The sequence below is a fragment of the Arvicanthis niloticus genome, chromosome 6 (assembly GCF_011762505.2).
Source record: "Arvicanthis niloticus isolate mArvNil1 chromosome 6, mArvNil1.pat.X, whole genome shotgun sequence".
Lineage (NCBI taxonomy): Eukaryota > Metazoa > Chordata > Mammalia > Rodentia > Muridae > Arvicanthis > Arvicanthis niloticus.
Window position 1 is genome coordinate 81,070,080 of NC_047663.1, and position 72,089 is coordinate 81,142,168.

The 72,089-nt window shown below is 35.3% G+C and overlaps 1 long non-coding RNA gene across 2 annotated transcripts; it reads right to left on the reverse strand.

The window, feature by feature from the left end:
- Positions 1–13,897: 13,897 nt before the first annotated feature.
- LOC143442834 (uncharacterized) lies at positions 13,898–34,680 on the reverse strand. Of its 2 annotated transcripts, XR_013111360.1 has the most exons (6): positions 33,086–34,680; positions 23,892–24,027; positions 23,300–23,379; positions 19,503–19,567; positions 16,071–16,260; positions 13,898–14,182 (listed from the first exon to the last, which is right to left on the reverse strand). It is a non-coding gene; the product is annotated as an uncharacterized LOC143442834 (long non-coding RNA). The 2 variants fall into 2 exon arrangements; XR_013111359.1 differs by having other exon boundaries at positions 16,071–19,567.
- Between the last annotated feature and the right edge of the window lie 37,409 nt (positions 34,681–72,089).

Here is a 72,089-nt window from a genome sequence, read left to right on the forward strand (position 1 = left end):
TGATAGTGCTAACTTTCTGACTGTATATAAAATTGTGGCAAAGAAAGTTTGCCAACCAGAATGCTAAGATATGAGGCTGTTTGAACAGCTTTATTAGCACCCCTACTGTGGCAAGCAGCATTATGGGCCCACTTGGGATCCACTTGCTTTGTGTGTCTTGCTTAGAGTAACCAGCCTTGGCTCACAGTGGATGATACATAATGATTGGTATAAGTTAATGAACAAAATACTATTCCTTGCTTTGACATCACCCCTTAAAAATAATAAAAATAAAGTTGATCTCAAGACCCAGATAAGTTAACGAGACTCAGGAGAAAGTCTTTTGCAGGAAATGGGGTGTCTCTTCTGGTAAATCAGTGCTGACATAAGCTGTACTTTCCTCATTTGTAAGGGGAACAATGCCATCATATCAGGCTTTGCAACAACCATTGTGAGACACAGGATAGATGAAAATGAGAGAGTGTGTCAGCATTCCAATTACAGCAGTTTGTAAAGATCAGACCATTAATTTCTAACCCTCACATAGCTTCATTTACTTAACAAAAACTACCTGACTAAAAAGGACAGTTTCTGACACTTCCTCCTCAGAAGTAAGTTCTATGACTTTACAACTTCCTGAGAGACATTTTCACCATGAAAAATTTTATAGTACCATTCGGGGGGCCCAAATGTAGAATTTAGAAATGGAAGATACACCTCTCAGTGTATCCAAAGTGAAATATGCTAGGGGTACCCATTTAATGTGTCCATGCTTTCTATTTCTCTGGATGTTTATCTCCTTTATTCTCCTCCAAGTTGAAGCTAAATACATCCAAAGTTTTGATCAGGGGACCCTGAAACATTTACAGAAATAAAAATATCCCATTTTCAGTCTTCATGGTGGGGTAGAATTTCTTCTTATATAAACTAAAACTGTAATCCTTGGCTAGTTTGTGGCTGCTATAAGTAATGTATTCTAACATTCAGACATGTGTATCATACAACATGAAAAATGAATAAAGGCAGTCATCATGACATTCAGAATTTATCACCAAGGGTCGTAACCATAAAGCCATATCCATTGAACTCTCAAATTCTGGATAGAAGTGTTTACAGACTCTGTGGTTGATGGTATTGTACAGTTAAAAAGATTGAGATGAGAATTACCAGAATGCAGAGATAGGGGCTATTGAAAAATTTTGTCTTTGCCTTCATCTCAAGCCATGAGTACAGAGATGGAAAACCCAGTGATTTTAAAATAGTCACAGTGGATAACAGATATACTCCTCCAATTTCTTATTTAGGTTCACTGTGTTAATTACATGTCAGTACATCATCATCAGATATCTGGCACACCCACAAGCATTCTCTAATATGAAGTAAATATGTGGTTGGAGACACAATATGGTTGTTCTCACATGTCAATCTCTTTCTATAGAAAATGACTCCTTCTAAGAATCTCTGAACATATTTTGTTGTGGGAGCTTGACCAGAGATAGATCAGGTGCCTTCTAAAAGACATATTTATGAGTGACAACAGAATGGAATTCTTAAGAGTGGACTATGTTCCGAGCCCTTCCATGTCCCCTTCACCCGCGAAAAAGACACGTGAGGCAGTGTTCGGGTGGTTACTACAGCAAGGCTTTACTTCTTGTATAAGCAGAAGCGGAAAGACCCAAAGCCCAGAAAAGGCACTGCTTAAATACACCCTAGGGTGACGTGTTCACTTCTGATTGGCTGTTCACTCATCACCCCATATTATGCCCCGGGATGGGCAGTGACTTTGGCGCACTTTTTGCCTTTTGCACCTGCGCAGTCAGTTGTTTACTAGTGGGAGGACAGGATGCCCGCGCCATCTTGTAATGGCGAATGTTGACACGCTCACTGCGGCTCCCAACAGGACTAAATCTTCTTGTCCATGATATCAAACAAAAATCATAAAAACATACTAGTTCTTGACTATGAGATTCTCTGATGCTAACTTTTAATGTTTTGTCTTCCTTCTTTTATTCTTTCTTTCCTCATCTTTCTCTTTCCTTCCTTTCTCTTCTTGAAAGATTGGGGGCTTAATTTATTGTATCATATTTCCAGGATTGATTAAGAAAGATTCCATATACAGGATGACTTAAAGTAACTGAAATTTATTTCGCACATTTCTAAAACAAAACATAAAAAATTACTTGTCAGTTGGTCCATGTTGCCACCAAAGCCTCTAGGGGAAAATTTGTTTTAGCCCTTTTTTTAGCTCACAAGTCTTGGCTTGTAGATGCATCATTCTAATCTCTGTATCTTGCATCACGTAGTGAGTTCCCTGTAAATTTTCTTTCTGTATCATTTATCTTCTTATACAGAAATCAATGACACGGGACCAGAGCCTAATATTCTGATCCTAACTTGATTATGTCTGCAAAAACTCTATTTTCTCGTTAGACAAGTTCACAACCACAGCTATTGGGGCTTAGCATGTCAACATATCACTTTGTATATATATTATGCATATGACACTGAAACACTACAGAGAATTCTAGAAAGACAGAGAGAAGAAAAAGACCCTATGAAGGCCCTTCTGCAAATAAAGATGTTAGACAAGTGCATAGTGCAGTCAGAGCATTGTCTACAGGATGAAGTATTCATATGTCTTTAACTTATTTAAATTTTTCTGAGTAGCTGTAAGATTAACTATTCTGTTACCATATCTATCCTGGACAGAAAGATGAAAAACTAACAAAGGGCTTCAATCATCATCTCAACTAACATTCAGGCACTGGTAGAACAAGAGATCCAAAAAGAAAATCTAAATGTCCGAGAAACAGGATGTTCTGAAAGTAAGAGGAAGAAAATGTGGTATGTGCAGAGGTCATGTATAATACTTTTCTGATTATGTTTGTAGTGTTGAGGATTGAAACTATCACCTTGGATGTGTTGACTAATGTTCTACTATCTGGCTCCATCTCTAGATTAGATAAGTCATGTATGGTGTATCTGTTTTGCCTGTTTTCAACTGATCCCTTGCCCTTCTCCACACTGGGTATGAGAAAAAAGTGATAAATTCTGCTGCTCTGGAACAACCAGATCATGAGTTTTTTCAGGAGACACAAGCAGTACAGCACACAGAACACTATATAATGGCACTGTATCATAAGAATTGATAGTAGTCATGAACAAATTCCTTATTCTGGAAAGTGGCAAATAACCATCAGCTCTATTCAGATACTGTCCAGTGAATGAATGAACAGTGATGCTGTAACCCTGATGGCATATTGTGTTCAATTCTTGTATGTATGTAAACAGAACCTAGGAAGAACTATATTCATGCAGAATAAAAGCACCTTTTACCTGCAAAGGAAACTGAACTAGAGTTAAAAACTGAAACTGTCTTGATTATCTTTAAACAGATCTTATCTATATAAAACAAAATGCCCAATATTTTTAATTACTAAGCATTGTTATAGATAAGGCTTTGGCTGTGGATTGTGAAGATATGCTTAAATAAGTCAAATTTCTGCCATTTAATAATATGTAAACTATTTAGAAATGGAAAAGGAGGCACATGCTTTCATTCAGAGCAGATAGAGAGCAGCCATCAGAGGTTTGAGTAACACTGGAAGAAAACAGAAAAATATTTATTTTTCTTGAGTGGTAAGCAAGGAAATCTTTACTGTTGAAATAAAGTTTGAAATAAGGTATTGAATCCATTAATGAGATCTGGTTTTGTTGTTTTGTTTTGTTCCTGGTAAAAGAGTGCCAATGGAAGAATAGAACATTTATGCATTACTAGTAAATAGATATTGGAAGAAAGCAGCTGTTGGACCTTGCTCTTTGATCTTTCGTCATTTCCTTTCTCATTTTCTTTGTATAAACTGGAATTTATCTCACCATTGACATACACATTCCTCAAAGCCACTTAGAATAATCTCGTTCAGTTTGTAAAGTGCTACCACTTAACTATCCACAAAGCTCATCAGAGAGGCAAGAATGTGAAGGTCAAAGATGTTATGAGACATCATGCAAATAGAAAGCCTTGATCCATATAATGGAGAAAAAAATTAAAATGGTGTTTTTCGGTAGCTCTTGACCTAGAATAGCTTTGCAAGGACAAAAAGGGATAGTTGCTTTGTGTCCATCTATTGCCCTGGGTTGATATGAATCCTTGTGGTGAATGTTTGTATGCTTTATTTAGTTTTGTTTCTCTATGTTTTACTTACATAAAATAAGACCAAGAAGGTGTGTGAAAGATATAATTTAACTTGTATATGCACTTATTTCCTTGGACAATATCTCAATACATATTTCAGCAACAAAATATCATGAAGATCTGAGGATAAAAAGAAAACAATAGTTTAGGTAACATAGTTGTGTTTGTGTTGAAGGGTAGTTAGGTTGACCTATGAAAGCACTGTGAAAAAATAAGCAGCTAAATTACTCCAGCTACAAAGCCCATGGCCTTTGACTCCTGAATTCCCTTATGCTTAGTTGGAAGTTCACATATACTTGAAGGCACTCCTGTGTAACTTAGAAAACTCTCCAGATGTTTTGGCACTGTAAATAGACAGGATACATTTTCACTTTTAACACATTTTATTTTAAGTTCAATCTTTTCTGTCTTCTAAACTGACAAAGAGATCCTCTGACTTTGCAATGAATCTTCAACTCTTTCAACACCCATTTGTCCATTTGCTGTACCTCTGTATCTCTGCAAATTTTTGGCTAGTATAGTTGTGTTTTGAAGTGGGGAAGCTAGATGACTTGGGAAGAAAGAAAACATGGAATCAATGGGACAGAGACACCCTAGCTACAATACAGAATTCCCAGTGTCAAGTTCTTTACAGAACACTGAAAGCTTGGAGGGTAGAAATAAAAGAATAAACAAATACAGAACCTGTGGAACAGAATAAATAAGCAGACACTAGAGGCACAGTATTTCCGACTTGTGTCAGCTGTAATTCCCATGTCACATTCTTCAGAAGAGAAGGTTTAAGGAGAACTGACTCCAGCAATCTCTTGGAGCTTGGCTTCAGGATTAACTGGATCATAATATGAAATTACTTTTGCTTTGTAAACTCACATTTATATGATTTTCTTCTTCTTCTTCTTCTTCTTCTTCTTCTTCTTCTTCTTCTTCTTCTTCTTCTTCTTCTTCTTCTTCTTCTTCTGTTCTGTCACTAAATTATAAAACCCTTGAACCTAAGATAAGATGGAGTGAAGAGTCATGTAAATTTCCCCTTTGAAAGCTGTTATATTTACAACATTTTTACCATATCAAATAGTAAAGAAACTGTGTTCTGAGATTTTGACTTATAATGATCAGATTATCAGTCCTTAACCAGGTAAGACTGGGCACTGTACTGTTTGCATATTTCTTTACTCATATGGAGGATAAGCAGCTTAGAGAAAAAAACACTAAATGAGCAGGTTTATTTCCTTTCTTTTCAGTAAATATATGAGTTCGTACATTACAGTCTCTGGAGATTGAATCTAAGCCTCATGCTCTCTTCTTTCTAGAAAATTCATTCTCTCTGGATATGAAAGAGAAAATCTTGCACAAAGACAATAGTCAAAAGTATTGTTGAATAAAATGATGTCCATGTTTGAGGGTCTTCTTTGGGCATGGAAGTTCCTGGGGAAGCCATTGACTTGGTAACTGACACGCATGAAGCAAAATCAGTAAATAAATATCTAATAAGGTATGATATCACTAACAAAGAACTAACACTTAGGATCCCGTTTTGTCTCGATTATTAAAAATTGTTAGTAATTTTAGGAGCCCCAAGACTATAGAACTGTGCTTTGACTCCTAAGCAAATATAGAAATTCATCATTATATTGATAGCATAAGAAGATTCAGCAGATTTTACCTAGTATATAGGATTCCATGCCCTCAGATAGTGTACTGTACAAGTGTCATTAAGTAAACCTAAGCATAAAAGATTTCCTAGGGTTGAACTCTTTTGTAATTTCTACAATATGAAATAGTTTTGCTAATGAATGTATATAAAAACTGAAGCAATCAAACTATGTGCATGCTTTTACCAAAAATGAAATGATTTTTTACTTGTAATAGGTTAAAACCTTTAATGAGCTCAGCGACATTTCTCATAAATGTGCGTGTTGAATGAAGCTCACTGTTAAAGTGCATGAAGCTGCCACTGTTCAAAGTCATAAAGTACTCAAGAAGACTGTGTTGAGAGATCATAGCTTTAAGACATTTTTAGTTCTTCCATCAATTCCATTATTTAATTTGAATTTATAAAATTGAAAAGGAGGTTTCGAAAATGGGCTACGAAAAAAAAAATAGCTTCAAATCAGGAGGCTTTTTGAAATGCACTTGGTATTTTACTGTATTGCAACTTCATTTACTTCTTGCATTACACTTCTATTTTGTCAAATCTTGCATTTGAAATGCAATTGCCTATTCAGTAATTCTTAGCATTATTCTGATTTCTTCAATGACTTAAATATTGATTCACTTTTGCTTTGATGGTTAGAAAAGAGTTTCTATCACTGAGAGATTGTGGGGAGGGAGTAAAAATAAAATACTGTTGTGAAGCCTGTTCAGGATGCGTTCATGTGAGAAAATTATGTTTATAATTTTTAATATGCCAACTTACTACAAACAATACATTTGAATTGCTTGGGCAAAGTTGCAGAGTTTTTTTTTTTTTTTTTTTTTTTTTTTTTTTTTTTTTTTTTCTGGTACTGTTTGTATTTGTTTACTTTTCAGTACAGGAAATTCAGTCCAGGGCTTTTCACAAGCTAGGCAAGTATCATAACAAAGAACCATAGATCTAGCTCATTGTGAACCAAATTCAGCCTCTAACTGAGGTTTTTGTGCATTTGGTAACAAGAATAGCTTAGAAGCAATTAAGCAACCTGACCGGTAAAAGACTGGCTATTTTTTTATGAAATAGTCTACAGATGGTTGTTTAGTCACTATAGACTCAGAGTTCTGTGTGAACCAATGACCACTGCTTTACTGACAAGATGGCAGTACCATCTATCAATTTGGGACACTCAAAAATATCTCCAGGCATTAATACATGTCTACTCTGAGGAGAGAATACCTATTAGATAACTACTATATTGTCAAATACCATACCTTCTATAATTTTAAGCATATTGTATTTTAATGTTAGGTTAATTATCTAAATGACCTATGTCTGTGCTGGCATGGAACTAGCTCCTCCAAATGGGAAGAGAGATATATAACAAAGAACTGAAAAAAAAACAATTAAGGAAAGGTCAGGCCAAACACTTTGTCCCCTAACTCTGACCAGTGTCTAAGGTGAGTCAGTATTTTCCATGAAATCTGCTTCTGTTATCATGGACTGTAGCTTATTTGCACGTAGTTAGCCAATGGCTCGGAACTTCATGAACTTGACTCACTTGTGGGTCAGACTGCCATGCCTCTGAATTGTTCTTAAACAAATTCTCCATCGCATTAGGCACGAATAAGCTTTTCTTTAATGTCAGACATGCCTATCATCTTATTGCTCCTCATTTTCTTCTAGAATATGTGAGACACAGAAAAGACAAAGCAGCACTTCTGTAGTATCCAACTGCTATACCTTGTCTTCTTTGCACAGAATTCCATACTTCCAGTCATTTTGGTTCACTAAGTTTGGAGAGCTTCTGAGAAAGGTTAAAGGATATTTGAGTTATTTATGTTACCCATAAACTAAATATTCAAAATAAAACAAATGAAGAAACAACAGCAACAAACGAAAAATGTTGATAGCGGCTTCTAAATAAAAATACCAGAAGAAGCCCGTTTGGTTCTGTTTTGGAGTTTGACATGCCCTTGTTCAATGTAATCTCAGAGTAACCAAGTTAGATTCTTGGCTGTGTCCTAGCTATCTGATTTACCATATTCTCCAGGTATATATGATAAACACAACCATATCTACCCTTCATTTTGAGGAATTTTGTATGGTTTGGTCATAAAATGAAATGTGCCCTTCTGTTTTCTTTAGCTGTCAGTATGGTGATGCGCTGCCAAATCAGAGCTTTATAAATTGACTAAAAGTCAAACAGTATAGCAATATCATCTCTTAATCTCATATGTCTGATTTACTTTCCTCCTCCTTCCTTTCTCTTTTCTTATGCTTTCCTCTAGTTTTCTTTTCTTTTCCTTTTTCTTTCTCGGCTTACGAGAGGCTAAAAACCTTTCCCCCCTAAGCACTGTAAATTGACAGTAATTGACAACCTGACAGGGGACTGGGCTATAATTCCAAGTTTGAAGGATCCAGGGACATGAACTCCTGTTTCACTTTTAAAGATGGATGTTAGATCAGGAGCAAGAAACACTGGGGTAAATAGTTCCCTGGAAATGCAGACTGAAGGCTATTGCCCATAGCCTTTGCTCTCTGTACACTGAGTTCAGTATGAGGGCTGCCAAATGAATATACTTCTCGCCAGCATTACAGTTATTTTTCTTTTTAACCTACACCTGAATGACCCAGAAAGGGTCATGTCCAATGACAAATTTATCCATGCTGGCTGACAAACTCCAAATGTTTTCTTCACCCCCTCAAAAGAAAACAGTGCAAGTGGCTTTCAGCCAAGCTAATGCTCTATTGAGCTAAAGGAAAATAATAGTTAGTTTCGTCTTCACAATTACAAGCTGTTTTAAGGCACCACCATGTCAGCAACAGTCACTGCATGCGTGAGACTTCTAATTCCATCAGGCGCCAATCCATGCTTTGTCCTGTCAACAAAAGCTTTTCAAATATCTATCATATCTAGGATTAGCGCGAACAAAATTAGAAAGCATGGTCCTTGGCACCATGATACTGGTGAGGTTGTCAAGGAAACCATAAGCCAATAGTTATTTAAGAACCTAATGCCAGAGTCAAGCAAATGTTATGCATCAAAATAAACTTACCTGTAGATTTTTTTAAAGACAGTGCCATATTTAATGTTCTAACCTTTGTGCTTTAACTTTACAACCTCTATCTTGATTATGTATTTGCTAAGTTATATACATTTCCTAACTGGAGTTCAAAAATAAGAAAAAAAGGAGTGTATGGACTTCATAGTAAAGCTGCTTTTTGTCAACACCTATTATAGCCTTTCATACTAAGTCACTTAAGGTTTGTAAGATATAAAAAGAAAAAACCTGAATCTTTTTCTGTCAGAAGAGTATGAGCATTTTCAGGTTTGAAGTCATCTGACAGGGGTTACAGGCAGTGCAAGAACACTAAGGAAGCACCTAAGAGAAAATGTTACCATACATTGAACTGGGGAGAAGTCCCAACTTAGCTTGAAAAAAAGTGAAAATAGAACACTAGAAGAGAATATGAATTTTAATTCCACATAGAGAAGTATTAAGCTCTCTTCAAAGAGTGATACTTAAAGCAGCAAGTTAGAGTCTTTGATAACATAGTTTCATATCATTCTGAAAAAAAATATATATGCATTAGATACCAATAACATTTTTAAAAATATTAGATTTAAACAGTTAAACATAAATATGTAAGTAGTTATTAAAATAGTCCTTATGTAATATTCTATTTATAAGACTTAAAAATAAAGCAGTGGTTAAACAAACCAGAGAAATAAAATTAAAGTTCTAGGGAGTAATGAACTATAAATTTACTGCTCTAAAAATCACCATTACCACCTCCAAAAGACTGGTCATTTCTCTTTGTTACCTTTCTGCATAAAACAATTCCATATACTATAGTGCTTCATCAACCTTCCTCATGCTGAGACCCTTTAATACACTTTCTCATGTTGTGGTGACATCCCAGCCACAAAATTATTTTCATTGCTACTTCATAACTGTAATTTTGCTAATGTCATGAGTCCTCGATGTAAATATCTGTATGTATGACATCTGGTACATGAGCCTGTGAAAAGATCATTCAACCCAAAGGGGTCATGATCCTCAAGTTGAGAACTACTGCACTAGATGGTTCAGGTCAGACAAAGTATGATTCTTTGCTTTTTTTGTTACCCTCTGCTTATAATCTGTCTTCTTAACTCTACCACAAACCATAAATCAAAACTGCACCACTCTAGTAAAAGACAAGACAATGTCTCTTCATATCACATGCTAAAATATGCAAATCTCCTTTTCTCATTTCCATTTTTGCCTCAATAGTTTGCTCTTTACACAGAATGCAGAACCATTATTTAAAAGAGAAATAAAGTAATTCTACTACTTAAAACGCATCTGTGGCTTTCTATTGTTCTTAGAATAAAATTCAAACAATAGCACTTCAGGCCATGATGACTACTATGCCCAGATTACATGTGAAGGAACCAAATTCAATTGTGTTGAGAAGATATGATTGGCAGGTGGCTGAGCCCAGCCAGGGTAAATGTGCGTAATTAATTGACTACATATTTGCTGCCCTCCTGTGTGCTGTGTTTATAGCATTACTGCACAGACATGACAAGGCACATAAAACTAATTATGAGATAATCATGCCAAGAGCTCTCAGATAAAAGTATTAATAATTATACTCACAAGATCAGCAACTCAATTTTGCCAAACACACATACTGAAGACCTGTAGACTCAAGGCGTTGTAAAATATTGCATTTGGTTTTTATAGCCAAGCTCATTCAATTTCTCTGAACAAAAGAGTTGTATTTAAACATAAGTAAGAAACTTAGACAATTAAAACTCCTACATTCAACATTTACTTTCTTACTTAATGTGTGCTTTGGAAAGAATTTAATAATTGTATGTCCTAGCTTTTTATACTTTGATTTTCTAATACTTGCCCCATATCGTGTCCCTGAATAAAATTTAGACAATATCATGAAGTATGAGGTAGTAAAATAGTGAATACAGCATTATGGATAAGGTTATACATGATGTTGCATTTAAGTATATTTAATAAGCTATCTTATACTTAATTTAAGCCACTGGCAATTCTAATGGCTCTCTTCACATCAATAAAAAAGAGACCTTTTAGAGATATGAAATATTGGGTTGGTTGAGTAATGTATATTTTGTTCTCTTCGATATTATTCATTTTCTTAAAGCATTTCATGAAGACAGTTTAGTTGAATTCAATTTATTTCTAATCTATTTTCATCAGAGTTCAATCAGAAAAGCAAAATCACTAGGAGATCAAGATATAAATAGATCATTGGGAGGATAGATGGATACATAAATGACAGGTAAAGGGAATATGACCTTTTGTAATTATGGGGTCCTGCTAGAGGTAATGTAGTCTCTAAAAGGTGCTGGATTTTGTTTCTGATCTAGAAACATGATATCCACAGTGAAGATACTTTTGGAGGAAAGATGTAGAAGAGTGGAAATCAAAAGCAATCTAGAACTCATTTGCATAAGCTTTAGCCACATGATAATGGACTGAAATGCCCTCCATTTCTTTGGCAATTAACATAAGAATATGTGGGCCCCAAAGAAGTTGGGCCTCTTCTTGAAGCTCAACATTACTGGGTTCAAAAATCAAGAGAAGCTGAAGGAATATCTGAGGAGGGTAATTCATTAGGTACAGGTCTACTTGTGTTTCTCATATCAGTAATGTAATTATACCAGTAACATAAGCTTAAGACACAAACCAGTTGTTGCTTAATCTGCCCCTTTTGAATCATATATAAGACTCTCTCTTGGCCTCCTAAGGGAAGAAATTTAAAGAAGACAGTTGTGGAGAACGCGTTTCTGTATAGCCAAAGTGTATCAAAGTGGTAATTTTATTGTATATTTGGTACTTATAAAAATCACTCTGTGTCTCTGAAAAATAACTCTATCATTTTTTCCAGATATGAAAGGAAGTCGCTGCTATATCTGTAGTGATACACTTCTCTTAATTCATGATCCTACTTAGATAGATTGTAGTTTAGATTCTGATATGGAAATTTAGCCAATGCATTATATTTGATAGAAGGAACTGAGTCAGAAATATACAAAACATATTTAATTAATGAATATATAAACAAAACATATAATAAATATAAAATGTTAATGCCCTTATTTCACCAACTGGTTATGTGGCTGTAATTTGTATTGATAGCTAACCTAACTCTTTATTAATGTCATATTCTCTGTTCCCCCTACTAGCACTTTAGCAGGTAGCACAAATCTTTCCATCTATTTTAATTATAGAAATTTTGAGAGCTTAAGTATATTCTAGAAGATTCCCTACATGAAGACCCACCATTCTTGCTTTCACTAGGCAGTAGTTACCTAAGTGCTCACTCACAGTTAGGATAAGTCACTCTAGCAAAGTATAACAGCTCTCATTGACTGAGAACATTGGAGAACATTGCCTTCTGTATGGAAAGACACAGAGGTGGCCACATTTAAGACTTGAAAGATCTATTCAACCATTCTATCAAGATGACTTCCGTAGTACAAGGGGAACCATAGAATATTAAGTTCAAATAAACTGCTATGCTTTATTTTCTTAGAAATGAAATATTTATTGAAAAAGGACAATATTTGGCAGCAAAGGACTCCACAAAAGCGGAGACTGAGATGCATTCCAGGCGGCAAGGCAAATCAATATTCAGAGTTACATCTATGCCAATAAAAATAATATCCTGTCTACCCATGATAGAAGTCTAGCAAGAGGTCACTGTCTGATACTTTAGGGATACTTTAGGGAATGATGATGTATGTTTTGTTTGTTTGTTTGTTTGTTTGTTTGTTTATTTCTCAAGAAACCAAAAAGTCATAGCATCAGGAGCCATAAGCTTGTAAACTATGGATGGTATAAAAAAATAAAAGAATTTATGTTGCCGGTCCAAAGGTAAACTCTCCTACTGTAATGGCCACAGGGTGGATGAGTCCATTGAGTAATAGCAAGTGTGACTAGGGAGAGAGTCCGTACTAAAAACCACAGGTTCTCACTGGAGCCCTGAATGAGTGCACTGTGGACTTCTGTGACACTGACAGTCTTGGAGCAGGAGCTCTAGAGAAACTGAAGTTTGTGTCATGAAGTCAATACACACATTTGGCCCTAGAGTCAAACAAGTTTGAGAAAAATCTAAGGCAAGATATAGTAGTTTTATGCCCAGCTCTAGCCTCCATGTGAGGCCAAAAAACACAGCAATGGACATGTCTCTTTTGGCCTTAAATTCTCATAAAATGATCTGTTTGGTGTCTAGGCTAAATTGAAGTATACAATAATGAGAACTGTAAAAAATGCAGATAAATCAGACTAGCCAAATTAAACATTGTTACAAAGTTCTTTTAGAATTTAGAGGAAGCTTGGGAAAAAATATATATAAATATACATATAAATTACATATTTAATTTATATATTACACACACATATTTGTGTGTGTGTGTGTCACATTTAATCATGGCATAACCTACCCCTTTTTTTCTTCTCTTCCATTATCTGTCTACCTACCTTCTCTTTCCCAAATTAATGGCCATCTCTTTTCTAAGCATTGTTTAATCCTTTAAGTATTATACACATATAAATGAATAAAAATGTAAACAAAATCTGCTGAATCAGTCTGATATATATATGTATTGATATATATATATATATATATATATATATATATATATATATACATATATATGTCTCCAGGGATGACCATTTTGTATTGGATAACCAGTAAGGAGGGTTATCCTTGAAAAAAAACTAATTGTCTGTCTCTCAGCCATTGTTAATTTTTTGTAGCTTTGCATCTGGGATGGAATCTTGTAAAATTTCCCCTCTGTATGTTGAGATACCAGGTGTTAAGGTCTTCTTTAGGCAATCATGTTTTTGAGACTTTTGATTTAGCAAACTTTGTTATTATAGATATTATATAAAGATTTTGGTATTATAAACTTGGAGATTAGCAATTTGTATATTTATTCAATCATTACATAGACACATGACTCATAACTTTTTATTTGTCTTTATTCACTTTACATCCAGATTGTGGGCCCCCTATTCCTTCTAGTCCCCCATCTCACAAACCCACCCCATTCCTTGTCCTTTTCTCTTCTCTTCTGAGAAGAGGGAGCTCCCCACTCAGTTCTAACCCACCCTGGTACTTCAAGTCACTGCAAGACTAGGCACCTTTTATCCCACTGAGGCCAGACAAGTTTTCCCAGTTAGGGGAAAAGAAGCAACAGACAAACAACCAGATTCAGGGTAAGCCCTTGCTCCAGTTTTTGGAGAACCAGCATGAAGAACAAGCTGCACGTCTGCTGTATATGTGCAAGGGCCCTAGGTCCAGTCCATGCGTGTTCTTTGGTTGGTGGTTCAGTTTCTGGGCACCTGCAAGGATCCAGGTTAGTTGACTCTGTTGGTCTTCTTGAGACAAGACTTATATTAGTTATTCATTTTTACACAGTACTCATCTCTTACAGCCAGAAAGTAAGATACACTAAATTACATCTGAGAGCTTCACTATGCAGTGGGCAAAATACCTGCTTTTTTGGTCAGCCAACTCTTCAATCATAAAAGCTGTGTTATCTAGGCCAGCACTTTACTCTTCAGTAAGAAGAGAGATAGATGTGTTCTAAGAATTCTATAGGTTAAAATAATAAAGGTCCTTAAAATAAGGAAGTACATATAGTAAGAAAGCATTAAATGCTGTGCAAGATCACAAATTTGCCTCCAAGTTGCATCATCCCATGTATTATAGAAATACAATGGAATAAAAAATAAATTGTCTGAAAATTCGTCCTTAAGAATGAAACAAAAATTAGCACAGGTCTTTTTAAACTCAATTTGTTCTCTGGGAATCAATGATGTTGCCTACATTTTGATACTGATGCTGTTAGTAAAGATACATTGAATACCTATAATGAAGTGGGCATGGTATAAAAATGTAAATGAAGCAATTATTTAGCAGCCTTAGTGGTAGTGAGTATAACAGGGTATGGAGGATTATTAATGCTATAAAATCGCTTACATAAAGCCTCCCGCTTAGTAATGGCTCCCTCAAAGTATGTTTAGAACAATTTAAATAATGAATTCTGAGATTGACTTGGAAAACTCCCAAATGTGTTCTTCTAAATATCAAGACTCATGCTAATAGCATGGTGGCTTTCTTTCCAACTCCTCACTTATTTGAGGGAATACAAATATTTTGAGATTATGGTCCGAAGCCATCCCCTTCCCATTTATTCAGTCCTGTCCATAGAGCTGACTATTGTTCTTGATTATAAGCTTTCTATAAGCTTTCTATGTCTTTTTCCCCATGTTAGTACTGAGAATATGTATAAACAACCCTGATAAAAACATGTTTCTTATTTATAAGTGATGTAATTACTTCATTTACAAGAAGTATAAGGAAGGGGGAAAGAAAGGAAGGGAAGCAGAGGAAATACATGAAAGAAAGGAAAAGAACGGAAGAGAAGAGAAAGAAAGAGAAAAGGAGAAGGGCACGAGGCCACAAATGTGGAGTGAAAAAGAAGCGAAAAATAAAAGATGAGAAGGAAGGAAAGTACAAGCATTGCTTCATGTAACTAAGAAAACAACTGTAATGCTTTAGCACTGGCATAAATGGATCCATAATTTTAAACAATTGTGTATCAAGTTTCCTTCTCTTCTTTCCTTTATTATGACCCCATGACTCAGATTTTATATGTTCTCTTTATGTAACAGGGGTGATGACATGCCAGGATTTGTTGTTAAAGCTAGTAAGTGTAGATAATGAACATGAGCTCTTCTCTACAACGTCTATGCACTGTAACCCAATCTCAAGAAAACTGCAGGGTTTACAGAACACTACATGCCTAAGGGGCACAACACACTGAAACTTCTGCTCACTCAGAAGACAGAGAATAACAAGATTGTTGATACTTCCGGAATCTTTCTACTTAGAATCTTGAATATCAGCTATATCCATGCATACTAAATCCAATAAAACATCAAGACTGTAAAGAAATTTAATGGAAAATTTCTGAAATCAAAAATGTTTAAGGAAGTATAACATTCAACTCTTTAACATATAATTAAAATTACATATGTAAAACAAGTTTTTATTGAACATTCAATAGCTAACTGTATCATTTTATGTTCCTAAAGGGAAAGGAAAGGAAAAATGGAGACACAGCAAAACATAGAAAGCCAGAAACATAACAAAACATAAAAACCCAGAAAGCAAGGATATTTTCTTGCTAAGGAGATAAAAGAAACTATGGCAGTGTATACCCACGTTTTCCCTTCGATGATGTACTGCATTCTGTATTTTCCTTGGATAAGGGGGTTTCTTTATGTCTTGTGTCAAGCTTGTGAGTTTGGCAATATTATTCATGAAGAAAAGAATCACGTAGCATAGAATCTGTTCAAGCTGAAAAGTGAATGCTACTAAGACTCGAGTCCCGTAGATCTTCACCCAGTTTTCCCTGCAAAATTAAAAAAAATAAAATAAAATGTACTGTGTGCCTTCCCTCAATGACTCCACATTGAAAAGCAGTTTCTAGACATGAAACATCATGATACAAGCACATACATTCACGCTCTCACAAATTCCAGAAATAGCTATAGTAAGCAGCTTCAAGGCTGAATCCACACTGAGCTGCTACTGCTCCATCAGGATCGCCACTTTCTGAATTGGGTTCAGATGGCATAAATGAGGACTAGCAGTGGCGTGTGCTTGTTGCTGCTGTCATAGAACTGAGTGGACCATACAAGCCAACCATACATTATTGTCAGTTTATGGAGCGGTACTTAATGCTGTTATATTTATGAACAAGTGCATACAATAATTTATGTTTCAACTCTGTGTTTAGTTAGATATGTTTTAAAACCAATGAGGCATTAAAAACACACATTGCAATCATCAGAAATTCTAAACATTGACTTGAGTATATTACAATTGAAATAATAATCTTTTAAAAATACATACCATTTTTGTGTTAGTTGCTATTTGAATAAGTGACAAAGAATAAGTAGGAATCAATGAAGCTTAAATATATGATCAAACAAAATATGAATCATATTAAATGCTATATCTTATACTTGTAATAGTACATTCAGTATTTAAATTTGTACTTGGAAATTTGAATTAGGTTATGTGCTACACATTATTGAAATGTTTGGGATATTCACACTGTCCTGGTCTTTTCTTTCTGAGCAGAGACTTCCCCTTTGACATTTAAAGGTAGCCAAGTTGATTCACTAAGAGTACCACAGGTTCTAGTTTTTCAACATAGCATTGAAAGTCAAAAGGTTACAGAATTCGATTTCTCTGATGTCCATTGCAGTCTATCAGTCCCCACATGTACCAACTCCTGGTTTTTTTGTCCACGACATTTTTATTTTCTTTACTGGAAAGAAGAGAGTTCCTGCTTGTGTGAGTATAGGCTTCTGTTGGACTAGACTCTGAATAATGAACTGATACCCATGTTTACAAAAATGTATCAATTAATACTAAAACACCAAAGAGTTCTTATCAGTTTATCCCATGTGCTTTTATTGGAACTTTCCCCCTTGGCTTTGAATACCTCTCTACTGGTATCTGAGTGCTTACTTTGTTTAAAATCTTTAATTATATTCACTTAGTGGGGTGTGTGTGTGTGTGTGTGTGTGTGTGTACACATATGAATGTTAGAGGACAAGCAGGATGTGGTGAAGTTTTTACTGTGTAAATTTTATCCAGGGGAACTACTAAAATAAGACCATAATGCATGGCAGCAAATGCTTTTACCCACAAAGTCATTTCATCAGACCTGAGTATGTTTTGAGACAGCATCTTACTCTGTAGCTCAGGTTAATCTAGAAACTCATTAAGTGGCTAAGAGTTGTAGTACTGAAGCTTTTCAAACCTATAAACTTTGAGGCTCTGGTTCCTCAAAGGCATATTATGTTATGTTATACACATGACTTGCCATCCCCAATTGTGAGTATCTTTCTTCCCATGATTTACAGTTTTTACTCATAAAAATGCATTATGGTATTTGTTTGCAGATTTAACCTGAATTTTAACTATCACTTAGTTTAATATATATCGTATGAAAACACACAGTAATCACTGGATATATAAAATATACCATGTTCTAGTTTAGTGTCAAAACCAAGAGATAACTGATAGTTTATATTTATTTATATACATTTGTGCATGCATAGCATGGATATACATATACACACACAGGTAGACACATACACACATATTATATATGTGTGTGTATGTGTGTATGTGTGTGTGTGTATGTAACAATGATGATCAAAGAAAATGTTACTATAATTTTCAGATTGAGGATGTCATGGGAGGGCTTCAGTTGAGGGTACGTAAAGGGTTGGAGGGAAAAAAGAGACGGGAAAAATTAATGTAACTCTATTTCAATTAAAATATATTTTGGAAATTATAGCCTTTTAAGAGTGACTATTCTCAGTTTAAGAATCATATGATGAAATGAAAAACATCCAAGATTCAGTTTTTATGTCTAAGTAATAGACATAGAGAAGATTAGGGAACTACACAGATATTAGCAAGGTACATCTTTGTAGAGTTGTTCAATGTTTTATGATAATAACACACATCAGTGAGTGGATAAGAGAGAGAGTTGTGTTGGAAATCAGAAAAGCAAGGTTAAAACTGGGTATATTATTAATTATAGAAATATCATGTTTTTGTATTGGCCCTGGATGCAGATCGGAGTCCCTGGTATATCCATTCAGAATATATTTGCCAGAAATATTTGCTTGTAAAATACCGAGATGCTTGTTAAGGAGTAAATCAAGCATACTAAGACATCTGTACCTTTGGGGACTTGTATGTAAAACAGTCTCAAAAACAGCTGTTGGCATCTGTTTCCTTTACGCAGATATAAGGGATTTCTTGTTTTTTTTTTTTATTTTTAGTTGTTAATAGCATAAAAAATATCAAGTTCAACTTTTATTGATATTAAATTGATGGTTTCCAATATTATCAGTTTGGAAAAATCTGGTATAAATTGTAAGAATCTATGATGTTTTGCTGATACAGTTAAGTAAGTTTCATTGCTGCTGTTTCCAATTCGTATTCTTCACCTATGTGCCATCTCTAAGGTCAGCTGTGTGATGGTGTGATTGGAATTACAGAAACCTTAGATCATATATATTTGGAGGCAGGTGTTTTATTTAACCCTGGATGATTCAATCTTATATGACTTGGTTAGATGATAGTCACTGAACCATGAAATTTCATGTATCTCTGTGGCTATTGTTTTATAAATAAAATCATTGAAGAGAGTTTCATTGTAGTAAGAGCCGCTATGTGAAGCACACTAGATAAAGAACTCAGTACATGGTGGCTAAGCAGCTTTTGTACATACAAAACTAAACTATTGTCATCTGAATGCATTCTAATTATTTTTAATTCTTCCACTTTTTTTTAACAACGGCCTTTTATCTGCACGTAAACTAGAATAAGCATTGTTCTGAGCCATAGTCATAAATTTTAAAGGAACATTAAATATTAATCTCATTAGTAAGTGGTGCTGATAAGTAAGACTTCTTTGAATACAGGGGCTTTGTTTTTTACCCTTTAGTAACAAAGATAAAATAATAATCATTCAAAGGACTTATCTTTCCACAAGAATGAGGTGACATGTAGATGAATGTGTCTTGAAAGAGAGCTCCGGACACAAGGATAGATTCACTTTACCTCATCTGTCCTGAGGTTCTGGTGTAGAAATCAGATTAAATACATGTCTGCAAAACCTGGCCAGGCTGGTTTATTGGGGAAAAAAAAAAGAAGAGCAAAATCAGGTGGAAGAAAAAAAATGGGTGACACTAAAAGTTCTGATTGTCTAGAGGACAAGCATCAAGACTAGGATATCTTTACAACACTCTCATGTTTGTCATAGTTGTAAGATGATACAAAATACGTCAGGATGCATCTGTATTATTTTAGTCAAGGTTACTATTGCTGTGGTGAAACACCATTACCAAAAGTGGCTTGAAGAGGTTTTATTTTGTATATTCTTCCACATATGCCTTCGTCATGGAAGGCAGTCAAAAGCAGGGACTCAGACAGGGCAGGAACACAGAAGACTGAGGCAGAAAACATGGAGAATTGCTTTCTTCTGGCATGCTTTATATGGTTTGCTCAGTCTGCTTTCTGATAGAACTCAGGAATACCAGGCAATATGTGACATAATTTCTACTATGTGTCAAGTCGACATAAAACTAGTCAGCAAAATAGTATACACAGGAATAATAAGGAGTTAATTCAGAATCTGAGAACATGGGGATAATCAGCATTGTAAGACGAAAGAAAAAGATGTGGGGGGGATACTGGAGGTGAAGTGAGAAGCACCCAGAGAATTTCATAATCACTACAGGACCTGAATACACAAAGGATCTCTGTAAGAAGCAGAATAATTGGAAGGAACTTTTCACAGTAAATTGAGGATTGACATCTTGCCTGAAGGGTATGAAATTACATTATTTCAATCTCTTTGTTTCAGAACCATTTGGTTTAGTTTTTAAAGTCTGATAGCAATTTTGTTTCATGTAAAAAAAGATAGATAAATGTATTTTAAAAAATAAGACTTAAAACAAGTTAGTTGAATTCCAGGAAAGGTTTTTCAGCTATAGTATCAGCAATGGAGATCTGAAAATATTTAACTCATGATTCATCTTTTCTACCAATTCTGGGTTTCTACGATGTCCTCACGCATTCATGGGATTTAGGAAGACTTTTGTCTGCTGATCTACTCAGTAGCTTATCTCAACACAAGTAACATGTATATAACATATATAGAACATGGCATTTGTTTTCTATTTAGTAGATTATATATGAGTGCTTCCTGATCATGATAGCAAATTGAGAAGAGCCTGTTTTAGTAATATACCCTTTTAATCCTAACACAGAGGAGGCAGAGGCAGGGAAACTTCTGAGTTGGTGGTATTCCTAGAAAGTTTTGCTCTTTCCAGGGTACATAGGGTGTCCTTGTTTCGATTAATTAATTAGTTACAAATGCAACAACAAAAGGATTGTTTTAAAGAAGAAGTGAGTACTATTAATGTCAAGGTGCTTCAACTTGAGTATGCCTAACTCTTGGCTCATCTAAGCAATCCTATGGAGAACATCTACATTCTTACTATTGCAAAATAAAGAACATCACAAATGAGTACAACATATTTTATTTTTATTACCATAAAATATTACTAAAGAATTTTTTGAACCATTTATTCTGCAATCTGTGACCTTCTAACGTTCTTATAACACACAGTATTTATTTATTCCTTTAGAAAGTTTTTTTTTAGGAGGCTTTTTGACAATCCTAAATTTTCTACACTATCTACAGTAGAGGGCGATCTATGCAGGAATTGCATTAGTTACTATATTGAGATATTTAGCTGAGCAAATGTATTTTTTTGCCATTCCAATATCTATTGAGCACCTTGTCCTAGTTTTAAGGATTAAAACACCTCATACAGTACATTTTAATGCAAGTAAACCATATAAAAGCAAATATTTAAAATTATGAAAAACACATTATCTACATGTTATGTGTATGAAGAGATAAATGTACATTTGTAGGGGAAGGAATAAAAGAGTCAGGATTCTGAGACAAGGAAACTGAATTTTATTTAGTCTTATTAAACAAATAAAAAATTAAGTAATTCTGAAGGTGAGTTTCTGAAGTGCTAACTTTCAAACCGGTGTTTGGTAAGGGTATTTTCAATCGTTGTTGTATTAAGTAAGTGAGCGTTGCCAGATTTTGTGAACCATAGCAGATTGTAGAAACATGCTTTTGCTTGAAATTCTTATTCTGATAGGGAGACAAGCAATATGAAATTACTTATAATATGATATAATATAAAGTACATAACATGTTAGACTTTAGGATAGGAATTTATGAACAGTATTAAGTCACAGAACTACCTATACAAGTACTTTCTGTTATTGGGTAGTTAGAAATGATGGGATATGCTCTCAAGTTAGAAATGATGGGTGTCTAGGTTACAAAATGTGTACTTTCATTTGAACCGTTATGAGTCTTCTCTTTAGCCAACAAGCTACTGGCAGTTAATGATGGCTGAGGAGAGACAGTCATTGGCAGTTGATAGTCCTGGGGGAGGGTGTTTCAGTTTTCTGTAGATATATGGCCACTAGAAGACTATCTACACTCAAGTGAATAGCTCCACACTCGCATTTTGACAGCCAGGATGGATGCAGTGAATTTGCTTTCCTCTTTTGTTTTGTTTTTCAAATGCATGAAAGTTGGGAATGGGACATGTTGGAGAAGATGGAGGAGGGAGATAAAGATGTGTCTGATACAAATGCATTGAATACAGGTATGAAAATATCACATATAAATAAAAATGTTTTTCAAAGGCAATCATGCTTTTTTTTAGAAGCTTACCATCATACATCAGAAACAGGAATTATAATGCCAAGCATATGCTTCATTAGAATGAACCAGGGATGTCTGTTTTGCTTTGATTTAAAAAAATACACTTTTGCTTCAAGTTCATTGCTCTGAGTTGCCATCACATCAAACACAGCAGTTCTTTTCCACTTTACCCCACAAGGGATGAGTGGGCAGACTGCAGGTGCTATCTTTCCCACTGAAAACCATGCGGGCACTGGCAAGGCAGGTCAGGATGCTAGGCCAAATTTCATGGGCATCTGCATTCAGGAATTTCTGCTCTATGGGCTCCCTATCTCAAACCCTGTTATTAATGGTGATGCTAGCACCTGCCAGTAAATGGGTACTTCATGTCACTAGGTGACTCCATCATTAGCTTAAGGAACTCTATCCAAATAATAAGTTTGGTGGATTGAATCTCTGTGCAGTCCTTTTTTTCCCGAGAACAAAGCAACCACATGGTAAATTTATTTTGTGTGCTTCCTGTTTACTGCATAAGACAAGATGAGTTCTAGTAATGCCAAAGGGAGGGATTGAATCATTTATTAAGTGCAGTCTTGGACAGGTGTCCTCAAATGTCAATTCTAGGATTTAATCTAAACTAATCTTCACAAAAGTTAGATTTAATGGAAATCAGCACCCAGAGGAATTCAACGTGCAGGTTAGCTGAATGCTTAAATTTCAAATACTGCTGTTAATGACAATCTTTTAAATAAACGCTGTACTTGGCTGATATCCTCCTGTGCTCTGAGGTAGAAAGTGTTTGGAAAATTGATGCTGGCTTCCTGGCAGGTAGGATTTATACTAAAGAAGTTGTTTTTTTCTTTATCCCAGAACTTGGCGTATAGTCAACTATTTTCATTTTAAATTTCTCTCTATTTATTTATTTATTTATTTATTTATTTATTTATTTATGTTTATATTGTTTTCTTCCTCCTTTTTTCAAAAATACAAGCCAGTGTTTCACTGTGTAGCCCTGACTATCCAAAACTCACTTTACAGATGAGGCTGGCCTCAAACTCAGGTATCCCCCTGCCTCTGTTTACCAAGAGCTAGGATTAAAGCATGTGCCACTACATACAGCCTGTCTGTTTTTTGTTGTTGTTGTTGTTGTTGTTGTTGTTGTTGTTGTTGTTTTCTTTAGTCCTTCTTTTTTTCTGTCTGTAAGAGAGGATTTGGTAGAAATGTTTATTGTATTTCTTGAAATAGAAACACCAAAGTGAAATTATCAATGATATTTAACTCAGCTTTATATTTCTCAGTAATGACCAGACATTTTGTGAAATTTTTACTTTTTCTTTTTATTATAGAAACGAGCTTTTTTACCTTCACATAATTTATCCTTAATACAATACCCTGCTCATATTCCTACTAGTTCCTCCCTACCTCCCCTTCCATCCAGATCCACCCACTTTTTTCATCTCATAGAAAACACATCGGTTTCTACAGGATAATAGTAAAATACAATGAGATAAAACAAAAACACTGAAATAAGATAAAACAAACAGAAAGACAGAAGCCAAACAAAAGGCATAATAAATAGATAAAAACACTCACTAGTTTACACACAAAAGAACCCCCACAAAATATTTACCTGGAATCCATAATACAAACACTCTCTCTCCTCCCCTCCCTCCTGTTCAACAATATTCTAATCCCCGAGCCTTACTTACACCTCAGTGTTCCAGGTTCTCCCAGGCTCTGCAAAATATGTAGAGTGGGTCTCTGTAATTTTACTCATCTGTATTGTGCCCATTTATATTTGTTGCTGGGGGAGATTTTCTTATGATGACAGAGTCAAACACTGACCTGGAAATGTTAAGGAGTCATTTTATTGCTACATTTTTTGAACAGTAATATTTAGTTTTACCCCCCCCCCCCCCAGTGCTCAGGCTGAACCAGTGCCAATTATAAGTTACATTCTGTGCAGTGGTCCTTAGGTCAGATCACATATTGGTTATTCCCTCATGCTTTGTGTCACCATTGCACTGGCTTTTCCATTGCAGATGAAAGAGTTTGTGTCTGGGTTGTTCTTAACATTTCTGCTTTGGTAGCCTGCTGAATACTTTCCATTGATGCAGATGCTACCCCATAGGTGGGAAGGCTCCATATAGGCAGCAGCTCAACTTCAGCATGTTCAATGAGTTGGGTAGGTGTTGTATTCCTCAACGGGTTCTTGTTGTCTGTAGAAGGCAACCTATAGACTTGGGTTATTTGGAAATTTCCTAGGCTAATAATTCAGTTAATTTTAACCCATTCCCAGTATTGAAGCTTCCTTTTTTTGAAAAATTAGGGCTGTCTTCCCCATTATATGGCAATTAATTTAGATCCCCTTCCTTCATATATATATGATTTCACCTGTTTTCCTCCATATTCACTTACTGGACTCACTCTCCCATCCCTCTTCACTTGATCTTGTCATTCAAAGACACCCTAACCCACCTGTATCTGTCTATTCTATGTCTCTTTCTTAGGGAGATCTACTTAGCCCCTATCTCATAGTCCCTTACTATATATCTAATAGCTACAGTTCTATAGATTACAGCTTGATTACCATTGATTTAACAGCTAATATCATGCATAAGTGAATATATACCGTGTATGTCTTTCTGAATTTGGGTTACCACTCTCAGGATGATATTTTTCTAGTCTATTCTCTTTACCTGCAAAATTTATTTGTTAATGTCTAAGTGATATGCCATTATCTGAATGTACATTTTATTTGTTCAATCATCTGTTGAAGCATTTATAGGTTATTTTCGGTTTCTAGTTATTATGAGTAAGCGATCAATAATCATGGTTGAACAAAAATTGTCTCTGCGGTAAAAAGAAGAGTGTTTGGGTAGATGTCTTAGCAGTATTGCTGGACATTGATGATGACTAAAAACAATGAAGATTTCTTTAAGTGTTTCTCAGTCATTTGAGTTTCTTCTTTTGAGAATTCTCTGTTGAGATGTGTAGCACATTTTAAAATTGGGGTATTTGTTCTCCTGATACTTAGCTTTTAATTTCTTTATATGTTTTTTATATTAGCTCTGTATTGAATATGTAGTTGGTTAAAGAAAAAATGTTTTTTATCCTCTAAGCTGCTGCTTTGTCCAAATGATGATGTTCCTTGTTTTGCCTATTTTTTTTCAGTCTCATGAAGTTTCATTTATTAATTGTTGATCGTAGTGCCTTTACTAATGTTGTTTGTTCAGAAATCCTTGTCTTGTGCCAACAAGTTCAAAACTATTCCACACTTTCTTTTCTATCGTGTTAAGTGTATCTGGTTCTATGCTGAGGCCTTTACTTTTTGGTATTGATTTTGTGCAGAATGAATATATTTGCATTCATCTACATAAAGCCATCACATTTGATCAGCAGCATTTGTTGAAGATGCTCTTTTTCCAGTGTGTATTGCTGGATTTTTATGTCCACACATATGTGAATATATGTTTGAGGCTTCAGTTTGATACCATTGTGCTTTGATTTTGTATGAATACCAAACAATTTTTCTTTAGTTCTTTAATATAATTCTCAATATAATTTGAGTTGTGAGATGACAATACTTCTAGAAGTCTTTTTATTATTCAACGTTGATTATCTATCTGAAATTTTTGGTTTTTGATGTGAGGCTGACAATTACCTTTTCAAGACATGTGAAGAATTGTGTTTAACATTTGATAGAAATTGCATTGAATCTCTAAATTAATTTTGGAAGGATAGATATATTTGCTATATTAATCCTATTGATCCATATTAGGAAATAGTGTGTAATCATCTATCTATGACCCACTCTAGACTTTGGTGTCTGAGATACCCAAGTAGAGTTGATACACACAAGATATGCTTCTAATCACTCACAGTATATAGTAATTATGATTAAAATATATGATACAAAATGATAGATTTCTGAACGTGACAATGAAATCTTATAAAAAAAGACTGCCACACATCAAATCTATCTATTGATTGGCAAAAAAAAAAAAATCAGACTTATCTGCCACTAAATATAATTGAAAATAAACTGAGCAATGCAACCCTTCTTCAAGTCAAAAGATATCTTGTAAAATAATGAAAATTACATACATAGTAATTAAAAACCTTGGCTTTAAGTAGTTCATCATTAAATTAAAAGTTAAACAGCTGGGTTCTGGAAAAGATAAGTATATATATGATACACAAGCTCTGCTTCATTTTAATTATCTAAAGAGATAGAAGTACAATGGATCACTTCTATAAACTCAGAAATATATTAACAGATTATTTTTATATTGATACTGTAGAAAACTAGTTTACAAAATCCAACTGCTTCTAATCATCTATTGCATACTATAAAACCTAAAGAATATAAATAACTGATGTGAATTTTTAAAGGGCACATATCTGACAAGAAAAATCATAAATGTGAAAGACATAAAATAAGCCTGAGATAGCAAAGACACTTTTTTAAGATTCTGCTGAATTTAAGACATAATTTTCCTTCTTTTCCTATTTCTTTTTTCCTTCCTTTCCTCTCCCTTTTTCTTCTGACATTTCTTGCTCCTTACTTCTCCTCTCTTCCTTCCTTCCTTTCTCCCTGCCTCCTCCATCTTATCTCCCCTTCTATAAACACATAGACATACACATACACACATATACACATGTGACTATATATTATATATAAATACATATATACGTGCATGTTCCTTAAATTCCAAATATCTGTATTGAAATCAATATTGTATCTTGTAGAGTATGGGTAAAACTTTTTTCTGTAAAAATCTATATAATATTTTTAGCTTTGTAGTTCTTTCTTCTCCTTTCAACTATTTATGCTGCCATATTCTGTGAACAGTCATAGACCATAATGATGCAATGATGTATTATATTCCAGTAACACTTTATTTATAAACCAGGCAGCTTCTGGTTTTCAACCATAGAATAGTGAGTGAACTTTTATACAAGTCATCCCTCTTCTCCATGAACAGCAAGAATATAAGTAGTCCTTTACTCAAAAGATAAACAGGCTGAGAAAGAAATTGTGGAAATGACACCCTCCACAATAGTTACAAATAATATAAAATACTTTGGGGTGAATCTTACCAAGCAAGTAAAAGACCTTTACAACAAGAACTTCAAGTCCCTAAAGAAAGAAATCAAAACAGATCTCAGAAGATGGAAAGATCTCCCATGATCATGGATTGGAAGGATTAAAATAGTAAAAATGGCTATTTTGCCGAGAGCAATCTACAGATTTAATGAAGTCCCCATTGAAACCTCCATTCAATTCTTTACAGAAATAGAAACAGCGATACTCAAGGTCATTTGAAATAACAAAAAACCCAGGATAGCTAAAACTAAACTCGGCAATAAAAGAACTCCTGGGGGAATCATCATCCCTGACTTCAAGCTGTACTACAAAGCAATAGTGATAAAAAACTGCATGGTATTGGAACAGAGTCAGACAAGAGGATCAATGGAATAGAACTGAAGACCAAAGAATGAACCCCCATACCTATGGTCACTTGGTCTTTGACAAAGGAGCTAAAACTATCCAATAGAAAAAAGGCAGCATTATCAACAAATGGTGCTGGTTCAACTGGAGGTCAGCATATAGAAGAATGCAAATTCATTCATACTTATTTCCTTGTACAAAGCCCAAGTCCTTGGATTAAGGACCTTCACATAAACCAGCTACACTGAAACTAATAGAAGAGAAAATAGGGAAAAGCCTTGAGCACATGGGTATGGGGGAAAGTTCCTGAACAGAACACCAATGGCTTATGCTCTAAGATCAAGAATTGACAAAAGGGACCTCAAAAAACTTCAAAGCTTCTGTAAAGCAAAGGACACTGTCAACAGGACAAAGCAGCAACCAACAGATTGGGAAAAATCTTTACCAATCCTACATCTGATAGAGGGCTAATATCCAAGGTATACAAAGAACTGAAGACATTAAACTCTAGATAATCAAATAACCCTATTTTAAAAAATGGGTTACAGAGCTAAACAAAGAATTCTCAACAGAGGAAACTCAAATGGTTGAGAAGCACCTAAAAAAATGTTCAGCATCCTTAGTCATCAGGGCAATGCAAATTTAAAAAACCCTGAGATTCCACCTCACACCAGTCAGAATGTCTAAGATAAAAAACACAAGTGACAGCAGATGTTAGCAAGGATGTGGAGAAAGAGGAATGTTCTTTCATTGTTGGTGGGATTGTAAGCTGGTACAACCACTGTAAAAGCACTCTGGTAGTACCTCAAAAAATTGAACATACTGTTACGTGAGGACCCAGCTATACCACTCCTGGGCATATATTTAAAAGATGTTTCAACATAAAACAGGGTCACATGCTCCACTATGTTCATAACAGCTTTATTTATAATAGCCAGAAGCTAGAAAGAACACAGATGTCTGTCAACAGAGGAATAGATACAGAAAATATGGAACATTTACACAATGGAATACTACTCAGCTATTAAAAACAAAGAATTCATGAAATTCTTAGCCAAATGGATAGAACTGGAAAATATCATCCTGAGTGAGGTAACCCAGTCACAAAAGAACACATATGGTATGCACTCACTGATAAATGGATATTAGCCCTAAAGCTCACAATACCTAAGATTCAATTCATAGACCACATGAAACTCAAGAAGAAGAAAGACCAAAGTGTGGGTGCTTTGGTCCATCTTAGAAGGAGTATCAAAATACTCCATCAGAGCTCCCAGGGTATAAACCTCCAGCCTGAGAACACAAAGGGAGGGACTCATGGTTCCACCTGTATAGGTATTTGAGGGTGGCCTTGATAGGCATCAGTTGAAGTGGAGGGCCTTGGTCCCTGAAAGTTTGGATTCCCTAGTTTTTGGGGAATTTGAGAGCAGAGAGGTGGGAATGGGAGGATGGTGGGAATACACCCTCATAGAAATAGGGGGAAGAGGATGGGATAAGGGGTTTTGGGGGCGAATGGGAGAGGAGATAACATTAAAAGGTAAACAAGTAAAATATCCAATAAAAATAAAAACAGATAATGGATCTGGCAATTGTCGAGCAGTCAAGACTTTTTGTCAACAGTTTATTATGGGGGTTCCTATAATCCCTAAGGACAATGTATTGTGGAAGAGGCCCATGGAACTTTAAAAGGATTGGTGAGACATACTGTTGCTGAGAGAAAGAATGATGCCGAACTGTGAGCTTGCTGAGTTCCCTGACAAGGGTGACTGGGGAGTTGTATTGGACATATGTTCCTGATGCACATTTGCTTGACTATATCCCAGATGGGACAAGCTGCCTTGACTCATGTTTTTAGACCTTGTGGGATAGAGAATCAAAAAGAGAAATTATGTCTCTTTGTATTCTTCTTAAAGCTATTATTTTGTATTCTTCTAAAGCTATTATTTTGTATTCTTCTAAAACTATTAGGACTCACTCATATACTGGTCTAGAAATCAATCCAATATAGAAAATAACAGTCTACTTTTTGAAGACTGGATCTGGACTTTGTCAGAGACATATTTCGAAGTTAGCTATAGTTCACTATGCTGTTACAATAGCAAGAGATAAAGTTGGGACAGGATATGAATTTCAAACAAGGGTTTGTGCATGTTTTAAGGTTCTTTTAATTGTCAGGCTAAAATTGGTTTTGTCTCTTCTACAGTATTTATTGTAAGTTGCACTGACTGTATAATTTCTGATTAAGTTAATGTGTTGAAACCTGACATGTCTGTTATGGGGTTTATCAACCAGATTTCACCTCATTGCCCTGAGTATTAGAAAACCTTGATTTTCTGAAAAAAGCTTGAAAGTGCTGGAAGAAGTGAGTTGGGTTTTAAGCAGAAGCAAGAGGGTAGCAGGCTTGATTATTGCTGGTGTAACAGCTTTAATTCCATCAATTGCTAGCACCACTGCTTCTGCAATAGCATTGACACAGGAGTTAAGACAATTATTTTTGTTAGCCATCTAGCAAAAAATGTTACTAATGTACTGAATATACAAAAGGATTTATATAGGTATCTGGAACAATGAATGATGCTCTATAATCCATTCAAATTGTCTGAAGGAGGTTCAGGTTTCAAGAGTTAGGAGCCATCCCAAGTGTCATGACAAATATCATTGGAGTACTGTTACTTTTGAAATTCACAATGATTGTCATTATAATTAGAAAAAAGTTTAGACTCCTGTAGGATATTTGGCATAATCCTAACACCTCTCTGGGTGTGTTAACTTTGCATAGTGAGATTAAAAATTTAAAGAATGCTGCTCTGTTGACCTTTGATGCTGCAGATAATGCCAATAAAATTATCCATGCCCTGAGGTCAGTATTTCCATTGTGGTCAAACCTCTGGAATGGCATATATAACTTGATTGGGCTAGCCCTTCTTGTCCTGGGAATACTTTTATTCCTGCCCATTGGTTTAAAGCTTATCTTTAACAACATCAACATGTTGGCAGCCAAAGTACACGATTGAATCTGATAATGGACCCCCAGACAGAATTATTAAATTAACAGCCTGGCAAGCTAAGGACAAGTAAGATTCTGCACAGAGCCTTACCAACCTAAGATAGAAGTGCATTGCTTTTGATAATGCATATTCCATGATGGGTAAGGATGGCATTCTTGTCAGAATGACCTAAGACAGGCTCAGTCTTATTAATGAAATAAAAAAGGGGGAGATGTAGAGAGCCTTTGGGGCTGCTTAGCAAGAAGCTGACATGGGTCAAGGACAAGGAAATGGGCTTCTTGGTAGGAATGACATTGGACAAGGACAAGAAGGTAGACTTTAAGCAGGAATCTGATATTAGACTAGAACAAAGAAGTAATTTCAGATAGGAATCTAAATTGTAGGCTACAACAAAGAAGTAAGCTGAGGCAGGAATCTAAATATTAGGCTAAAACAAAGAAATAATTTCAGACAGGAATCTAAATTTTAGGCTAGAACAAGGAAGTAGGCTTCAGACATGAAAATGACCTTGGGCTAGAATAGGCAAGTAGGCTCAGATACTTTGGTCATCCTGATAAGCCTTTAGAAACAGTGATCATTGAAGTGTTCATGTAATTGAGTTTAATGCCTTGCTTTTTCTTTGACTATTTGTGTTTACTGTATTGTTTGTTACTTGACTGTTTGCATTTATTGTGTTGCTAGATCCTCAAACTAGAACTGACCTTAATACATGCATGTAATCAAAATGCATAAAGGAAGAGAGGTATAGGATAGCAGGTTCTAGGTAGGGGAAATGGGAAAAGGGGATAATATCTGTATTGTAAATAAACAAAATATCCAATAAAAATATGTAAGTACTATATTCTGATACAATTCTCAAAGGATAGACTTATTTATTATGTACATTATGAACATTTTTTATATAGGAGGTAATGAATTTTTATATAAATATTTCTATGCTCTATGCCATATCTTCTGTACCTCATGTATATGGTCTTATCTAACACCCAAATTTAGTATAATCATCTATATTTAATAGATATTTGAATAAAATATATCCTGGCTAATAAAATATATTCTGAATAAATTTTGATTTAGAGTAGGTCTCCTTGATTAGTTACTCAGTAGCTACTTTTCACCAACAATTTCTACCTTATTTAAGTGACAGATCTCAGTAATTAAGAGAATGTTTGACCACTCTCTAGTTGCTAAACATAATCCTGTGTTGATATTTTTAAAAGTCCATTTCAGTAGTTCTAATTTTAATCCTGTTAATTAGAGATTTAGACAGAGATATCAGACATTTTTTGGTAGAATGATACAAGAATAATCATATTTTACCACTTATTACAAAAGTGTCCGTCCACGTTTTAGAAGGAAAAGGTGCATGGGGAGACATCTCTTGCTATTCTTTTTCTTCCTGGTTGGGACATAGCTATGTGGGAGCGTCAGTCTTAGGGCTACTCCAGATATTTTAAATGTAAAAGAAATGCCAAGAGAATCTCAGGAAAATCAAACAGGTACCTGGCATTATCAAGGACCTGAACTAATCCCAGGACAGCTTATTTATCATTCTGCTAAGTAAGAGTATATCTTGACAATGCAAGCCACCTATAAGGAAATGGTCTTTTCATGAAAATTTGAATGAGTTGCAAGAAAATAATAGTTTTTGTTGTACTGGTGGGCCAAAAGGCAGAGCACAGAATCAGAAGCTATAAGGAGGTTTCTCATCTTTATCTTAAATAATATGAACAAGACTTGAGAATGATCTTGGTCTTTGGGTAAGTATTCAGCTACTCTCTTATAACAAATCAAAGTTCAAAGCTGGTAGCTATTCATTACCCTGATTGCTTGAAATCCTTTCTCTAAATGAAACAATTCAATCACTTTATAACTAAAATGTATAAAATATGAAATGCATCACACTACTTGTTTTATAAAATAAAGGTCTCACTTTAGAAACCATCATTCTAGAGCTTTACTGATATTTTACCCTTTCCATTGCATGTCATGTAAAAAGGAATCATTTAAGAAAGTTCTTAAAAACAATTGTAAGGAAATAATATGCTGTCATGAATTTGTTACCTTTTACTTTTTATCCTCCAAGAAGATGACCTCAGTACAGTGTAAAACTGGTAATAACTTCAAAATGAGATCATCATTAATAAAAGAGGTCAGACAATATTATTTCTATTTATTCTTTCTTTAGATACATCCAATGAATTTTTCTTATATTCAGCCTTACAATTACTCCTTTCCCCAAGACTTCCTCCCCACATGTTCTTTTGTTCTTTCTTTCTGTCTGTCTGTCTGTCTTTCTTTCTTTCTTTCTTTCTTTCTTTCTTTCTTTCTTTCTTTCTTTCTTTCTCTCTAATAGCCAAATAAAACCAATATTGCTGTCCTTTTGTGCATGCATATAAGGCTACCCACAAGAACATGGTTACCCTATCAGGGCCCTTACCTGTGAAGAAAACTGACAATAATAGCTTCTCAGCTGTGTTAGAGTCTCTTGGGTCCTTCCACCATCCATGCTGCAGTGCTGATTGTTTTACTCTCAATTTTAAATTTCTATGTTGAGGCAAAAGATACAGGAGTAGGCCACTGCCATTGTTTATAAAGGGACCAAGATGGGGTTCTGATTGCCATTTAACTTCCTCATAATTTGAGGACTCTCACCAACATAAACATCCTCTTAGCTTTATAAGGGCATATATCTTAACAAGATAGGATGTATTCCTTATATTCTATACATGGAAGTGATGCTTCACAGAGTTTAAGTCATATATACAGTATAACACCACTAGAAGAATCTGAGCAGGGTATGTAGATTAGGTTGATTTTGGAGATTATCAATGCCATTAACATGAAAAGAGTGTTTGAAATATCAGAATTGGAATAACCATCTTTGAGTCTTCTGAATGTCAGTCTTTTTGAAGGTGTATGGCATCGTATGCTTGTTTAATGCCATTAGAGCTTCCTTGGACATTTGGGTGTGGGAGGGACAATAAGCATTTGCAGCAGAATCGTTCTGCCTGTGACTTTTTCAGCACCATCTGGATTCCTACATTTTCTCTGACTGCCTATTCAGAATTCAGAAAGAGAACTGGATAAAAAATAGATGAAAGGATGTGAACATGCAAAGGCAAAGGAAGTGCTTTCTCACTCAACTCCCCCAGTTGAGCTACACCCTGATTAAAATACTAATACATGACAACTGGTCCAGGAAGTCCACACTGAGGCCTGAGTGCTTGGCATGATCAAAGGCATGTGTTATCCCTGCCTCCGTCTGTTAGCAGTAACTGAGCAATCCAGGCTCCTGATTGGAAGAGTAAATTTCCTTTGTCCTGCATATGTTGTATTTATCCTGCACGAATACCCACAAAACTCAGCAGGGATGTGGCTAGGAGAGTAGCATCTTTTCTTGCAGAAAAAAAAAAGTGGTAATAAATCTTGAGGCTTTGTAAAAGATCTGAAAGCTGCCTTCACAACTTGCCGGAGGAGGTGTGTATAGCCAGGAGGAAAGAGATTATGTAAACTACAGAGGCGAACTCTGGGAGCTTGGCAAGGCGAGATCTAAGAAGCCTCTCTGAATATTCGTCCTGAGAGGTGGCTACAGGTTCAGCACACAGTCTAAGTACATCAACTTTTCCTTCCACTCACGGAAGGAAATCAAGAGATTCCGCTCTTTGTTTTTTCTTGTGTCACGGTGAAAATTTAAACAAACCTTTCTGCTTCTAATTTAGACAGCAGGCATTACACTTAAGGGGCAGTTTCTGTTCCTCAAATCACGTGGCTTCATGGTATTTATTTGCAGTAGTCTCGAATCCTAATCTGTCTTTTAAAGAATAGTGTTTCTTTTGAAAGTTTTGAAAACATGCTTTGAGACCGGGTTCCGGGTATAAGACTTCTGGGTATTCAGAGAAATAATTTGATCATTTGGAACTTTATTTTTCAAAATGAAGGTCCTGTTTGCAACCTTTTCTAATCTGCAGAGGATGGTAAATTCTGTGGTGAGTGGGCAGTAATCTGCATCCAGGAGTTTTCTCTCATCCAGGGACCACTGCTGAAGGAAATAAGTAGGAAGATAAGAGAAAGCAAAATCTCAGAAAAATCAACAATGGCTGTCATTCCCCCCCTCCCATTTACTTTTGGCATGGCTTTAACATCACTAAATACATCCAGTGCTTACTTTACTTACAATAAAAATAAAAACATGCCACTTTACTTACAATATATATTCATGAGGATTTTCTAAAAAACAAACAAACAAACAAAAAACCCCCTCAGTTTCATAAACAGCAAGGAAAACTTTCTAAATCTAATTTGCCTGTGTCTAAAAACCAAAACAAGAACTCTCACAGGGACATCCTTCTCTACAACCTTACAAAGAGAAACACTGGTTTGTATTTACCTCTTCCCTGTGAAATACCTCCTCTAATATTGCAGTCTTGTAAAGCAAAGATTAAGAAACCAAACTGTGCCCTTGGGGAGGCAGAGAAGCTAGGCCAAGATGTTCTCAAATAAACTGTATTAATCTGATACTTAGAGAAGTGCTTTGATAAGGAAGAAGACATAAGGGAGGTTGGGAGGGAAGACCTCAACTTTTGTTAAGTTAGTCAAAGGATTATTTACTAATAACTAGAATGTTTTCTCTGAAACCTGTCTCCCTCAAAGGAATTTCCCAGAACTCTATCAACATCACCAGACTTTCTTCTGTGGAAACATGATTTTTGACTACAACGGAGAAAAGAACACAATGGTATTTGAATGAGTTCTGACACAGTAGACTTTCCCCTTTTCTATTTTCAAATGTAAAACTTAAGATTCCTGCTAGAATATAAGCACCAGTATGCCATAAATGAAGTTTCTTCTGAAATTCCTTCTTTCTGTGACTGAGACAACCAGGATTTTCCCCTTTTGGAAAGCCTCAAGTATAGCAGTGTGTCAGATTAAAACTGATCTGAGAATGGTATTATTAGATTAATGAGATAATTAGCAAAATTCACAGCTGCACCCTTTGACAAACATGTTCGGAGCCTCTGAGCTAATGAGGCAGACCATAAAGTTTTCGAAAATGAAATTTACAGAAACATTTATTCAACTGATATTTATTGTGAACACTGATTAGAAAAGGCTATGAATTCTAAGAAACTACGTTGCTGTAGATGGTAATCAGGAGGCTGTTTTCAGAGTGATTTGGGACTTCTTTATTCATAACTATATGCAAAAATTGTATTATATGTGTGCTTTTACATGCATATCTATAGTTCAGTTGGAAGATATTTATTACCAGCTTTCATAATTGAACCACTAATGAGGTGGTAGAATCACAGCCATGTGTCTCTATCAGCCAAAATATAAATCAAAAATCTTGTTACTTTCAAAAGACATTATTTCTCTGTTTTTTCCCTTCTTTCTTCTTTGTGAGGGCTCATGAGACTAGTTTCTGAGAGGGTACATATTATTTCTAAGCATTTAAATAATCTTTCAAATATCTTCCTAATAAGGAAGTAAGGAATTTTCTCCTGTTGTCAAAAGTGCAGCTGTGGGTTTTTCTAATTGCTCAATTAAACTAATGATACACTTTCCCTATCATTATCTAACTAATAAGTCTTAGCACTCGGGTTCTGGTCTTTGATGGCACCATCTTGTTTGTCTTTTGATAATATTGACTTGAGAAGTTGTTTCTACGTGTTTCTTATAATTCAATACCATAAGCTCCATGTTTCCCACTATGACTAGGTTGCCTACTGAACATTGAAAAGTAGTGGTTTAGCTGAAGATGTCACCTCATTTAAAGATTTTTTTCCTCTTTGAGTGTCACCTACCTAAGTCCTAAAAGTATATGATAACTAAATAAAGGGGTTTTTTTTAAATCTAAAGAAATATCTGAATCAAATGATCAATGAGCAAAACAACAAATGGATACAAATTATCTTCTGGCTAACCTAATATTTTAAGGCCTGAAGTTTACCCAAAGTACACTTATTTATTTCTAATACAATATAAAGCAAATTGGAAAATAGATTGCTATATGTTGTTATAATCGGTTGTCAATATGTTTGTTTGTAATGACTTTTCAACTGAAACTAAAATTCAATCTTCCCTTTACAGTTCTCCAAACATTTCAAGAATGAAGTTGCCCCATAAATCTCTTTATATAGTATCATTAACTATCCAAATCTCAAAACTTTATAGCTTTTATGGTTTTTCAGTTTCTGATATAGGTGGAAAAAATACTTCTCTTATTAGGCAAGTCTTACTGACTAAGATGGTTGTTTTCCTCATTACAGGCATTGGCTCTACGTAACCCACCTCCTATAACAAACATGTCAGGGACAGGTTTAGTCTAGAACACCTGCCCTTTGACCTCTGAGCTTGAGCATCCCCTCTCTCTGTATTTCCAGAGAAGAACCCTAGTTGACCAGAGATTTGAAAGGATTCACTTCCCAGTAAGAAATATTGCTGAGTTGCCAGTGCCATCTTGTTCTGGAGCAGGGCTACCATATTTTTAGGCTGATCTTGATCCTAGTGGACTGTTAAGTCACAGTGCAGAATTTCTAACCCTATGTGCTGTGAAATGAAGGACAACTCACTGTTTCCTAGTTCTAGGGAACTCTGTGATTTATTGAAGTACTGTTTTTACCCAACTTTCCTAATTTCCCTGTGAAGTGTGTTCATCTTTTCATTCCCAATTCCATTCCATTATTACAGCTTAGCAAGTCTAACCTTTACCCTAGTCCCAACGGTTTTTGATGTTCCGTATCCTTCCTCACTGACCTGAACAGAAAGTTTCCTAACATCCTGAAATTTTACAATTTGATATTTTGAGCATAGAAAAAATAATGCTGAGAATTGATGTACCATTAAAGTGGCACACTGTTTAATAGTAAATATACAAATCACTAATTTTAATGAAGGTGTACAATATATTTTTCTATACGTAAAAAGTAAAGTAATTAAAATAATCTTTGAAAATGCTTTACTGTTTACTCTATTAACAGAGTTAATAATGAAGAGAACTTGAGGACAGGGTATTATTTTCAGCTTTGTTTTAATAATGAAAGGAAATATATTTAGAATGAAAATTTCTGTACAAATACCATTTTTGTTTTCTTTAAACTATTTAATAATGTATTCATTCATATGTATTTTTATTTTATTTCAATGTTTGTTCCTTTTGAAACACATATAGAAGAATAAAACTCTTTCCATTTCTTTGAAGAATTGTGTTGGGATTTTGATGGGGATTGCAATGAATCTGTAGATTGCCTTTGGTAAGATGGCCATTTTTACTGTGTTAATTATGCCAATCCGAGAACGTGGGAGATGGGTTGGGGAGGAGTTATGAGATGTGGGACAATTGGAGGATGGACCAGGAGGGAAATAAAATTTAGAATTTAAAATTAATTAATTAATTAATTTAAAAAAATAAGAAGAAAACTTCCAGTCTCTTGCCTGGATTTTTAATAAAACTATTTTATTATTTTAAGCTGTTAATCATTTAAGACAGTAATCAAAGCTAAGAAATTTCCCCCAAGAAAATTAAAACTAAGCAATTACCTACGACTGTAGAAGTTTAGAAATATATCTTACCCTATCAAGTACATTGGAAGACAGGCCAGCATAAAGCCTATGATTATACAGAACTTGAAGGTATGTTCTGATTACTGTCAGTGGTTTGAAGAGGACATTATCCATATGCCACTCAAAACCTAAACATGTTTATATATTCACTGTCAACAAAATCATAAATAATAAATGTAGTATGTCAAGGTCTAGAGTTATATCAGGAAAATAGCAATAGCCAAAAAAAAAAAAAATTACAAATACAAATGAGAATTAGAAAATACAATTACAATTAGAAAATACAAATACAAATTAGATTTGTACAGAAAACACAAATCTAATTTTGAACTTTTTTTTTTAATTGGAGTTTTATATTTAACCTGTTGATTCTTTGGTTGGCTTGAGAAGCAAGCAAACAAATAAACAGAATTTATTTCACCCAGATAGTATTCTAACTTTCCCAAGCATTAAAAACTCCATTGTTTTCTACTTGAAATTTTCATAGCTTTAGAAACTTTCGTTGGCCTCTAAAAGGAGGATTTTCTTTCTAAATATGGGTATCAGACATGGTGTAGGAAAAGATTCCCTTTTCTACATCATCTTTTAATACATTGAGTATTGTCTTGGACAAGTACCCCTGTGCATACTAAGCTCACTCTGTAGCATCCTCTTGCTCTCATTCAGCAAAGTAAACAAACATTCTGTTGGGGTTAAGGATTAATGGCAAGGAACCGCATGACTGTACAGCATGTAACCTTGAGGGAAGAGATCAAGGGAAATGCCAGTCAAACACCTGCCCTTAGTGCAGTTGCTAATTAATTCGTGAACATTGACTCGGGTTGCAGATTTGCTAGTGTACAAGGGAATCAAGTCCCATCCTATAAATACCGCCTTGATTTAATGAGGCTTTAATAGGATTAAATGGTTTTAACTTTATGACTTCATGTTTTTGATTACGGCTGTATAGTGCTTTTTGATATGGATAGATAAGATTTTCACTGAGTTTCTGTAGTAGAGAGCAAATGAAAAGCAAATGGAATAAAAAAGGGAACCGAGTCTCCTTAGGTTATTTTCTGGGATTTTAAAATAAAATTAAATGTTAAAATGATCTCCTATCTCAAAGTAAACATGATAAGTTATTCAGAGTCTCCATCAAAGTTAATTAACATCTATTTAAGTAGGCAATTTTTATTAGTGTGGATCTGAACTATTTTGCCCATACTAAGTTCACAAATTTATATGGGGATGGATTCTCAATCACTGTTTAAATTATGTTTGCTATTAGATTTGGAAGTGACATATTGATGTTAACTTGTCATTTTGAAAGACTTCAATCATAATATCAAAACAGTGTGATTTTTTTTTTATTGGATGCTACAGGTTTCTAATACTAAAATTTAACTTTGAATTCTCAGAAATGCTGAAAAGCAATTTGGCCTTGCTATCATTTACATGCTTGAATGGCATTATCATATCATCTACTGGTAATCTTCAAGTCCCAGTTTAGACTTTCTTAATACCTTTGTCCTCACTTGAGTCAATATTACTAAAAGTTACTACTAAAATATATGCAAATACAGAAGTATGTGGAACATATATGAGATCACTTTTTTTTATAACTACTGTTCATAACAATACAAAGGAGAATATGTCACTCCTTGCTTATGAATCAGTAGAAATTCTTGTTGGAATCCTGAGTATGGTGCTTAAGTTGGGCCTGTTCTCCATCCCATCCTTCTACACTACAGGGTTACAGGATCTACAGTCACTTTAGTGAACAAAACAGAAAATTATTTATTATTAAAGAGAAAAGTTTTAGAGCAAGCTACCAAACAGAAAAAAAAAAGTGTTTTAGGGTCCAAGGAAGAAATAACTCTTCTGGTTTCACAGAATTAACTGGAATACAGTTTATTTTAGAAAGCCAAGCTATAACCCATAAAATGGCAGATGGTGTCAAAACCTTCTCCAATTCCCATTAATTGTCCCATTCAAGTACTTCTATTTAATAATGGTGGCGAGTCAAACCCTTAGGAGTTTTGTCTTTTGCCCTACTCCTTTCATATTGCATCATTGGATGTTGTTGATGTCTATAAATTTTAAAACTAGTAATTGAAATCATGTGTTGCTTTGTTCTTTATCAGTATCTTCCTATATTGTTTTGTTATAAATGGCAAGGAAGAACAAGAAAATCACTTATTTCTTGGGGGTGAAGATGCCCTTATATTCTTCATATTTTTTTAAAACTCCTAGAACCAATACTTGCACAAAATAATGTAATAATAATTGTGTGGTGAATCATTGAAAACTTGAGAGAATAAATGAATGAGTATATAAATCATATTTTCCATATGTCAAACAGATAATGATTTCGGGTTTCTGTATAATTCAGAGTACATTTGTCAATCTTGTGATATTGAAGAATTTATGATTCTGGCACAGTTTATGACAACTTTTAATATGTTTAAACAGTTTTGTAACTGAGTTTCTACGCAAAATAACCAAATGTTTTCTTTTATAATCAAAATTGAATTTATGAGGTGCAATCTGCTCATGAAACCATGATATGATCAAGAGGTTGCATTCTTCTGTGGTTCTAGGATATTATAGGAATCTAGAATCTAGATTATTCTAGATATATTTTATAAAATTATAAAATAATGCTCATTACAAATATTTAGGAATCCTTATCTCTCTATGAAATTTTATTTTCTATTTACTGATCCCATATCAATTGTGCTGGGAAAAAATATATATATTATTTGTCAAAGTAAAAATTAGTGAGGTGGTCTGTCCAACAAACACATATTAATTCATTGATTACACAGAAAGCAAACCAAAAAACCCATAAGATATGTAGTTATCAGTACTTGAAATTCCAAATAAAAACCAATAGATTTCTACATGACTCAGCACATTCACTAGCATTCTAATAATATAATGATAGCTGAGACTATTTTTTTTTTATAAGTAGAAAAGTTTATTTGGGCTCATGCTTCTGCCATTCCAGTTGATGATGGAGTCACATCCAACTGTGAGGCAGCTCACCATGGTAAAAGTGCATGATGGAGCAGAAAGGCTCATTTCATCAGGTGGAAAGCAAAAGCAAAGAACTAGCCAGAACTGATGTTTGCCACCATGTGCAAAGTGGCTTAAAGCAGTCTCACTAGATCCCAACTCTAGCACACACCGTGAGTCCCATCCTCTACATAGACTGCTTAGTGTGATAATACACCAGGGAATATTCAAAATCCCAATCTAGCAAGAGGTCATTCTGGAGCATAGTCTCTTCCTTTTAAGTCCATTGGTTGGACAAATACTAGTATTTAGCTCTTTGGAGATGCAAACTATGAGGCACATAAACTAAACTACACTTGTAGTAGGATACCGCTTCACAGACCTGACAATAAAACTTAGAAGTACAGAGGTTGAAAAAAAGTATCATTGTGAACAACCCCTGAAGAATTGTTATTATAACAGATGCCTGAGGAGTTTATGGTAACATAATGAATTTGCAAGAACAAAGGTAATTAGTAACAATATGAAGCAAGAAAACCAAACCATGAAAGGACACAGTGAGAAACGGAACTGTATTTAAGATATTTCCGTATTTATACTAGCACGGGTTTTACTGTGCTGCCTAGAGTCACAATCCTCCTGCTTCAACCTCATACATAATATTTACAAAACAGACTCATTACTAGAAGGTTAAGTTGTAGATCCAGCATGTCTCCACTATTCTAAAATAGCATGAAATATTCTCTTTTGTAACATGAACCGTTATATACAGCAATACAGTAAAGCATAAATTACTTCAACAAAGAAAAGCAATTTTTGCCATTCTAACACTCTATATACAAATAGAAACTTTCTTAGAATGTTTCTTAAAAACTTGTCTAACTGAATTTTATAGCAGTTTCTGAAGTAAGCACACCATTTTAACAATAACTATTACTTATTCAGCATTGAAAATTGTTACCCATTATAATTTTTGTACCTCAATAGAAGCCCCATAAAGGTAATGTGAATTTTTAATTAAAAAAATGAAAATAAGTTGTGAACAGATTAAGCAGCTTCTCAGCTAATGAACACAGCTGTATGTTGACCATCAAGACTTAGTTCCAGATCAGGAACTCCCCAGAATTCAGGAGTCTTGCTTGAGGACAGAGCTGGGTTTGTGTAGAGCTTCCAGGAAATGCATGTTGAATTAAATTAAATTCCTTTCACTGTAATGAAATTCTGACCACAAAAACAGAGGTTAAATATCACTTCTATTGGTACAGGGTTGATACAAATAACTTAAAATTGAGCAAAATAAATCTCAGAACGAGCCTGAAACACAGGGTTTCAGCTGAGCTCTCAGCGCAATGAGCTGGATGTATCTATGCAGTGTAGCTTCCTGAGTGCATGCGGTAATTACAGCCATAAGATCTGAGTAAATCAATTCTTTAATGTAGTAATGGCATTGCAAGGGTAGTAATGGTAACATTAATAACAATAACCATAATCCCATGAAAGTTGAGAAGCATAAAGTCTTATAGGGACGGTACAGCTATTTGCTAAATGTATTTTTTAAAGGGGAAATAATTTATTTTTATTGGCCTTGACCCAGCAAAATATTGATATCTTTACATCATTTTTATCTTGATAATAAAGGGGTTTAAAATTTTAACATATTCTTCCTTGGCAATGCTCCAGGTCGCATTCTCTATTTGGTATTACAGTATCCATAATTGGTGTCTCACGTTAACATTTATTTAAAGCTGCTGATTTAACATTTAAAAATTCTGGGGTTAATGGATCTGCATTCACACATCCATTAACCTCAATAAAAACAAATGGAACCTCTTGTGAACTAAACTCAGTTCAGTTCATGGATGTGCTTTCTCTAATACCCACAACATTTAGATGGGACCACTAAAATGTCAGGTCAGGAGAGGTCTACTAACATAGGAATATAGAAAATCTTCATAGGAAGATTTTCTGTCTTTCAGCATGGATGCAGTCCTATGCAACTAAGCATATTTCTAATAGGTAGGGGGTCTTTTAAAAACTTAGTTCTGGCAGAATGCATTTGCTGCTGATCACTCATTCTTCAACACATTGGAGTTAAAGTTTGCTTTCTCTATACCTGACTTAGAAACCCAGAATATTCTACATCCTATTCCCTCTCCTCTTAGGGGGAGGGAGAGGGAGAGAGCAGCTATTGGGAAGTAAGTGAATCAATAAATTAATTAATGGGAAAATTCCAGTATGTTTTTTCAATACCCAATAGAGATCCTGATATGTTTGGGACTTTACACTCTAAGTTCATTTTTTCAAAAAAATATAGGGAGCAAAAGGAAGGAAGAACAAAAGGTAAACCTGGATGTCAGAGGAGACAGAGAAAGTAATGGAGGGAAGGAAAGAAAGAGGGAGGGAGAGAGCAAAGAAGGAAGGAAGGGAGGAAGACTGAGAAAAGTATGGAGGTAGAAAAGCAGACAGGGGGAGGGAAGGGTGGAGAGAAAAGAGGAGGGAGATTGGAAAGAAGGAAGGAAGAAAAGGAGGAAGGAAAGGAGGAAGAAAGCAACAAAAACTTGTGTAAGTTATAGGTACTATGAGGCTAAGCAACTATTTGAGACTGCAAGGAAAGAAACTAGAATCATGTTTGCCACTCCCTAGACCCTTGAGCTGAGGCAGACCACTCACCTACGTTTACACTGTACATAGTAACATTTGGATGCAAAGGTAATTGCTATTGCCTAGGATTCTTGTTTACTTTGAGTTTTTGTTTTCTAAAATAGATTGGCTTGCTTGTTTCTAGTGTGTCAGGCTGGAAGTGCAGAAGCATTTACAAGCATTAGGTGCACAGTTCAGGTTGGGAATTAGTACTGCATATTGAAAACTCAAAGTTTCAAGCTTTTTAAATGAAATGACTCTTGTTTATGAGCACAGAGTGTATGTTACATATAGCTGCAGTATATAGTCCACACTACGGGGAAGCTAGTATTCTAACTTCTGACATTAGTAAATGAAGTACATCATAAAGCAGAGCAATGTATGCAACTTTTGTCAATTGTTTCTATGTGTATGAAATCTTATAATGGTCTGTACAGTAGTAACAAATCGTTTTTTGCTAGATAGCATTATACTATGTAGGTATAGCATAATCTGTTTCTTCATTCTACTGTTGAAGTTTTCCTAACATTTTCCAACTTGAAGCCAATTAGTGGAGTACACCATTATATTTTCTTTTTAGTGATTGTGATTTTATCCTTTGAAAGAAAGCATAGTAAAGAAAAATAGATATTTTCTAGGTGCATACACATCCTCTTCTTCTTCCTCATTGTGTTCCTTCCTCTCTTCTTCACCCACCTTCTTGTTCCTCCTTGTTTTTCATCTGCAGATTGCATTCTGAGCCTCACACATGACTTTAGAAGTAGAAGCTACATTCTCAGCCCTTTTGCTTAAGTTTGATGTTGGCTTCTTCATGTGTCTAGAATCTCAATTAATATAAGAGCTGATTAAACTAAAAAACAGTGCTTTTTAATTTAGATTAGATTGCACACATAGATTGCATTTTAAAAAAAATGGCCAAGGGAAGACTCTCTTACATTACTTGGAAGAAGAACAAAACATTTGAAGGAATGTCAAAACAAATGTGTCACTGGAATAGGTTACCACTGTCTAGTGATGCTCCCTAAGAAATCTTTGGGGCAAGACCAAAAAACAGTGAAAGGCAAGACAAGCAGATTCCCTAAGTAGTTTTTATTTTTCTTCACATAGCAAATCTGAAAAGTAACCTGGTTCCTAGATTTTACATACTGGGTAATTTGCAGGCTCTTTGAGTATTTACTTCATTTCTTCATCTCTTCCAAAGGTCTATGATAAGCAGCTACAAGAAGCCAATTGCACATTGAATATCCTATAACCATAATTTTGTACTTTTCACTTGACTAGTATTTCACAGAGTGATACTAGTTTTTATTCCATTTATGCATAGCTGTGCAGTTCATCACTTCTTACACTTAAATAACTATTACAGACAAACTTTCTCAAAATTTTGTGGATGAGGAATTTGGGCAAGGGTCAGTGTGATAATGCTTCTGTTTAATGGCTCTCTTCAGTACTACTTGCCATCATGCAAAATAGCCTAGAACAAAAAAGACTTGAGTGTATGGAATGTAACATAACCATATTGAAGACTTTACCACACTGTGGTGCTGTCAAGCAAGGATTATGTATATGGGCTTCCTAACAGGGATGACAGTGGCTAACAGCTGTTTTAAAGCTCACGTGGCACTATGCTGCACTTCCTCCTATTTGGTGATCAAATGAAGTCATAAGGCCAAACTAGTTTCTACAATGGGGTATTGATTCTAAGTCCTGCAAACTGCCATCTAAGTTTATTGGTAGATAAATCTAAGGGTGGCCCCCTTTAGACATATACAATCAAGTGTTTTGTATTTTTATAATCATATATCTTCAGTTTTCTAATTTGCTATTTTGGCTGCACTGTATTTATTTCTAAGTACATATTGTCTGATATCACTACCCTAATTGGATGCAGCTACTCTTACTTAAATTTCTTCTTTCCATCAGTTTTCAGCAGAACATATCTCCTAGTTCATACTGAAAGCGTTTTCCCAGGAACCTCCTCTATTTTCAAAGAACTATTTAAGCACAATTTATTTCTGTTGTTATATATACTGTATCAAATTTCAGCATGTTATTTGTGGTGATTTTTTTAATGCTCAGTTACCTAGGATCACAAATATTTCATATTCTCTACTGAACTTTACACTGATCCAGGAACAGCAGATTCACATTATATACATGTTTAATAAGAGAATCCTTGACACCAAGTATAATGGAACACTGGAAAAGACACATGAGAATAATGTTTATTACATATACACTTGCCAAGAGGATTTACTATTGAATACAAATTTACTATGCTTACTGGTGAGTGTCATGTACAAATTTTTACCTAACTTTTATGAGTATTTGTCAACACACCAGTTTCTTCTCCTTTAAATATCGGGAACTAACATTTATAGAGATAAACTCTTCACTAATGTGTGTCACCTTTAAATGGGCAAAACCTAATTCTTCCTGACTCTAAGTCCCTGATCTTTATTACTAAATGCCTCTGCATAGAGAGAAACAGGAGTTCACATTATTATTGCCAGAACAGCTAAAATAACTCTGAAGTTTCCTGGAGGATTCTTTCCACAAATTGGCATGGTGGCCACAATTAATATTCATGGTTGAATCACCCTACTCACTTTACATAGGAAATTCAAGGCCTAGCTTCCATGTTCCTACAGACTGAGTACCAATTATTACTCCACTTAGACTGCTGGTAATACATTTTGTTGCAGTGTGTTCATGTAGATTTAGACAAGGTCATGGAAAGTCATTTGTATCGTAAATAAGATTAGTCAGTTTCCTGCTGAAGATATTCCATAGATTTGCTGAGAACTGTCCCTCACATCTAAACACAGTGTAGTCCTTTTATACTTCTCCTCAAAATACGCTAATCTCTTAAGAACCTTCAGCTTTTTGTTACTTCTTTCCAGATATCTTTCTATCCTCGCATCACATTATCATTAAATAATCAAGTACTTGTGATACTTAGACATTAATTTCTTAAGAGCAGACTCTTTGGAATGTCTCTAAAATTGTTTGTATGTTAAGCCATTATGCCATTCCAAAACAATAGAATATCTCCTCTATTCCACAAGGGAAATTATAATACCTATTTCTTTTAAAATCATTTTCTATTATCTTCATTATAGCACATGATTTGTCAGAGAAATGGGATTTTATTTTCAATTATTCTGTTCCTAAAATTATATGCACTTCTAGTATGAAACAGGTGGCTATTGCATCATAAAGGAAGATAGAATTGTAATGACATATCTGCTAAGACCACCATCATCCAATCTCTACCTAATAAAGGCAAGTACTCTGCCTATACACACATATATCATAAAGAATCAAAATGATGTGGATTCCTTTCTACTGTCCTGCTGCAGTGTCCCACTGGTATTGTTTTGATTATTTGTATTTTCTAGTTTGTGAGGTCAGAGCTCATGTTCTGCCCAAGAATCAGTGCCTTCTATTGTGCACATTGGATCATATATTGTGGCTACTCAATAAATCTTTGTACAATAAGCCTAAAATCAACTCTTGTAGCACGAAAATAGAAGTGATAACACTTAACTCAGTCTACTGTTGACACAATATGAGATTTTAACATCCATTTGGCTTTTTAATTATAAAGTACACTATAATTACCCAGGAGATTGTATATTGGGATGATTGGCTGAAAATGACATTGTATCTTAAATCTATGTAATTTAGAGTGTAGGCTATGTTACTCTAATTAAATTTCTAAAGAGTTTCTACTATTTTAATGTGCAATTTGTAATACAAAGAAAACATCGTCTTCAAATTGGAAAACATTTACAAACCATATTCACTTTTCTGCAACTTAAAGTCAAAATTTCTAGGCGGTCTTAGTTCATGATTTTCACTTTCAGTAAGCCAATCTATGAAATGGAAGTGATGCTCATGACAGGGCCATGGCTGAGGGACAAAGTTATTTTGAGACCATAATGTCTTGAGTAGTATGAATAGCTATCTCAGAGCTATATTCCTAGGTGATGCTGATGGTCCTTTTCACCATGAGTTTTCATGTGATAGACATATGAAAGGAATCAGAGGTTCATATCCTCCAGGCAAAAGAAATTAACTTTCAAGGGAAAAAATTAGGACTATTTAAATGCTGAAATCTTTATCTACCTTTTCTTTGACCTGATTTTGTCTCCCTCAATGGAAAGATGAACTCCAAGCTACTACAGTGCCCCTTCCTGCCCTTTCAGCATATTTCATGAAAGTCTTATTGTACTATTTTTTAAAAAATATTTTCCCTTTCCAGGGAATGCCTGAGTTAATTTTCTAAGGCCAGAATCATGTGGATTCAGATTTTTTTTTTTATGTTCAAGGAAATCACTGGTCTGCTTAAACATCTTCTTCCTATATTTAATTTCTTAACAAGGAAAATAAGAATTGCATGAAGAGAGGATAATTCTCTGGAATAATGAATGTAAAACAATATGAATATTTTAAAAAGGCATAAAAGCAATAATTCTAGATATTGAGTACTTAATATTAAATCAAACCATTGAGAATTCATGGTTATTTAGTGACTGAGATAATAGGTAATGATGTGTTTCCAGAAGAGGTTTCTAATACTGATAAGCCAGGTGCTCATGACAAACACTGAACTGGTTCCCAGAAGCTTCAAATATCAGAGTGTCATTACGCTTTGATATCTTTTCTGAAAATGAGTTGTGCATCAGAAGCTGCCTCTCCAAACTGCTTTAATTATTTTTTTTAAAAGGTGTTGTAGGCTTGAGAAATAAAGGTTATTATACTTCAAAAAGAAAATGTGCAGTTTTATAATGTATAGCTTGGTAAATAAAGCATAGCTGAGTTTAGACAATATGGAAAAATATTTAAAATATTTCTCTATTTAACGGAATAGGCGTTGTCAGTTCTCTGGTGCTGTGAGTTTGTTTCAACTCTACTAAGCATCAACTAGATTGGATTCTCATGTTGGAGACTAGAAGGCATCACTGTGTGAATTGAAATGCATTACTCTGTGAATTGGAATGAATTAGGCACACTCTATTGCACGACTCTCCTGTCATATTTCTGCTCTTCTGAAAAATGATTTCTATAGGAGTTGACTATCAGATGCAGGACAACACTTTATAAACAAAATTTAGTGAAAGCTTTCATCTGTTAAATTTCATTACAATTCATATTAGCTCTTATTTTTTGCACAATAATCATGCTGATTATGTATGTTACAGATGTATCCAGCAGATCCCTGTAGGTAATGCACTAAGTTTAGTCCCCCGGAAGATGGGAAATGAAAGTTTGTTGTATTAATTACTTAGCACTTTTCATCCCTTTAAAATTCAAATTGAATCAGAGTGTCTCTGTCATAATATTGCTCACAGTTAAGAAAAGAAGAGCAAGATAAAGATAGTAATCCATAAAGTAGCACAAATTCAATTCTGAAGCTTGGTGTTTTTTAATTTGAATTCAAGTATTTGGATTCCGGCATCATAAAGGCATTTGACAAAGTAGATTAAATGCCTTTTACTCATTAAATACATTTTGAAAATAAGTCCTATATCTTGTACTAGGATTTCCACATGTAGATGTACATGATTTCTTAATGACCACCTCCCACATTTTAGACACATTGCTCTGTTGTTGGGGGCCAACTTTTAGCAGAAAGCAGCTATCAGCTTTGCAGCCATCTTGAGCCATATACCCTGACATGAGACTTGGATTACAATAGCCTACAACAGCTGAGCACACTCTGATAATCTTGGTTTAGATACCTTGGGTGCGTGAGATTATAGGTGTGTGAGAATAAAGGTGTGTAACTTAAGAGTGTGACTTAGAAGTGTAGAGATCAGATTTAGAGACAAGACCTAAGGGCATGATTAAAGGTGTGACCAGAAGGCATGGCTTAGAAGTGAGACATATAAAAGGCAGAGGCAGACGGTAGAGAAGCAGACACTTAGAGGAAGAGAGACTGAAGAATAAATGGGATTGAAACACACTCTGTCTCGTCTCTGTTCTTCGAGTCCGTCCTCACTCTCTCTCTCTTGCTGAACCCCATGACCCTTGGACTGGAGCGGCAGCTTGGACCAGGTGGCCTCCAAATGCGGGGCAGCCCGGGCGAGACATTTTGCTTGGGCCGAGACATTTTTGGCTGCCTGAACGTGGGGCTAGTGCGGTTCCCAATATTTTTTGGAGCCCAAAGTGGGCCAGCCTAGGCCCCAACATTTTTGGTGCCCGAACAGGGACTAGTGCAGGTCTCGACACTCTGTGACTTGGCTATATTTGAAATTTGGTTTGGAAAATACACTGGAGAAGTCAGAACATCAAGACCATAATTCTGTTCATCCATAAGCTCTTAAAACTAAAGTTAGGTGTAGAACACTGCAGGCCTGTTTTCTATCCTTGGCTCATATGAATTTCCACGAGGAACCTTATAATCTAAGGGAACTAGGCTTGTGTGCATCTATCCCAACGTTTGTAAGTCCAGGTGAGCATAATGATGAATTGTAGAATTCTGTAGTAAGCCTGGCAATACTTCAGTAATGGCTTTTGTTTACTCTTGGCACATTTTTTTCCCAGAGTACAATAGTGTTTTTATGTTCATGGATTTTTCATTTTGCTCAACCAAGTCATTGATTATTAAGTTCAACTCTTCCCAATTACTACATCACAGAAAGTGTCATGTCTTCAAAAGCGGTAAGGTGGGGGGGGGGGCTTAAACTGCTGATAAAAAGAGACTGACAACTTATTTAACATGTGATTCAATAAATATAGAGAATGAAAAAGAAAATTGATGACACAATGTTAATGTGCTACTGTGTCAAAATACAGGAGATGTTCATTCCGTTGATATTTAGCAAAAGACAGGTAAGTAAGATCACCATTCCTAGTTTGAAGATGAAGAAGATGCCAGTGAGGTAGATTAGCTGGTAAAGATACCTGTTACAAACTCTAGGTTTGAGCCCTGAGACTCCCATAGTCAAAGGAAAGAACACACAAAAACCCCCACACCTCTCTCTCTCTCTCTCTCTCTCTCTCTCTCTCTCTCTCTCTCTCTCACACACACACACACACACACACACATACAGTTACTACATCTAATAAAGAGATAAAGATTAACAGGCTATAGCTAATAGAATATTTGTGTTCTATGTATGAGTATTATAATAGATATAGAGGCATCTTATTTGTAGAAGTGAGTAGATTTAGCAGTACTTATGAACACAGCCAATGAAAAAAAAATTAGGCTACGTTTTAACTTATATTTCTTCATAATATGCCTGCAGTTTATTCATTAAACTTGGTTCTATATTCTACATTGAGGTTGAGATGTGAGATCATAAAACCACTATATTATTATTATTATTATTATTATTATTATTATTATTATTATTGCAGTAACATGTCTGAAATTCTGTTACTCTCCAGTTATATTTTTTGTTTCTTCCAGTATTTTCTTGCTGTTTCTATAGTTCATTTATCGTGTCCTTTCTCTAGTTACTCCCACTAATTGTTGGTTATTTCCTTGACCTGAAGGGTAGGCAGTGGCATGGTTGTACCATTTTTTTGCAAGAGCAAACCCTTATTTGTTCATGTCTGCAAAATAAGTTTGTCCTTTTGTTCTTTATGACTGAATTTGGTTTTCAGGTTTAAGCAAACCATACAGCTTTCCAAGTAGCAGCTTTATTCTTGTCGGTGGATTCTGATACTATACGGCTCACTTTTGTGTGTTATTTTGAAATCCTTGGCATATGCTAATGTTTACTTCTGTCTCATCAAAAATACTTTGTTTTCTTTAACGCTGTTTCCAATCCTCACTTACATGACTATTTTTCTGGTGTATATATCTATGTAGAACATCTTTGGAAATTCTTACAATGAAAAAAAAATCAAAATGAACATAAATCCCATCTAAATGCATACAGTGATATTGTAAATCAGGACACAATAGTGAGCTCATGTTTACTTGTGTGTTTATATATGGCCATGTGTGTTTTGCGGGGTGGTTCTTCCTGAGGCCAGGGTTTAATTTCCAGTAACCTCCTATCACTGCACACCTAATTCTTTGAGACGTAGTCTCTTACTAAAGACGTTTCAGCTGGTCAGATTGGCCAATAATCTCTCAGTGGATCACTGTGTCTCTGTTTAGCCAATCTGAGTGCTGAGGTAAGAGATGTGCTTCATTGTGTCTAGTTTTTATGTGTGTGCAGAAAAACTGCCCTTGGATATTCTTATTTGTGCAGCCAGCACTTTTTCCAGGGAACCCACCCATAACCCTTTACTTTGCCCTTTAAAAGGAAATAAGTATCAGATACTATGGAAAGAATGTTGGAGATATTTAAAAGTGATATTATTCTCCACACCTGTCACTGTACTGCAACAAAACAGCAGAGGTAAGATCGTATAAATGGGCACCTAGTGCTGAGAGAAAGGTGGCAAATGTGTCACAGCAAGCTCACCGTCAGTTACTTCCTTCTGTGTGAGTTTTAATAATATCTACATGTTTGCAAGAGAGCAATTGGAAAATCACTATGTCTTTAATATATCAAATACATTAAAAATGCTAATCTTAGCAGATAAACATGAACACTTGGAGACCAAATGGCAATCCATTAAGTTTCTTTTAGTTGATTTATTGTAACACAGCCTACTTACTGAGTTGAAGATTATGTATAAATTACTACAATTATGCCCAGACTAGGTTCAAGTAAGAAATGAAGGGGTAATGACTGTTTATTGTTCACCATCAATGTGAGTCTCCAGCTCATGCCACAGGGCTATCATTATGTGTGTGAAAAGGCTTATCTTACTTTGTATTTTCAAGTTCTAACTATTTGTTGAAAGTATTCTAGCCATAAACAAAAATTATAAGAATAAAAAGATAGATAAATATTGAAACATTACAATGCCTTGATCCATGTTTACTTTGTGGTTACAGAACAGCCTGACTTCCTTTTTTCCTGTTTTTCCACTATGGTTTTGTTTTGTTTCCTGGAATTGTTTCTCAAAGTGCTTCAGTCACCACATCTCAAAACCAGCAGTTTTAGGTCTTCACCAATCCCTAGTTTCATTGTAATAAATAAACATCCTCACTATCAGACACAAAGAAGAGAGAAGGGACTGTTTTGCCTCCCAAGTCTAAATCATAGTCCATCATAGAGCCAGGTCAAAGCAGGTACACATAGCAGGAACTTGAAGGCATGATGCTTGCTATTCCACACAGGATATCTTCAACCAAGGAACTAAATGCATAACAAAAATAGTACTTGCCTCACTGGTCAGTTTATACTCTTAGCTTTCTTATATATTCAGGGCTACCTGCCTAGGTATGTTACCACCACCAATTGGCTAGGCTCTTCTGCATCTATTCCCATTCAAGACAATTGGATTCACAAGCTTTCTCAGTTGAGTCTTTACTCTTTGATGATTTTAGGCTCTGATAAATTAGCAGGAAAATCTACCCAGAACACCCAATCCTGTGACTTTTCATAACTGGGTTTATAATTTAGTCTTTGTAAAGCATCTCTAGATGCAAAGCAAAACTGGAACATTATGTTATTCACAAATAATGCTCATTTCCTGATATGATTCAGTGATTTTATCTGAAGTGGAATTGAATAAAATATGAAATACAAAAAATATTTAAGAGCCAATTTTTACTTATATTTTGCATTAGAACACGATTTTCCAAAGTACCTCATAAAGGCTTCTCAGTGCTGAAGTTGTTTTACTCTAATCTCCACACACCACCATCCAATCTCACTCTTCATTTCACATTCAGGGTAAAGCTAAATTGAGGCAAGTTTCAGTCTGCTGTATACAAATACAGATGTGAGACATAACGTTGCTCCTCTGGTGTAGAGCAGTTTTACTGCTACAGAGCAGTGTTACTGCTACTGACTTGGTAAATAGAGTTGAACACAGAGGTCATTGTGATGGATTGTGACTCTACAAAGACACAAACTAGTCAGGTTTATGACGTTCTATGGATGAAATGCTGGTCTAAAACAACACTTCTCTATTGCTCTGAATTCCTTTAGCTGGTGAAAGAAATACATACAAAACAGTTTTCTGGAAGTGCTATTTTAAGGGTTAAGCGGTATTTCTTACTCTTACAACAGAGATTTGAAAGGCTTGAGGCAAATATAAGAAAATACTACTTTGCTTGAAGGAACAGGCAAAGGATGGAACATATTACGCTAAGTAGCAGACAGATGCTGGTTAAATAATTAGGCTTGAACAAGATTAAAGAAAGCCTAAATGATAGAACCACATGTATGACATAGAAATGTTTCATGTATATGAAGAACATCATTACTTTTTGTCTTATGTCTTGGAGTTAATGCCTATATACCCCTGTCTTTCAGAGATAATTGCTCAAGTGTATTTTCTAAGCAATTGCTAGCCTATTTGTATGAAGATTCATTCTTCTAGGAGGTTGAAGGTTAATTTAGGGTTTTTCCTAATAGCATAAAACTGATTATTATATAACAACAGCTACTGCATCAGCTTGAGGCTTGTTTAACACACATGATCACAGTTATGTAAACTGACAGTCACCAGGTTCACTTGAGAACCTGTCACAAAAGAATATTTCTCAACCTAATTCAACTTGTGGAATGACAAGTGGTGTGGAACAAAAAAGATCTTCAAAAAATGTTGATGCCCACTAAAATGGGAATCATGTGCTCAAGACAAACAAACAAACAAATAAGCAAAAGCATGTCACTGTGATAAAAAGGTTTACCTGGCATTACACAAAAAAATCATTGAGTTTAAGACATGTGCATATCCTGGCATACTGTTTGTAAGATTTACCTCTTTCAGGAAGTTGTTCTCTCCAGGAAAAGGTCTACAAGGTGGGCAACAAAGAACAGATTAACTAAACTCAGCAGTGAATTGGAGATACCCAATTGGATGAAAACAAAAGAAAATAAGAAAATCCTGCATCTAGATTATAAAGTAAAATCATCTTTGTTTATAGGGAGTTGAGCTCCTCTGAGTTCATATCTAAGTTGGTTTCTGTAGTCAAAAATGGAGCAAGACTATTTGAAAAAAAAATTGCAGAAAAATCTAATTTCAGAATAAATTTTATCTCTGGTCTGAGGAATGTAGAACAATGGTTAGGCGACTCAATACTAAGATTGGGGTTCTTGGCTCAAACTTCAACTCTAAAATATTGAGTAAATAGTGTCGGCAATAATCTGTGGGGGAACTGCAGGCTTCCTCATGCCAGGCTTTGGTTAGTTGGCTGGGAAAGCTCTGGTTTCCTCCAGCTGGAAGTTAGCCCCAGCTGTTCACTAAAGGCCTCTCCAGGGTTCCTCACAGCAGCTCCCCAACCCAAGTCCTTGGGTTTCCAAAACCAGTTTATTGGCATGATGGATGGTGGATGGATCTGGATGCACACCCCCAAAACTTAGGGCAGTCCAGAGTTAAATAGGGAGGGGAAGAGGGGGAAGGGGCTGGGGAGGAATGCTTAATTGGCTCTACTTTCTGGCCTTCAGGTACCTTATTAGTATATAAATCTATCTAGGGCCTGTGGCCTGTTTATCACACCCACCTGTGTACTGGACTGAAGGGTGCAGGTTGAAAGGAGATCAGACCTCATGTCAGGCCTGACAAATAGTAACTAAATAAATATAACATTTAAGATCTCAGAACACAAAGTTTAAAGTGCAACCTTTTCACCTTGATTTGGTACACAGCACTTGCCTTTGCAGAACCATAGGGGGTTCAAGTGCATGACTATGAATGCTTATAAAATCCTATGTCTTTGCTAACATCCGGAAGGTTCATATCTTCATCTTGGCTCTGTCCAACTTTTCTTCAATGTCTAATTCTCATACATGGGTTCTTGGTCCTTCAGCTTCTTTGATTGACTTAATCTGATCAAAAAAAATAAAACTCATTAAAACTCATTAAAATTCATTTTCTTCAGAAGAAGAAGAAGAAAGAGAACGAGCTTAGAGATGACCAATGAAGGAGGATAACTAAAAGAGAAAGGGGATGAACTCCTTCTTCCTAGATGTCATGTCCTGGTCACCTTACACAGGGCTTCACAGAGTTTGTAGTAGACACTGAGACTTCATTCCACAACCAATATTTTCTTTTCTTCTTTTCAAAAGTAGAATGAAGTCTTTCAGCTGTTTAGTAAACACATGTTGGTGTTATCACATAAAAGTCAAGACTTTCGTATTTGTATGATTGTGACATCTTCTATAGTTCTGTCCCTGATGAGCTTCCACACAACACTAAAGTCAGAAAGCTCAAAATTCAAGCTGAATGATATCTTGGTGATCCTATATATGCCAGATGATAGCATTTCAAAATGTGAAAAATAAGCCAATTAACCACAATTTTTCTCAACACAGTATCCAATAATGTCAAATTTTTTCTTCACCAAAGCAACATTTATTATGGAAATTGGAAGCTCCTACTACATCTGGAAATATTAGCATGCCTTCGTTCAGGCAGGGAAAATCAGCACATTATGTATAGCTGACATTTCTGAGTGTTCATTCACTATCAAGTTGTTCACAGTGAAAGTACTGCAAAAAAGGTTTCAGTTGAATTTCTCAATCACTGTATGAACCAGTTTTTATTCTTTTCCTTGTGGACGTTCATTTATCTAGTCAGTGGGTACTGACCAAGTGTCATGTTACCATACAGCACTTGTCTAGCTTTTGGGGAAAATGAAACAGAACATTCAAAAACCAGTGCTTCTGTGTCACCTAGCTTCCAGTAAATGAGAATTAATTAGAGATAACAGTGATTAAACATAACACTCTTATACTAAGTAAATGCTGTAAATAAAATAATTCAATCTTGTATTTTATTAAGGCTGAATATCATAAACATAGACTATATCTAGGATACTGAATGCTAATACACCTTTTGTTTAGTGTATATCCTTGACCATAAAAAAAGTGTTCACCATCGCTTCTAAACTTAGAGTTATGCTTTTGTTTCTTTACTTTTCTATGTACCTAAAGATTGCTTAAGCATTGGGCAACATTAACAAAGATACATTGTTGTTTACATTAGAACTAAAATGTTGAAATGATGTCATTGTAGCACCATTTCAGAAATATGAGAGTGAAATAGATTTAAAAGTTAAATGTGATTTTGTCCTAACATATAAAGAATGAGAATTAGGGAGAAAAGGGGGGGGGTAAGAGGAGGAGACAGAAACATAAAATACAAAGCAGATCATCAAATTGAATGTTTTATAGAGATATAATGTAGTACTCTTTCTTTGGGAAAATTAACATAATATAAATAGTTCATGATATCTAGTTATTTTCAGACATTTATGAATATATTAACATTCAAGTAAAAGCTCATAGAACTATGCAAAATGTATTTTTCACTTCTTATGAGGCACCTATTTTCTTAAATGTCTACTAAGATGAAGAATCAGCTACACATGATATTGTACTTATTCTTACGTCTAATTTCAAAGCAAACATAACATGTAACAAGCATTCCTGTGATAAATTCTTGGTTGAAAGAGCATTCTTTTGGCATTATGCAAGTTGTTTATAATCTTCAATTCAATGAACATGCTGGGTTGCACTATTTCATGTAAGAAAATAATAGATTATAAGCTTAACTATTACCATTTCATATTTTATGGTCTCGCCAGCATACTCAGAGGTTCATTTTTCAGCATGACCTCCAGTGAGCACATATAAGTAAACAGAATCTTAAATTGGCTTAGAAAATAAAAGCAAAAATGTGTTGAATTAAATCGTATTCAGGCAAAGTGGTTGGAAATGGAAATGTGACAAGCTCCTGGGTGAACATGAGGCAGCACCATGGAATTACTATCATCCATAACCCATCTTGCTGAGCTCACAGTGTGTGACTGCCTCTAAACATGTTTAGCTCCTTACAGGTGACAGCAACTTCACAGTGATTAGAGATTGGAAAAAATAAGGAAAAACAAACAAACAAACAAATAAACAAAAATAACCAGCTAAACAAAAGCCCTCAAATTTAAATTTGCTTCTTCTTTTCCACTATAAGTTTATAAATGTTCAAACTGGAAGATGCACATTTTGGAACATACAATATCATACATATATTTGAAAAATTATAAGTAATTACCAAACAGGATACAGTTATGTAGACAAACTAGGAAAATAATTGATTACAGTTTGTCACTTCCCAATACTTGCATACGGAATAAAACAGTTTCAGTGAATCTATCTATCTATCTATCTATCTATCTATCTATCTATCTATCTATCTATTTATCTAACTATCTATCTATTTACATAGGACCTATTCATGTTAACATATCTGGTACTTAGTTTTCTTGCCTTTGAAAATAAACGGCAAAAAAACCTGAATAACATTTTGAGCTCATTCTTCAGATAAGATGTAGCACATTGCTATTATATTTGAAAGAAGACAAATGACAATGGATAACATGGTGACATCCATAGCTTTTGACTGGGCATCATCTCTCAGCCTATGAAAAAGAATAGAAAGGGAAAATAAAAATTAATTCCATTTTTCTCAAGGCAATGCTTAAAATCAACTAGAAAGAGGAGGGCAAGGCAGGAATGAGAGCATAAATAATCAAAGAAGCATCTGTAAAAGTGGAAATGGTAAAGCAAAAGACTCTCTGGCTACCTACCATTCTGTGTAGTTACTTGGGCTGTGGGGTTAGAACACAATGAGCAATTTCTACTGGGCACAAGCACAAGTACAAGAAAATTTGACAAAAACCAAAGTCAACAGTGGCCTGGCAGACATTACTATCTCATGAACTAAGATAAGAAAGCTCACTAAACACTTTCAGTTCAATAAATACTCAGTACATAAAATACAAAAGAAAAATATCTCAAATTAATCACATATTGCTTTGCTAAAAATAATGAAAATGATAAAATCAGTGTATTCTTTAGCTATCCAGGAGATTTACTATTTTCATCCATAGAAAGACTAATTTCTATGTAGATGTGACTTTGTGCAATTAGCTACAGATGGAACATATTGTGTACTACAGATATTAATATATAAATGATCCTCAAATATTGTAAGGAAAATTATACTTGAGTAGTCAATCATGATAAAATTACTGCATGGATCTTAAAATAGAGGAGAGAGACTTTACTGATAAGTAATTCTCTGCACCAATACTAAACATGGTAGGATTTTGAACACTAGGATATACTAGTGAAAATTACTGGAAAACATTTAGAAAAAGATTAGTCAATGTATCCTTATTGAATCATCATCATAGAAGCTTCTTCCTGCAGGAGATGGGAACAGATACAGGGACCCACAGCAGTCCTTATACAGAGAGCAAGAAATCTTGGAGTATTCAACCCTAACTGGGATGTCTCCATCAAATCCCTCCCCTCAGAGCACAGGCAGTAACAAAAAGAGGAGGTAAATGGGTCCTAAGAGTCAGAGGGCATGGAGAACATCAAGAAGATAAAGCCCTCTAAGTCAACATGAGTGAGCAAAGCTCACATGAACTCACAGAGACTGAAGCGGCAAGCACCATGCCTACACACGTCTGCACCATGTTCTGTGTGTTTAATACAATGGCTTCCAATGTGATGTTTTTACAGGATTCCCGACTATGTGAGCCAGTGTGTCTCTGATATGTTTGCTTTCTCTTGTGCTCTTCTTCTTTGGTTGGTTCGTCCTACCAAACTTTGTAGTGATAGTTTTTGTTTAATCATATATTTCATTTTGTTATATTATAATGTATAAGCTTGTTATTCTCTAATGAGAGACAGGAAATGGATCCAGAAGGGAGGGAAGGGAGGGAGGCATTTGAAGCAACAGAGGGAGGGGAAACCCTAATCAGGATATAAGAAAAAATATGAGAAAAGAATTTATTTTTAATAAACAGAAGGAAATGTAAAAAAAAAAAGGGGTATAAATTTTATTTCTAAAAAGGTGTCATTGGAAAAAAATTAATTAAAAACTTTTTGAAATTTTAAGATTTTTGCTCAACATATAAAGGCATTAATATTTCTCTACTGAGATTTAATAAGATTTGAATGTCATTCATTCTGTTGTGTTTTGTTTATTCTGTAAAAGTAGCAGTTTCTTGTGTATTCTGAACATTTGGGGCCCTTTGGATCTTGGCTAGAAGTAAACAGGCACTCCTCATTAATTTTAATGGTTTGAACTTGTAAATATAGTAATGTTGCAGCATGGTGAATCATCTCTTGCCTGTGCCTGTGAGAGTCACATTTAAGCACAAAGGAAAAACATCCATCTTCCATTTACATGATGCTGCACTTTACACTATTATATAGATTAATTGTTTGATTCTTTTTCTAAACCCTCATTTTCTGGCAATGACACAAATATATTCAGGCTGGGAAGTATCTCACCCAACACGCCCATCCTGTCGAGTTTTTCCTCTTACAATAAACAGTACACAGTGCTAGAGTTTGGAGTCCAATAACTTATGGTTTAATAATTCATTTCTAAATCGATCTGATTTTAAAAGTAACTTCCCTACATGTAAACACAATGGTTGAACTTCACAAATCTGCTAAAGTCACCTTTAGTAAATACACCGAGAATACTTTTATTAGTTCAAAATCTCTTCCTGCCTCTCATTTTATGCATGTGAAATATTTCTTTCCTTCATTCCAATATTGTTTAATTTTATTCTGATCCTTTCCAATAGGTGATATTAAATAATAATAAGTTAAATAAATAAAAATAAAGTGATGTTTTTCATATACTATAGGCAATGGAAATAAGGCAGTGCTTAGGAAGATAAAAGTAAGTCTCTTTTTTCTTGTATGCCTAAATATTTAGATATAAAAAGGTAGAAGCACAAATAAATCATCAGCCACTGTAGGTATATCAGTCTGTGACTTAGCCATGCAAGGAACCTTAAATTGCAGACCAAGAACATACCACAGACTGTTGAGAATGCCTCCCTCCCTTTGTGAAGCCCCATTTGCAGGATATAGCATGTTTACCACTGGTCCTCCAATCCTGCCTTCAGTTGAAGTTTTCTTATCACACCTAGGCAGCACTGTAATCCGTGAAAGACTGAGTACCACTTAAAGTAGGCAGCACTTTAAGTAATTCTCTATGGAATACTACTTTTTATGAAACTCTCAGAAGCATGCTTATTAAGTTATATCACACCAGACAAGATTTCCTTGTGAATCTCTTCAGAAAATCCACTGAGATTCTAAGTCGAGTGAACCACTGATTAACAGAAAAACTCAATTAATCAGCATTGTTTTGTCTCTCTTCTCAAGCTACAGAAGGATAAAAAAATTAATACAGTAACAATAGCAACCACAAAAGAATTATACCCGAAGTGAATAAAAATGTTTTCCACAGTGTGACTAGGATCAGTCAAGATTAATTCTGATCTCTGGTAAACCAATTTTAGCCCTGAGGCCACTCATGAATCATGGGAAATATAAATTAGTTTTGCTACAATGTATTTTACACGGTATACATGGTCTATTGCTTTTAAGAAATATTTCAACCCACATGTAGGAGGAAAGAAAAAAAAAACATGATGTTTAATAAATAGAAACTTCATTTTATAAGACTGTACTATTCCAGGGCTCTTTTACTTAATCAAACTTTACAATATTCTTTATGTACCTGTCATACATTTTGGGAAATGTGGTCAATTTGCAGTGTTAACCTGACTTCACAGCATTTACATCTAGTGTAAAGATAAAATCCTAAATACTAAAGCTGTGACTTGGTTCACAAGTCAGAAACAGATACCAAAGTTAACTAACCAGTGCCTCTCTTCAGCTGGTAAATATGCATCTGACTAGAACCAATGGCACACACTGCCCTGTGAGTACTGGGCATAGAGTGTTGTCAGAGGGAAGAATTCTTCAGCCAAGAACGGTGAACCAAGAACAGGGTATAAGAACTAAGATAACTAGAAATCAAGTAAGTTCAATGGTTTCTATTTCCTGATTCTATGCTTTCCTGGCTCCACATTGTACTCTTAACTGCAAGAGTAGCCTGATTCTTGAATATGTTTGGTTTGCACAAGTAAACGCTGAAATTCTGCAGCCCACAACAGTATAATGTATGCATCATTATTTACATCTGCATTCCCTGTACTCATAAAGTATAATATTCTTTGAGAGAAATTGTATTGTTTATAATATCATATTGCTGTTCTCCATGTACAAAGAAAACTTGTAGAGCTCTTCTTGCATCGTAACATTTCTGTAAGTACTAATACCACCCCACCCTTGAAAAATGAGCATATTGTGTCCAGAAAAGCTATCGATTCTGCAGTAAGCCCTGATGAACTAGTGGTCTGATTCTAGGAAGTCTGGTCATAAATTCCTCTTTTAAAAATCCATTTAATTTTGGAATAAAACTTCAGTGACAGGAATAACATTCAGTAAATGTAAAAGTACTACATACAACTTTTGTATGAATTCATGCACATGTATTCTTTTTTCTATATGGAACACTCATCCATCTCAAATGTGTTAGGATGCTAATTTCATGTGCAAAATTTTACACATGAAATTATTGGGAAGGGTTTCAATATATCTTTGCTTTATAGATTTTTTTAGAATACCCCCAGTCACCTCAACTCAGAGTTAAGTCTGTGAAAGTACACAGTAGACACAGCAAGGCCATTTGTAACTACTATTCATCTGTGTAAGCACACACTCAGTGCTCTACGCTGAAACCCTAGTTTGGATTTCTGCCTTCTATAAGCAGACATCACCTTTACACAAGCTCTCTGCTCTGAGCTCTATCCTAGCAAACCTAGTGAGACAGGGTGAATTTAAAAGGCCACTATAAACTGAGCCACGAATTACCAACAGATCCAATGGTTCAAGAATAATTTCCTCTTCAGCTTGAAATGTAAGTATGGCTCACTGAGAAGCTGTATTACCTCCTGATTCCGAGCGGGCCTGTCAAAGCAGAACCCACCGAGTGTAAAGTTTTTAAAGTGCATTTGTTATAGCTTGCTAGTCTGACTATTAAAGTGAAACACTACACACCGTTAAACCTTCAAACTAGCACTGCAAAAATACTTATCAAAAATACAGCCTCTGGGAGATTTGTTTACTCTAGAAATATGCTGTCTTTGCAGTTACTTTTCCCTTAATGAGAAGGCAGTGCAGAATTTGTCTTTTTCATTGGAGGGCAAAAAGCCAAATATAGGATTTTGGCCCTAAAGTGGCATGGTAATGCTGAATTCTGACACGGGGTTCAAGAAACCCCATGAAACCTGTTTGTAAACAAAGATGGCACATTTGAAAAGCAAATTTGTCTCCAAAATTTGATTTCAGCACATTACTGATATGAGTAGCTGAAAATGTAAGTCACCTCCTCCCCCACAAAACAACCTCTCCATAACAGACTTTCCTAAAGAGTACGAGGGTACAAATTCCTTGCATTTGAGATGATGTAAAATTATGAGCAACTTAGTTAATGATAACGGGTGGGCTCATGACTGTTTTTAAACACTGCAAAAGTTTAGTTTAACAGTTTAGAAATGGATCAGTGTCTAGTTGCTAGGAATTCTTGTCTCGTGTTGTAAAGCTGAGCATGCAGTCCCATCCTTTGGCATGCTCCTCGAGTACAGCATTTGCAGGGAGAGCTTGTGACCTGCCTTGTCAAACAATGCTGGAGAGAGTAAAGGTGCACAAAAATAAATAAATAATTAAACCTTCAGAGGCCTTTTCTTGCTTTTCCCATTTAATTTTTCATTTGGGTTATAAATGGCGTCTCAGACAGACAGAAGCCTCCTGGGTTTGTCAGGGTTCTCTGTTGGCTTAATCACGAGCATGACACATGTAGAAGCGAGGCACTGAGAGAATTAGTGATTTCATGGAGAGAGGGAAGATGATCAATTATTCACCACATGCCACCAAATACTAGAAGCATGACCACCGCTTGCCTCTCATCTTCTCTCCTCTATACACACAAACAAAGCTCTTCTTGCCAGTCAGTGTGCCATGGAGAAAAATTCTCTGTTCACGCAATTCTCATTTTCATCAATGTCATTCTATCAAATTTTAAGCCTGGGCAAGCATAATTGGGGTAGTGAGTTCATATACATGCTCTCCGCGGCTGGCTTGCACTTGGACCTTTGTATTTCTTTCTTCCTTTCTTTCTTTTTTAAAGAGGGAACAAAAAGTGAGACCTATGTAGGTGACCTTGAGAATAAATTTATTGTGTAAAATTCACCTAAGAAATGCCTGTAAGATCCTGAAGGCTTTGATGAATTCCTTCTGGTTTTCTGTGCTTAGAGACATTTTCTAACATGAAAAGAAGCTAGAAATTATGCTGACATGAAACAACCTTCTAGCTACTTGTTTTCTTTATAAGTTCAGGTAGCAGTCATTCCATCTATAGATAAATGCTCTTGAGTAAAGGAATATGGGTACTATGGCAAGCCCTTCGGGGTAATCATTGTTTGCAACTTCCATCTGTCATTTATAACGTTTGTAATCTTGGTTAGGCATTTCAACTTGCAACAAAAGAGCTCTCGTCATCGTCAAAATTTTCTACCCTCTAATAACACAAACTTCACAAGACTATTAGAATAATAATATAAGTTATTTCTTAAGTCCAATGTCTCAATTGCTCAGCCATTCAGGTATGTAAATGATATGTTGTAATAAAATCCAATTGATAGAGCTCCCCGTCTACATCTCCATGAGTGTTACAAAATTCCTTGCATGTTTTCCAGCTATCAAAATGTACCATGGAGACCATCAGAAATAAAGAAACACACAGGGCTTTTCTCTATTATATAAAATAAGGTATTATACATTATATATTATATGTATATTTATAAGTATAATATACATATATGCATACACATATACATATGTGTTTCTGCTTCTGAGAAAAATAATTGTAATTTTCTTTAGAATATTATAATTCTACTTCTAAGTTCTGCATTCATTCTCCCTCACTGAGTGTTCAGATATGCCATGGGCTATTTTAAGCTAACTTTGCCTCACATACTCTTTCTCTATAGTCACAATAATCTTTAGGAAGATGCATTATCCATTCCACTCAGCAAAGGCATAAACTGATACTAAGAGAGAGTAGTGTCAGTTCCTCATTTGTGAATGCTGTCTCTGTACACTGAGATAGCTTCTGTTACATCTTTGCTATAAGAGAAAACAACCAGTGTGGAGGTCAACTGGTTAGTAAGTCTAAATGAAGCTGGGTGGTCAGAATCTATAGAGTGTACTAGGCAGTGGTGGGGCTGCTTGCTCCTGAAGCATACATGGTATAGCAAAATTCTATGATCTTGTCTGATTGTTTTAATTTCATATAATAAAATTGTAGTGCATATCAAATAGCTCCCCCAAATTTAGCAAATGATGGAGAAAGGAAAATGATACTCGACAAATTCTTTTTAGTCAAATTTTGTTTTTAGTTGGAGCAATGCCAGTTTAAGGGAAATTTATTCCCTAACTAATAATTCTTTCATCAGCATGTTTCTCTTTATGGAGCTCATGCCCTTAATCTTAGTAAGTCTAAGGACCTTTTTGGGCTAATAAAGATGTTTGACCTACCAATAGGCTTTGGCAAACTGCATTTACTATCTGACTCCTGTCTAGAGTCTTCTCTTCTGAATCATGGCTTTCTCTTCCTGATCAAATACCAATAACCAAATCTAATGTGGATTTTAGATAAGAAGCTAAAAGAAGAAATTACAGTTAAAATTAAGGCAATCTATTATGTAGGAAGGCCATGGATACTACAAGAAGACTTACAGAGTCAACTAACCTGGGCCCATGGGGGCTCACAAAGACTGATCCATCAACAAAACAGCATGCAGGGGTTAGATCTGGGTCTGCTATACATTTGTAGCAGATGTGCAGCTTGGTCTCATGTGGTTCCCCTAAAGTGAGGGATGTCTTTAACTTTGCTGCCTGCCATTGGATCCTCTTCCCCTAACTGGGCTACTTTGGCCACAGTTGGATAGGGTATACTCAGTCCTGCTGTAACCTGGTATGCCAGCGTAGGTTGGTAACCACTGAGGACTTCCCCTGGCATGAGGAGAAAAGGTTGGGGCAATGTAGGAAGGGTTTGTGTGAGTGGCACCTGGAGAAGAGGAGGGAGGGTGCTGCAAACAGGTTGTAAAATAAATAAATGAATGAATGATTGAATAATTAAGTATATAAATAAATGAATGAAGAAAAATTCTTCTCTTGCTCTCTTCCTCCTTTGCACAGCAATCTCAAGTTTGGCCCAGAGACTGTTGTCTCTGAAGCTAGAAGCTTTAATAAATTTAACAAATTATAAAAGAGAGATGGGGAGAAGAGAAAGAGCTAGAGGGACAGAGAAAGAGAAAACTATGAGAGAAAAATAAAAAAAGACAGAGAGAAAGAAAACTGAGCCATGAAGGAGCTGGAAGGTGGTCACAGATATTAGAGCTACAGAGGCCACAGAATTCAGGAGATGAGGCAAGTTGACAAAACATAACAAAGCCTAGCAGTTAGTGTGTCTGAAAATTCATACTTAGAAAGACATAAAATATCTTACCCTGTCTGACATTTTAGGGATAGTTTCCTCTGGGCAATTTTACTAAATGAATTCACTTACAGAATTTGTGCATTTTAGTCCTTCGGTGGAGACCAAGCCCTGGAAGAGTCAGCTAGTAACAGATATTATTAAAAATTTAGCAAATGTCAGTTAATGTCATGATGTTGGACCCCATGAATCTAAGGGGGAGTTGGATATATCAGAGCTCAAATTCCAAGCCAACATGTTTGAAGAGCCTACAGAAGGCATCTATCATCCTTGCAGCCATCTTGAGCCATATACCCTGATAAGAGACTTGTTTACAACAGCCTACAACAGCTGAGAACACTCTGATAACATCTTGTTTTAGATACCCAGGATATTCCCTTGGGTGTGTGAGACTTAAAGGTGTGAGACTTAAAGGTGTGATTTAGAAGTGAGACACAAAAGGCGAGAGTCAGACAGAAGAAAGTACTTGAGACTTGAGACAGACACTTGGAAAAAGAACTTGGAACTGGAAAGAGACTAGCAACTTAGAACTGGGATTAGGACCTGAGACTTGCTTCTAGGAGCTAGAGACTGGGAACTAGGGACTTGGAGAGAAGAAGAGAGACTGAACAATAAATGGGATTGAATCACACTCTGTCTGGTCTCCATTCTTCATGTCCATCCTCACTCTCTCTCTTGCTGAACCCCGACCCTCAAACTGGAACAGCTTGGGCAGTGCCAGCTCTAACAATTTAGCCCCCAAGGCTTTTGGCAGTGTGGGTTCCAACAATGATAGAGCAGTCCCTGACATTTTGGCCCCTAAGTGTGGAGGAGTGTGGCTCTCAACAAACATGGACACAAATGTTCTACTCATAGGATAGGCTGCAATCCCCTGCCTTCTACATCTACCCCACTGTATTCCTTAGACTAAATCTAAATCTACATTCCTAAGTCTATCAAATAATCATTTTGTCAAGTACCAAAGGAACTTTCAGGGTAACCATTGATTTCACCTCAGACTTGCATGTCTTTGTTTGTATATTTCAGTTTTTCAGATATTTCAATTCCAGGAGAGTCTTTCATCCTGCTGTTTTATTGAAAGACACTCTCAAACTGCAACCCGAACATACCAGTATGCCCTAGACTTTTTCCATGGTATTACTATTCAGTATCTAGTTTCTAAGAATAGGTGCTGCAGTATAAGTTCACAGGTATATCAATATTTTACAGAATGCCTAGTATAAGCTTAATGAATCTTGTACTTTCAGTATCAAAGATAACAAAAGCCCAATTTAGTATTATAATTATTAATAAACTAATTGCTCTGAGTTTGAACTGAAAGACCAGAAAATTAGCCTAATTTGACTGTCTTCCTGATTGAGTGCATAACTCTAGAAAAGTCACTAAACTTATATTGATAGGATTTCAATTGCGCACCAATTCTCAGCTACCATTTTATTCTTTCTCTGAATTTTAGTGTGTGTGTGTGTGTGTGTGTGTGTGTGTGTTTCTGTGTAGGAGAGATGGGGGAGATGTGTGTTCAGATTCCATAAGAGCATTTCTTATGTCCTAAAATAAAAATTACAGGAAGTTTTGGTCACCCCAAAATAGTTGCAGTGAACTGTACTCACATCCTCTGGAGCAGCAACACGTACTCTTAAAGACTGGCAAATCTTTCCACTCCTATATTCAGTTGTTAACATAGTGTATAACATGATTTAGAGATAGTTCTAATTGGTAAAGGAGTTGATGTACAAATGTGTATACCTGAGTATATAACTCCAGAACACCAGTAAAGGCAGACATAGTAACCCATGTGTACCTTATTGCTCTCCCAGAAAGACGGAAATCCCTGGGAGTTTGTAGGACATCTAACCTGGCACTAAATAAATAAATAAATAAATATAACCTGAAAACAAGAGAACCTTTCTCAAACTAGGTATAAGATGAGAACCAACACTTAGTGATGTCCTCTGATCCCGGGCATTTGTGTGGTATACTCTTGCGACATTCACCCACACATACATGTGGATGGACAAGCACACGGGCACACATACTCACACACACACACAGGGACACAACGGCGGGAGAGGGGGGAGTAGAGATACTGTCTCATACATTAATTTGGTGTCTATTTTAAATATTACAAGTTTTAAGAATATAGTAATAGTGGATTAGAGATGATGTACAGTTACAAGAGTGCTTACCAAGCTTGTACAAAGCCCTATGTTTGACACCCCCCCCCCAACATCTCTGTAACTGGGTGTGATGGTGAAGACCTAGAATTCCAGAACTGGTAAGGGAGAAACAGGAGAATTAAAAATGCAAGGTCATCCTAAGCCACACAGCAAGTTTTAAGCCGGGCTAAGAAGCATTAGTGAGTGTCTCAAAATAATGTATTTAGTAAATACAATGCAGTGAAATGAATTTAAACTGGTTATCTACAATTGTGTGAATGGTAATATAGAGGACAAGATAGTTTCAGACACCAATAAGTAAAGAGGGTGAAAACGATAAGTGTTACATGTGTGTTAGATTTTCTTACTACCTGCATACTGAGTAATTTAAGAGCTTTTCAGGGCAGCAATGATGGTCTGAGTAAGAAGATCTGTGGGAAGAAACTGCATACAAGAAAGGTTGCACCCATTGCTACATCTCCGGCCATGAAATGTTAGAAATAAATGTGTGAAGTTGATAGGAAATGATCCACTAGACCAGCAATTCTCGACCTTCCTAATGCTCCAACCCTTGAAAACAGTTCCTCATGGTGTAGTTGATCTCTGACCATAAAATTAATTCCCTTGCTACTTCATAACTATATTTTTTGCTGCTGTTAGGAATTGTAATGTAATTATCCATGTTTTCCGATGGTCATAGGTGACCTCCAATCAGGTTGAGAACCACTCAACTAGATTCTTTGGAGAAGAAGCTTTACCTTGAATATTTGGAGGATGAATTTTTCTGGAAGACTAGCAGCAGCATCCTGCTTTCTTAATATTTAGCATGTCTAACAAACAAAGATGTCCAGGATATATTGGACTATTGTCTGATATAGTTCAGATAGTTCACAGTTTTCCCTGCATAATAATTAGAGAACTATATTAAATTGTTTTTCCTACAAAAGACTGGTATAATAATGATATTAAATATAGAAGAAAGGAAATTGATACTTTTACACAAAAATATAGAAAGGTGGTTTATTCCTTCTGAAGCTGAAGCAAGCATTATTTTTCCTTCCTGGGTGTATGTTTGATTACAGTGTACACATTACGATCCTCATGTTCAGGTCAGTACCGGTCTCTAAAGCTGATGTTTCCTTGTGGCTAAAATCTGCTCATATTTGCAGAGTAATCTCTTACTGTTTCTGAAACTTTTAAACCTTTCATCAATATCAGTACAACAAAATACACGTGAAATTGTGGAGAGATGCTATAATGTTTGTCCAAATGAAAAGCAATCTACATTTTGCTTAATGTGCCTAAGGTAAAAAAAAAAAAAAAAAAAAAAAAAATCCCTGGTGAGTGTGTTTTCTTAAGCATTTTATTAACATACATTAATTTCCCAAAATATGGACTTTGCTAAGACAGTTTCACACATGGATATAATGTGCTTTGTTCAGATTCTGACTCAGTATTTTTTTTAAATATCAAAGAAGGTTCTTTAATGCCAGATACTGAGCTTGAATAACTATAGATACCACACAGATTCCAAGTAGTCTTGATGACATAAAGAGAGGAAAAACACAACATTAAAAATATAGGCTACGATTCTACACACAGAAACACTTGTGATTTCAACAGTTTTGTATAACCATAGTAGCTACAAAACTCTAACCACCTATTAAGTTTATTTTGTTGCCATATTTAACCCCAATTACCCTGTGCAAGGGAATTCTTTTAAAATTTAATTCTCCCCTCTCACTTTTTCCCCCTGCTTCTGCGAGCCTTTTCCCCTCATGTAAATTGCAGCAGGTGCACAAATTGAAGACATCACAATTAAATGTAATCAAATATTTTAGGCTCTAATGAACTGCTCCAGGAAAACAAGTCAAAAGAAAAAAAAAAAAAAAAAGTCCATAAGTGAGTGGATTTTCAAACACCCAAGGCACCATAGGACCAATTAAGAGAGTCAGATACCAGGACACATACTGACATTAATTATCTTTGAGTTCAGGGAAATAAAAAATAAAAGCAACAATTATCATAATAAATCTCCACACAGTGCTTGTAAGTTGTGCTAATCTACAGCACACCTGGGTTTCAGATATTTAAGGCGAATACTCAATCAGTTGGTAACGACCTCACGGAGGGGCTCATGGGACACTTTTCCTTCCTGTGATCTGCCAATCAGAGAGAGGGGCTAAAATGATGTCCAACAGCTATGTCTGCTTTCTTCGGCATCGCTCCTGTGAGTAGCAGGAGGAAGCACTGCATAATTTATTCAATAAAGTCAGTCACAAAGACAGTGTTCTCTTTAGGGGATGTTTATTCAAAAAAGAAGGAAAAGTCAAGAATAGACATTCAAGGTAAAACATTGAATCGCCGAAGTCCCAAAGTCTCAAGATGTCTCTGTAAATTTATTCTCCCTTAAGCCAGAAAGTATCTTACTAAAGAGAACAAATATTTCAGTTTGGGAATATGGGTTTTCATTTGAAAAAAAAATGCTCAGGAGTGGGGAGAAAGAGAGAGAGAGGGAGAGTAAAATGCTACAAGCAAAGAGGGGCATAAAGAAAAGAAATGATATGAATATCCATCTATATTCTTTTGATGATTTGGAATAATAGTATAATGTTGTAACCAAGAAAAGGGGGGATTTAAAAGGTTGAGAGTTGATACATTTTTTTTCAATAAAATTAACCTAAGTATTTACTATGAGATAACTATACAGATATTTCACATGAAATAAATTCAACGTGGTATTGATAGACAGGAAAAAATTCAACTTACAAAATTTGGAATTCATAATCACAGGTATGCATACTGGTCTTTGAACACATGGCTGTAATAAATGAAAATGAGAACAAAGATATATGTTTTCAATCTTGTTCTCACTATATGTCCACTTGGATTATTTTTCTGAGCAAATATATACTAACTTTTCTTATTATATTAAATAATAATTAACATTTATTTCAAAAATGTGGAGTCATGGTGCTGACACTGAAAATGTAATTTATTTTGTCCTTTTGGTTACGTGAGTCTGATGCATAAAGTATATATTATCTTTATGATTTTTCCTTTTTTTGTTTTGTTTTGTCCTGGAACTATCTATGTAGACCAGGCTGGCCTAAAAGGTACAGAGATCTACCTATGTCTGCCTCCCAAGGATGAAAGGTATTCATAACCACACCTGGCTAGATCATCTTTTTCTTTCTCCTAATATTCCTCCTCCTAATCCTCCACCTGTTTCTTCTAAATTTCTTTAGTGTACTACAGAAATTAAAATATTTGTGCTACCATAGTATATATAAGTGTTAATGTTAAATCTAGAGTTTAGATAGGATACAAAATGCAAACAAGTGGAAAGAAAAAGGAATCATTTTACTATTGTCCCGTGCTTGACCAGGCGAAGAGCTTCTAACCTAATTCCAGGCAGTCCTTTAGTAAGACACTGGCCTCTAGATGTCTGGAAAACTCACACTAACTTTGGCCCTTTGAAATAGCATTTTGATCTCTCTGTGCATGTGATTGACTCCATGTGGTAGAGATATTTTACTTGTTATTGTTGTTGTTTTTATTGTATATCATTAGCTTTATTGGACAATGGTGTGGTGAAATGATTTTAATGAATTT